Source organism: Vigna umbellata, chromosome 7 (genome assembly GCF_029865625.1).
Source record: "Vigna umbellata cultivar VRB3 chromosome 7, Vumbellata_1.0, whole genome shotgun sequence".
Taxonomy (NCBI): domain Eukaryota; kingdom Viridiplantae; phylum Streptophyta; class Magnoliopsida; order Fabales; family Fabaceae; genus Vigna; species Vigna umbellata.
The window spans coordinates 32,938,555-33,010,643 of NC_142171.1; the positions used below are offsets into that span (position 1 = coordinate 32,938,555).

The 72,089-nt window shown below is 39.2% G+C and overlaps 3 protein-coding genes and 1 pseudogene across 6 annotated transcripts; all 4 read left to right on the forward strand.

Annotated features, from left to right (window-relative positions):
• Window positions 1–13,449: 13,449 nt before the first annotated feature.
• MGL (methionine gamma-lyase) lies at window positions 13,450–15,167 on the forward strand. The gene is made up of 2 exons (XM_047319211.2): window positions 13,450–14,380; window positions 14,513–15,167. Exons 1-2 carry the CDS (start codon window positions 13,633–13,635, stop codon window positions 15,082–15,084), a joined length of 1,320 nt encoding a protein of 439 aa, XP_047175167.1. The 5' UTR covers window positions 13,450–13,632; the 3' UTR covers window positions 15,085–15,167.
• Window positions 15,168–29,246: 14,079 nt separating this feature from the next.
• Window positions 29,247–34,180, forward strand: LOC148195765 (uncharacterized). The gene is made up of 3 exons (XM_088095285.1): window positions 29,247–30,947; window positions 31,413–31,517; window positions 34,085–34,180. The coding sequence occupies exons 1-3, from the start codon at window positions 29,247–29,249 to the stop codon at window positions 34,178–34,180; spliced, it is 1,902 nt and encodes a 633-aa protein (XP_087951411.1).
• Window positions 34,181–37,375: 3,195 nt separating this feature from the next.
• LOC124822168 (uncharacterized) lies at window positions 37,376–44,373 on the forward strand. Of its 4 annotated transcripts, none has more exons than XM_088095524.1 (4): window positions 37,376–37,515; window positions 37,886–40,814; window positions 43,593–43,789; window positions 44,008–44,373. In XM_088095524.1, exons 1-4 carry the CDS (start codon window positions 37,493–37,495, stop codon window positions 44,120–44,122), a joined length of 3,264 nt encoding a protein of 1,087 aa, XP_087951650.1. In that variant the 5' UTR covers window positions 37,376–37,492; the 3' UTR covers window positions 44,123–44,373. The 4 variants fall into 4 exon arrangements, with proteins under 4 accessions (XP_087951650.1, XP_087951649.1, XP_087951651.1 ...); XM_088095523.1 differs by having other exon boundaries at window positions 37,394–37,515; window positions 37,878–40,814; XM_088095525.1 differs by having other exon boundaries at window positions 37,402–37,515; window positions 37,769–40,814.
• Window positions 44,374–51,842: 7,469 nt separating this feature from the next.
• LOC148195766 (uncharacterized) lies at window positions 51,843–58,181 on the forward strand (annotated as a pseudogene).
• Window positions 58,182–72,089: the final 13,908 nt, after the last annotated feature.

Here is a 72,089-nt window from a genome sequence, read left to right on the forward strand (position 1 = left end):
TAAGTAGATTTTTGGAATGCAACAGAGCAGAATGAGATATATCATAAATTTTTCTGTATTGAGTATCAGATTATAACATTCAAAACTATCAGATATCATGTCAACTTGAGAAAATGATTTACGTTTCTTACCAACCTGACCAGGCTAGGAACGTGACACATCTTTTGTGATTAAGCTATCTTACGGACCTGAGGACATAATACACGTGTCTTAAACGGGTTGAAAATGTGACACACAGTTTACCACGTAAAAAAAAAACTAATGACAATGGTCATAAAGAACTAAATCCAAAAATTTCTAAAAGAAAAAAAAATTAAAAATGAATGAAAACCAAAATCAGACGATAATTTAGAGATAGAAAAATATATTTAATCCAATATTTTTCAAGTAATCTTCATTATATTTATCTTTGGAGTTTGAATTTTTTTCCATTAAGAAACAATATATCACTACAAAAATTTAGATTTTTTCCGGGGTTATTTTTTTCATATCCGACGGTTTTAACCCTCGGAAAATATGTTACTCACGGTTAGGAAAACAGTTGGGAAAAGCTGCGTCGCTAAGTAATTTCCGGCGGTTTTTTAAAAAACTGTCGGAATTAGTGGGGGTTTTGAAAAAACCGCCGAAATTAGAGGGGGTTTTGAGAAAACTGTCACAATTGACGGGGATTTTGAGAAAACTACCGGAATTAGCGGGGGTTTTGAGAAAACAGCTAGAATTAGTGGGGGTTTTGCTGAAACTGCCGGAACAAGTGGGGGTTTTATTTGGAACCGCCAGAACTAACCGGGGTTTAATAAAACTGCCGATATTTTCTGTTTTATCTAGTTGAGGTTTTGAAAACCGTCGGTAGTGGTAATAATTTAATTTTTTTATTATCCAAATGATTTAATTAATGTGATTAACATGAAATATATTTAATATTAAAGAAACCAAAAGTAATTATTATTATTTAAAATAAATTATAAAATTAAAAATACAATTAATTTATCAACTTAAGAAATAACACATGTTCGGTCCTAAAAATTAAAAATAAACATGTTCTTCTACATAACAAATCAAAAAGTACTATGAATAACAATTATCATTCTTGTTGTTCTTCATTTTCTTCATCGTTTGACATGCTTTCTTGATCAATATAAATTAAGAATATAAATAAAGAACTATTCCTAAACCTAAAGCAGAAAAGCACAACAGAGTAAATATTAAATGAACAAACAAGATATAAATTGGAATAAACAAGATATAAATCTTGCAAGAAAATTAAAAGAAAATAGTAACAATAATTCTATAATTGGAAAGACCAAAAAACAAATATAAAAATTGGAACTGAAATCAAAAGAAAAAGAACATTTCCCATGAGCTATTACCGTGAAAACAAGGCAATAAATTCCCATCTATATTAGTATTAGAATCTTTAAAATAAATTCAATTTATCAAGCTTTTCTTCACTCATTTATTCCTTAAAGCATCAACGTGTTTCTCTTCGTAAGTATTGTAGATAAAGTAAATGTCTTAGAACCTATAAAACATCTAACTATATTAGTTTTTAATACTTTCAATAAAAAAAATGTTATTACTGAAAATATATTATATAATTTGGTAAAATATAATTTTATAAAAAAAATATATGAGAATAGTTTTTCTGGTAAAAAAAACACTCTTTTAATAAGATTATTATATTATTAAAAAATAATCAGACAAAATCTATTTAAATAAGAATTTTGATATCTTTCCATAACAGAAACAAGTTTGACAACTTACAACTACAACAGGTATGCAGACAACTTTGCTTTCATCTTTGAACCACACAAGTTGAGCTGGAGACATCAAGAACAATAATCAGTAAGATGAAACAATAAATAAAAGGAAATTGGCAACAAATCAAGCTCAAGCTGTGCCCTAGCAAAATGAAGTTTTAGACATCCTAGAATGGTTTTTTATGATGTTCAGAATCTCAAAGGGAAAAAGGGTCCCTAAGAAGTTTGTTAGATTACAATTGAAAGTATGGCACATCTTGATCTCTATATGTAATGAAAGGAGACATAATTCATCCAATTATAGAAAGAGAAATGAAAAGTTTTCAAAATAAAGACCAAATTGCATAACTTTAGTGGAGCCATGGAAAGAAAGATAGTCTTTAACAAAGCAAGTATATTTGCTCTTTTTTTTTAACAAAGAAAAACATTGACAGAAATAATATGGTTAGGGAAAAACACATTGTACTTCTTTATTTGCAAAACAAAAGGGAAGGAGAGAAAAGAGAGATTGGTAAAAGGTGGATAAAGTTAGATATGCATAAACTAGAACTAGGATGCCAATCATTAGCAAGGAATAAACATTTTTCTCCACCTAATGGAAGCACCAACGATGCTTCACATGCTGCATGGGAAAGTAAAGTGAATCGAAATTGTAAAACCAAATGACAAAGAAGTTTATCATTATTCTTGAATGTATATTGTTAATCTAGTATCAAATCTAAAATTAACAAGAATATACCTGATTATCTCCAAAAGTCACAAAAACAATGTTGTGGGATGTCAGACCTCGGAAAAACGCACCCAAACCCCTCCTGTCAGTCATTTAAAATGCACCCAAAACCCTCTGCATGGACGCCAGGTGTCAATCAACAAGGATTCGAAAATCAGATAGTGGAAGGCAGGTGTCGGCAGGAGAGCGGACGTCCGTTGGGACGTGGGAAGCAAAAATTGATTTTTCTGAAAACCCGTACCCACTCTCTTCTGAATGCACCTTCTTCTTTCCAAACTCTGATCTTCCATTTCTCCTTCTTCTCTCTAGAAACTCTCCCTTCTCTCTACTGAAACTCACCTTTTCTCTGCTCCGATCACCGTTCAGGTACCGTAGGAGCATTCCCGGCGTCCCAAGCTACAATCTGAACCGAACAGTTCCAAGTTCTAAAACTGGTAAGTCTTTTGTCCTTAGTCGTTCGTTCTATAGTACATGCAAACCAAGTCTCGGTTGCATGTTGATACCTTGTCTGATCCATTTTTGGTTTCTGGTTGTTGGTTAGTTTAAGAATTGTGGAACGCAAGGGTAGAAGAGATTTTAGTCAGACAAAACATACTTCTGCCTCTAGGACGATCGTTCACACTAGAGGTAAGGGAAGCTTATTTAATTTAATTTATATGTTGTTGCACTGTATGAACGTCCGTTATTTGACTGAATGAATATGATGCATGATGGTTGATATGTTTGGATTGTTTATGTGGAATATGATTTATTAGTATGATATGGAGTGTAAGAAGTATGCAAATTGATTATGATATGGATTTTATAAAGTTATGAAATTATGTAATGAGAAATGAGTTGAACATAAATGAGTCCTGAATATGAAATTTTCCTATGATAATGTACGTTCGTCATTGAACGGTCTTTGACCGTTCGGTGTTTCTAGTAAACTGGTTTGACATTGAATTCTTTCATTTGGAAAGAATTCTAGTTGAGGACAAGCGCCTTCTTGTAGTAATGTTGTGCTTGAGCGTTCGGCCAAGCGTAGTTGCATCTGAGCTTTCAGTGACAAACATAGATCTGGTATATATATATATATATATATATATATATATATATATATATATGTATATATATATATGTATTTGTATATGGTAGTTATTCTTAGACACAATTCCGATAATATCTTCTTTATTAATCTTTTATTTTAAGTTTAGCAGTGCTCGATCTCACACCAAACTCTTGTAATGAGTGATGCTCGGTCTTATACCGAGTGCTCGGACTCGTTCATAGTAAATCAATCTTGATGAAATAGCATTCATCCAATTTCAGTAGAATCTCCTTTACCGTGTTCGGTCATTGACCGGCATTAGGTTTCTGTATATGAATTATTGTAAATATGGTTCTTTAATGTCTTGACGTGTATACATTCATTGGATCCGGCCTAGAGCCCCGTACTTGATTTATTCTTTGAGTATTGGTTTGAACTTACGAGAGTCAGTTCATTCAACTGATTCACGTTATAAATAACGTTCGTCATATGGTATATGATTGTACTCGGTCTATTCCTAAATCTATTAGTAACCCTTTTAGTTTTATTCTAATCTGGAACGAGCGACTTCTCGGTCTCGTTCTTAGTGTTCAATCCTCGTTCTGAGTGAGGACTGAACGTTCGGTATTTGAAGTTATTAGAAATTGTGATATAGATGAAATTAAAATGATGGGTAATAAATGATAAAGAGTATATGAGACTAATGAAATGATGTGAAATATGAACGAGCGTTCCGGGGAGGAACGACTCATGAGTGAATATTTGAAAGTTGTAAAGTATGACTGTGGTAATGCTAAGCTGTCGATTCATCGTGATGTTCCGTGAGTACTCGTCCTCATGTAGAGGAGGGTAGGTCATGTGTGGGAACGACAGGAGGTCCTAGTCCTTAGGGGTACTTTGGGCAGATAGGATTAACCTCGGGTGGCAGCTGATGAGAGTATTCCAGTTACTACATCACCTGGGTGCACGAACGTCGTAGCTACACAGATGTCATACAGTCCGGACGGTCAGTCTAGTGATAGGTTTTGTATGATGCGTATGTTGAATTTCTATTGTGTGTTGGATTGTTTAGAATATATATTGATGCATGAATTAAATTATATAAGCTTACCCTGTGTCTTCCTTGTGTTGTCTGGTTTTGTACGTCCGTCCTTGTTGTTGCAATGATCATCTGTGTGGATGTGAACAGGAGGAGACGAGCTACTTGAAGAAGCGCTGGAAGAGGAAAACTTGGTAGGAGTCGAAGTTAAGACCGAACAGTAGGAAGATCGGTCAGTAGGGTAGTTTTGTAGTGAGGTGGTCGTTCGCCTCTTTCTCATCTTCGTATGTATGATCGTTCGGTAGATGTTTTTGAAAACCGTTCGGTCAAACTTGTGGTTATATTTTGAATATATGTGGTAACTCTCTGTAATGTCGTTCGGTCATAACCGTGCGTTCGTTTTACTGTTAAGACTGAACTGAGATATTATTAAATGTAATTATTTGATTATATGGTTTATTACTATATTTTTGGGATGTTACATGGACACTCCAGTCAAAGGTTTTTCATCTCTTTCAAAAACTCTTCAAAGACCAAAAAATGGCATCCTCTAAATGAAACTAGAGGGATGCAACATTATTCTTCAATTGTCATCTTAACATAACATTGATACACCATATTCTCAATCCTATGAAAAAGTAGAGGAGTTTAACTAACTTAATGGAATTAGAACAAGTCAGAGAGATTATCACATGCATGAAAATGAAAATGAGTAAAAAAAACTTTTTTAATATGGGAATGAAAAAGTGATGAAGGAAATGTATCAAACCAGTCTCAGGAATCAAGCGGAAGCCAACAAGATAGCCAAAATCGTGAATGAAAAAAAATCATCAATCTCTATGTCCCTCCAATATATGAGTGCCTAATCAGCACCTTTCCATACCTTAAAATACAATTTAATCATAAAATGGTGGAAGCCAATAAATGGAGAAAGTGATAAATAATATGATATGCCAATAATTCTAAAAGAACAAACCTCGTTACAACTTGTATATCTCCTTAAACCATCATAACATCCTGTGAAAAGCATGCAAACACAATAACACTCAATTTTAAATTCTTAGTGAAGGAGATACAAGTAAAAAACCATTCAACTTAGTAAACTAGAATCAGAATTTTTATATCAGTCAAAATTACACAAACACTAGGTAAACAAACAAAAAGTATTCTACATAACCTATTCACAATGTTAGGTTGTTTCCCCTTAATACTCCTAATGTCACCATCAACCACAATGCAAAACCTCAAAAAGGGAACTCATGAGTTAAAAAAATGGCTTTAAAATAACACTCATTAACTCAATGACCAAAACATGAAAAAACCTACTTAAAATAGGATTTGGTTATGTCTTCTAGTTACTGCCAATTCAAAAATAATGGCATATTACAGTTGAAGGAAACAACCTTAACAAAACTACAAATGCATGAATACTATTGAAGGAAACAAAATTCCACAAAGATAACCAGCAAATAGCATCTAGAAGAAAGTAAAGTTGCACAGAACCTTGATTTTTTCCAAAATATTGTACAACCATCAATTGGATTACTTGTACGCATCTATAAGAAGAAAGAATGTTATTAGACTTTATAATGCATCAGAACTATTTATTTAACATGAAACGAGCTCCCATGATATTGTTCTCACTCAACAATGCCCTTTAGGAGAATCAGAAATGGTTTCCAAAAAACAATGGTTGTGCCGAAAGCTTTCGATACATTATTGGCAATTCAAAGGACTAAAATAACACATTGGTTGATGAAAGGAAAGAGAGGGAGGTGAAAATACCTTTAACTTTCTTTTCAATCCGGGCCTCACCAACCATTCTAGTAGCCACACCAGCACCAGTCCAAGAAAACCCCAAATCAATTACTAAAAAATCAAGAGTAAAACCCTAAATTCTTTCCCGTTTTTGTAAATAATGAAACCCTAAATCTATTCTCGTCCTCCATCATTCTACTGCAAAATAAAAAAAAGGAAAGATGAGAATTACCTGCAAGTTGAGATGTAGGTTTGTAGGTTGTACAAGGAAGACGGTGAATGACTCACGATTCAGTGGTGGCGAGATGATCTTGCTGCGATTTCTTGCAGGTTTTGCAGTGGCTAGGTTTGGTGCTAATGGTGGTTGCGAATCTTAGAGCTACAATGAGTGGTTGAGACTTTGGTGGAACGAACCTCAGAGGTGGCTCGTGGTGGTGCCTGCGTGAATAGGTTTTCCTGTTGGTTGCAATGAAGAAGATGGTAGGTGGTTGTTGATTCGTCACGGCGGCATGAGACTAATGGTGAGATCTATGATGGAGAAGAAGAAGCGGTGTCGCCGCTGGTGGGAGGAAGAGAAATTGATGGTCTGCTTACTTGTTGTTCAAATGCAGGTTAGTGAAGATGGATGTGTAAACAACTTCGATTGGGAGAGAGAAGAAGGAAAGAAAGAGAAATATTACTGCGATTTCAAAGAGACAAGAAGTGGGAATTAAAAAGTTTTAGAATATTTATGTGTGGTATAAAAACTCATAACTTAGTTGTGGTCTTCACTAACCACCAGAAATTTAGGGGGGGTTTTCATAAAACCACTAGAAATTTAAGGGTTTTAAAAACACCGAAAATAAACCCTGACTATATTGTATTATTTTTGTAGAGTATGAGCTCTTGAAGGATTGAATTGAAGTCAGCACTAGTAGAGGTTTTAGAAGAGAATTACAAGAAGTAGAGGAGGTTTGATGAAGACTGATTGTGTGGCAGACACACCAAGATTAATTATGTGAAAGAAAGATTCGTATTAATTGAGGTTTAGAGGTTCTGATTTGTTTCGAGAAGGATTGCTAGACCAAATCTACACTATTGATCACTAGGACATTTTAACATAGAGGCAAGGTTTTCATGTTCGTAAGGTTGTGGGGAGTAGTATCTTTGACAAAATAGGTTGTTTCTTCTATCTGGTAAGTCTAATTTTCAAGGACGAAAATTCTTGTTGTTGGGGAGAATGTAAGAACCGAGAACTTTAAAGATTTTGGAGTGGACAGGTGTGTGGGAATAATGAGACCGAATGATTTATATTAAAATAATATTACTATATAAAGGAAAATTTCAAATGTTCGTCCCATTTTCTAATACAACCATTTCTCTCTAAATCTTCTTTTTTTCTTTTCTCCTCTTCTCTCTAGAAATCTCTCATCTTACTTCATCTGATTTTCAATCAGACCGAGCTTAAGTAATCTTGGAATCAAAAACATCCTTTTCCACCGATCAAAGTCTTGTTTAGAGCTGGTAAGTCTCGATTTCTTGAGCTCTTGTGAGATTTCGAAACTTTTTTACACATGCAAGCCAAGTTTTTGGTTGCATGTGTTCATCAGCTTCTTCTTCCCATTTCTGATCACATTTATAGTCTTTTGGTGGTCTATCCTCATCAATCAATGAGCTACAGGTGTTCTTGGGATTTTCTGGAAGTGTGAGCAAATTTCTGGAAGGGTAGAAGATTTTGTTTCGTTAAGAGGTAAGGGAAGGTAGTTAAATTAAATTGTGATTTTCTATGTATGAAATTACTGTTTGGATGGTTGCATGTGTGTAACTTGAATGTTTGATTGAATTGTGTTGAATCTATGAATGCTGGAACCTATGAACTAGTTGGAGTTTCTCTGCATAAGTTTCGATCTGTTATAATCTTAAGAAAGTGGGTATGCGAATATGATAGTTTGGGGTTGGGAGTGAAATCTGGTATGGGACTCTTTAGGATGATGTTAGAACGATTTTAGGTACCTTTGGATAGGCTTAAAATGGTATATGAATCATGTTTGGAGGATTAGAAGTTGGGAAGTGGTAGGAATTGGTGAAGATAGTGGTTGATCATGATTTTGTAGCTATTCTGCAGAATTATGCAAATAGCCGAGTGGCATTCATTGACCATTTGGCTTTCTTCTTGTGTTCGATTTTAACTGAGTTCTACTTCTGTAGAGCTTTTCAGTTAATGACCGATTGGTCTTGTACTAGTATTTTGTTTTAGTCATAGCGATCGGTCTTAGTGAGGTGTGTGGTCTCTTAGTAGCGATCGGTCATAGTAAGGTGTGTGGTCTCTTAGTAGCGATCGATCTTAGTGGGTTGTGTGGTCTCTTAGTAGCGATCGGTCTTAGTGGGGTGTGTGGTCTCTTAATAACGATCGGTCTCCAACATTCACAGGGTGTTCGGTATTGTTCATATATGTTTGGTGATTTCTGTAAGGCCCATATTTATATTTATTCCAATGTGCTATTTTAATTAATTGTTCCAATTGCTTTGATGGTTGATGTATGCATTATCAGAATGGTGTCAAATTGAAAGTATGGTAATATGTATGTGAAAGAGAATTCCAAGGAGGAATGTCTCACACTACAAAAAAGAAGGGCATTACCGAAGGCCAAAAGCCCTCGGAAACAGCCCAAAATCGTCAGTAAAAGGTAATTACCGAAGGCTTATCGACGACCAAAGAGCCCTCGGTAAATCCCTTGTCGCTAACATTTACCGAGGGCTTTTGTCCTTCGGTAATTACCGAGGGCTTTTGGCCCTCGGTAATTACCGAAGGACAAAAGCCTTCGGTAATTACCGAATAGCTGAAAAAAAAAGTATAAACTCAATTTTCGCACAGTGTTGCGTGAATGTTGTGTCAACTTGTGTGTCTTCGTTCGAGTTCAATTCTTATCCGTTTTCCATGCAATTTTTTTTCATAGTTTCGTCTGGATGTCTATTTTAATGTATAGTTTTTATTTTGCTCAAATTCCTTCTGTGTTGTTCCCAGTATTTTTTTTTACTCCCCTATGTCAGCTTAGTGCTTACTGTTTGAGTTACTTCTAATTTGTGTGCATTGTTTGTAATACTTGTCATAGTTGGAATAACACACGGACCACATGTGCAAGTGTTCACGGTTTCTTAAATTATTTGGAAGATAGTTGATAGTTTGTTACATACATGCCATAGGAAAATGTATTTTGGCAAAGCATGTAGCAAAGCTACGTTGGAAATCACTAAAGAGTTGAAGTGAAATGATGGAGGGACCACTTTGCAAGTGTTCACGGTTTTATTGAGAAGCTTATATGATGATTGGCAAAACAAATTCAGAAGAGTAGCTTGCATATGCACGTCCAAACCAAATTGAAAAGCATCCACATGAACAATTCTTTTGGCAAACATGGGAGCCACCACCTAGCATTGGATAACTTTTCTTTGGCATAAGGAAATTGTAAAATAAAATTGGGGTCAACACTTATTAAAACCTCACCATTTTATAGCTAGAAGAAAACAAATGTGCTGCCACATTAGAATGAAGTGTATACGTGAAAATGGATGGAAAAGAGGGGACCACATGTTGAAATCTCACATCCAAAAGAAGCTACAAAGTGCTGAATTTTATTCAATGTTTCACGGCTGCAACTCCAACTCCTTTCTTTCAGAATTTTGCAAAGGACAAAGCTAAACACATGGAACAAAAGTTGGGGCCACCACATTCTATTGTTGGCTGGAAACGTGGTTTTTAATTGGTTTGGGAGAAAGCATTTCATTCTCTTTGGTGCTGTTACGAAAAGAGAGAAAGCTGCCACATCCTTCTTTGCTGGAACAAAAATAAATAAATGGCAGCAGAGAGCACATCCAGCTTGGTTAAAGACGGTCCAACACCTTGCAAGAAGCAGCTAGCTGCGTGAAGAGAAGCCACTTGCAGCGCGAATGAAGTGAAGACAATTCCACCAACAGCTGCAGCTACCTACACGATCCAGTTTGCAGCAGTCCAGCCACGTAGAGAAGCTTCACTCACGGCCTTGGAAGGAGGGGAAACATGTCTAGCAGTTGTAGCTACCATCACATCCAGTTGGGAAGAAGGAAACTCACGGTTTCTTTGAGAAGCATGGCAGCAGCTCACGTTCAAAAGAAAGGCTTCTATGGAGTGGAAGAGCTAAGAGAGAAAAGGAGATGAGTTCACGGCTGAATGGAGTTGGATGTGTGAAAGAAGAGGAATAGGGAAGGAAAGTCCAGCCACCACTCATGGTTGGAAAAGCTCACGGACATTAGAATTTTGCAAGGGAAAACACATGGGAAAAACATTCACGGTCCAGCAGCTTGGAGTTGGAACAGCTACAGCCACTTCTTGTTTGAGAATTGACTCTTGAACGTTTTAAGGTAGAGAGTTGGATGGAAAGAAGAAGCATAACCCATGAGTAGTGGAAGCACAACCAGCAGCAAAGAGTTGAACGAAGCAACAAGCAGCTGTGTGCAAAAGGGCTGAATGGTGTGCAACGTGATTCAGGAAGATAAAAATTGGAGGGCCCCCACCTATTTTCTTGGCACATCTAGGAGGGAGGAAGTCAGCAAGCTAGGGGAACAAAAACAAAACGTGAAGGAATTTAGGCTGCCAGACAAGAAACTGGAATACGACTGAAAGCAGGAGTGAACACGGGAGAAGACAAAATCTTTGGCATATAAATTGGCAGCAGCAGCAGTGTAGATTTCAGTAGATTTTAGAGTAAATTTTAGGAGTAGTTTAGGAACCACTCACGGCTAGAGGAGGCTCTGGCCTCTTTCCATTTTCCAGTAGTAAGCTCTCTTAGTTTCCATTATACAAGATTAGGCAAATCAAATGAAAGAAGATAAATGGAACAGAATCTCATGTTTCTCATTATACAATTACAAATTCATCAATTCAATAATCACAACAATACAGAATCACACACCACACCACATTTCCAACACCTGTATATCATATCTGTAGGGTTTCAGGTGGGGAACGAAGGAATATTACCTTGCGAGTGAAGTGTCCCGAGCAGGAGTCCTCAAACCGGAAGTGAAGTTCAGGCTAATACAGGTTTTCAGAGGCACGATTGAACTGCAATGGCGGTTCACGACCTGACGTTGCGGTTGAAGCACAATGGAGGGAGGCGAACTCCAGCACCCCGCGCCTACGGCCCTTGGACCAAATAATTGTGACCATTCTTAGATTGGGGAAATCAGAGAAGGGATGGCAAAAGTGTTTGAATGCGAAATGAAAATGTGAGAGGGAATACCTGATTTTCGCCCTAATGATAATGTGAGCGGCGAACTCCGGCAGCTAACGCAGGCGAACACCGGTAGCCAACGACCAATACCCTTCGAGAAGATGACTCTAAGGACGTTCTTCGAATGGTCGGCCGAATGACGAAGATGGCTTCCTTGAGTGAACCACGAGGCTGGACCGCAATAATGGTGGAGGGAACATTGTGCAGAAGCAGTACAGGGAGTTGGGATAAGGACTTAGGGGAAGAAAGAGTTGGGAGATTCTGAATATTGGGGGAAGAAGAGCTTTCGCGAAATGAGGGGGAGGGAAAAATTTTCTTATACACCACCCACTTACCGAAGGTCAAGTTCCTTCGGTAATGTCCCATGTCGATTATCGAAGGCCAAAATCCTCCAATTATGTACTACTTTACAAACCCTCAGAAAATCCTTCGGTAAATAAAGTTTACCGAAGGCCTAGGGGCCGTCGCTAATAGCCCGCCGGTAAACAGTGAATTTCCTGTAGTGTCAGTAAATTGTTATCAAGGTTGTGGTAAAGTATGAATATGGACAGCGAAATCCATGGCGTTCATCCTGAAATTCTGATGATTACCAATTCTCATGTAGAGATGGGTAATGCATTGTGTGAGAATGTCAGGAGGTCCTAGCCTATAGGGTCTTAGGTGAGTTATCACGGATTAACCTCGGGTGACAACTGATGGTTTTCTAGTTACTATATCACCCGGGTGCACGAACAACCTCAAGCTACATATTCATACAATCCGGATGGTCAAGTCAAGTGTTCGGTCATTGCCTGTAGTGTATGGTCAGTCATTGTATACTTGAAATGATTGGTTGACACATGCTTAGGTATTTGTTTAATTTGCATGATTAGTATAATCAATTAAATTACTCTAGTTTACCCTTGCTTTTCTGTGGTCTGTCTTTGTATGTTGTTTCTCTTTTGCGATGATCACCTTAATGGTATGAGCTTAGAGATACAGTCTTTCAATTGGAGCAGCTAAAGGGGGAAAGTGAAACTGATAGTGTAGGTAGTTATTTTTGTTCTTCAGGTGAAATTTTTATTCCCCAAATTTGTAATTTTGTTTTATCATTATGCATGTAATGTTTCATTTTAGTAAATTTTATATTACTAAATTTAAATTTGGAAAGTTACAAAATTAAAGTAAAATATATTTTTATAAAATTTAATCTATATATATTTACATTTTTTAAAAACAGTAAGCTAACGAGAAATCACAAGGATTAAAAATTAAAATAAGTAAAAAGAAAATTAGAGCTAATATTCTTTAAATATAAAATATACGAAAATTGAAAAAAGCTACTGACTATAGTATTATAAATTATTGACTCACCATCCATAACATATATTGATATAGTAAATGTAATAATCTAACGATGCGAAAAATATCAATAAATTTCTATTATGTATTTTTAAAAATAATTAGTTTTAATTATGAGTATTTTAATTTAAAAATAATTAGTTTTAATTTTGAGACCGTGAAACTAATGCGTACAATACTGGTTGAATTGAATGGTCAAAGTGTTGAACTGTTTGAGGATGATGATAAGCTTTAGTGTGTGGTGGTCATTACTCAACAACCCTCCTGTCCACTAAATTTCAAACGCGTACTCAAATCAAACTGTGTCAAGCTTTCTTTTTCTTAATCAAATTACCATCTTCGACACTATTTTTTTCATAATCATAAATAAAACGAATTTTTATCTTCATTCATAATTACTGTTTATTTTCTCACATCGTAATTCGTTGTCATCCATTTTTATTTTTTCTAAAACTTTATTTGTTATGAGTTTTTGATGTGTATGTTAGGGTTTCGTGAAGCATTAAATAGGGAATTAAATGGTGTCGTAATTGTTGATAATAACAAGACTAATATTAGGAGATTCAGCACATGCGCAAATATCAGGTCCAGGTTCAGCAAATGCGATGGAAAGTGAAGGAGGGATATCAGGGAAGAAATAAATAGAGAGGGGAGTCCTGTCCTCTTTACGATCTATCTTTTCCCCAATCCAATCTCTCTATCTCTCTCCCCTTTGGTTTCCGATTATCATGGCTGAAAACGCGGTGGCCAACAGGAAGCGTTGCGGCACCAACGATGTAGTTTCGGACGGCGATGCCAAGAGGAAGAACGCGGCACGCGACATGGACCCCGCCGCCGCATTGGCCCTCACGCGTCACGAGTTCGGGGAGCACGGCGGCGTCAACATGTCCATCGAGGCCTCCGCCACGTTCACGGTCATGGAGCCGGAGACCCTCCGCCGAATGTTCGCCGGTGAGCTGGGCCCCGACCGCGACTTCTTCATCTACAGCCGCCATTTCAACCCGACGGTGCTGAACCTGGGCCGCCAGATGGCGGCCATGGAAGGCACCGAGGCCGCCTATTGCACCGCCAGCGGCATGTCCGCTATCTCTTCGGTGCTCTTACAGTTGTGCAGCTCCGGCGGACACGTGGTGGCGTCCAACACGCTCTACGGCGGGACCCACGCCCTGCTCTCGCATTTCTTTCCCAGGACATCCAACATCAACACGACCTTCGTGGACATAGACGATTTGGAGAGCGTGGAGAGCGCCATCGTGGAAGGGAAGACGAAGGTACTGTACTTCGAGTCCGTGGCCAATCCCAGCCTGAAGGTGGCCAACATTCCGGAACTGTGCCGCGTGGGACACGCGAAAGGCCTGACCGTGGTGGTGGACAACACCTTCGCTCCCATGGTCATCTCTCCCGCCCGTCTCGGTGCTGACGTGGTGGTTCACAGCATCTCGAAGTTCATCAGCGGCGGTGCTGACATTATTGCAGGTCCCTTTCCTCTTAAGCATATTTGTTGCCGTGATTTGAAATATAAATATATAAATATATAAATATATATGCATGCATGCAAGCGTGCATGCAGGGTTTGGTATGCTGATAATGAAATGTTTGGATTGGCAGGGGCTGTGTGCGGGCCAGCGAGTCTGGTGAATTCGATGATGGACCTTCACCAAGGGGCTCTGATGCTGCTGGGTCCGACGATGAATGCGAAGGTGGCGTTCGAGCTGTCAGAGAGAATTCCTCACCTGGGCCTTCGGATGAAGGAACACAGCCACCGAGCGTTAGTGTTCGCGACGAGGCTGAAGAAACTGGGAGTGAAGGTGATCTACCCAGGGCTGGAAGAGCACCCACAGCATCAGCTCCTGAAATCAATGGCGAACATGGAGTACGGGTACGGGGGGCTTCTTTGCATCGACATGGAAACGGTGGATAGGGCTAACAAGTTGATGAGTCAGTTGCAAAACGATGTTCAGTTTGGGTTCATGGCGGTGAGCTTGGGGTATTACGAGACTCTCATGTCCTGCTCTGGAAGCAGCACCAGCAGTGAGATGACTGCGGAGGAGCAGAGGACTGCCGGCATCTCCCCAGGTCTCATCAGGATGTCTATTGGATACATTGGCACTTTGGAGCAGAAATGGACTCAGATGGAAAAGGCACTCACTAGATTCAACGACACCCACCCCATCCCGTAGTTCTTTCTCTTCTCTTCTTCTTCTTATGCTCCAACACTATGGAATCTTTTATTTTTATTCAATGAAACTATATTTATGTTGCATCAACCATTCTTAACTGCATTCAAACCATCCTCTTCTTCCTTCTCTACTAGGATGAAGGACGTGTAACAGTATTTAATTTACTTTTTAATTAAATTTAATAATAAATAATATTAATTACTAGGACATTCGTTCAAAATAATGATAGAAAGTTATTTATAAAAAAAGTATGATTAGTTATAAGATGCTTATGAGGTAGACTATTTAACCCAATTAGTCTCTAAAAGCTGTCTACTTTTATATTTGCTCTCTAAAATGATTTCTACTTGTAAAAATGGAGATTTTGATTAATAGATTACGAGTTAAGTAGTATCTATTTGTATATAATTATTTCATCTTTTGAAAATAATTGATTTACAATGTAGTACCTCATTACAAATCTATTTTGGAGACTTTCCTTTAACTTTTCACTAGTAAAATAAGAGGTTTTCACACCTCTACTGTCTCGGTTGGAACCTGAACCGAGGCAGTAGGATCTTTTTTTTTTCTTCTTTAGCCACCATTGTGCTTCGATTCTGATTTCAATTCCAGATTCTAATTTCAAACCCCCAAACTAAAAAAAATCAAGATTGCAAAGAAAGAAGCCCAAAAATAAATTTGAAATGAAGTCCCTGTCTCACGCCCTTCTTCTAGATTCCCTACGCTCCTCCCTTTCTCACACCCTTCTTTCAACCCTCTGTCCACCGTCCTCCGCCGTTCCACTTCTTCCGCTAGACGAGTGACCAGAATGGCTATGAAAAACGTTAAAGATGAACAAGACCCGCGCTTGGAGAGAATCTCCTCTACAATTCGAGTTATACCTGATTTTCCCAAGCCAGGAATTTTGTTTCAAGACATAACCACGCTGTTTCACAAACTCAGATAACAAAACTGGAACCCCAAAATTAGATGAATAATTGAAACCCTAAGTCGCAAAAACAAGAACAAAAACCCCAAATCTGAAACTGAAAAACCTAATTCTCTAATTCTCAATTTTAGAAACCCTAAAATGCCAAATCGAAAAACAATTCACTCCGCTGTCGCCTTCCTCGCAACGCGCCACCGCCGCCTTTGTCCGTCATCGTACCCAACACGCGTTCTTATACGAAACAGGAAACCCCTAAAACGCAAACAAAAATAGAGGAAGAAGGAGGAGAAGGAAACTTGCGCCGCGAATCAGAACGACCAACGTCCTCGCACAATCGTCTCCATCGAAGAAGTCGGAGTTGGAACCTTCGCGAAAGCGCTGCCGCTATCAGACGTGACCTCGCTGCGCCTTGCCGCTATCAGACGCGACCTCGTCGCGCCTCGCCGCGTCTCTCCACATCTTCACTGGCCACTCACCTCCATCACAGCACTCTCGCTGCTCGTCCGCGTTCAAGGGATTAAGAAAAAGGGAAGAAGCTTCAGCCTATACTGCCTTGCTGCTCGTGCGCGTTCAAGGGAAAGAGGAGGATCTGGGCTTGCTCTTAACAGCCTATACTGCCTCGGTTCAAAATATAACCAAGGTAATATAACCATACTGTTTCGATTTTTCAGCTTAACCGAACCACTTGCTTGCTTATTACACATGATCAAGGCCATGTTTTCTTCTCCCTTAGAGTCAATTCCAATAGGTGAACCCAACAAAGAACAATGTTTCTCTTTATCCCTTTTGAACCTTGAGCCTAAAGTTGAAAGTGGAAACCCTTTTTGAAATCCTTACCTTGAGTTAAGTAGAGTATGTTTTTTTGGTAATGGAGAATAGTTCAAGTTTGGGGTTGTGAGAAACCAGAAAGAACTTTGTGAAATTCATGAAAGAGCATTGAGCAAAAGCAAAAGTAAAAGAAGAAAGAAAAGATTAAGCTCAATGAAAGGAAAGTTGGGAGTAAATTGAAGATTGGTTTGTCACATAAAAGAAGAAAGAGAGTTATTGTTAATGTGAATAAATGAATTTTTCACTCTCTTACTCAAGGATTTTGTTGTCTAGAAAAACCAATTTTTTTCGTAGCCCAACCTCAATACAAGCCTTAAAAAAGTCCTTGTGATGATAACTTACTTGTGAGTGTGTTTGATATGTGGTTAAATGAAAGGCAAAGTTGATTCATGTGACATTGTGATGGTAGAGTGTAAGAGTTTCACCTCATTATACACCTTTGAGTAGAGTGAAACACTTTTGAGTGCTTGAGTGAAACACTTTTGAGTGTTTGAGTGAAACACTATTTTTGGTGAGGGATAGTTCCATGCACTTTATGATAACATTCTTGCTTGGTTATTGATTATTTATGAGGTTTGCATCTGTTGTGTATGTCTTTATGATGTGAGCACCATAGTTGAAGCTTGATTGGCTAAAGAATCATTATATCTTAACTAATCTTTCTATGATGAGCATACATGAGTGATTTACTTGTCCTAGAGAAAAATGCTTTTTGGTGTGCTAGATCATTGTAGTATGATTATTTTGTTTAAGCCAAGTTATAGTTTGCTTGAGGACAAGCAAAGTTTCAAGTTTGGGATTGTGATAACGGTTGAAAATATCGTTATCTGGTATGCAATTTTGATACTAAATCAACCCTTTTTGGACTTAGAAGCTTGCTTAAACTCATGTTTTTAGTTTAGTTTTGTGAATAAGAGAGTTGAGGTTATACTAGAAGTTTTTATCACTAAATTCTCTTGATTTTGTAGGAAATTGGAATGATTTGAAAGAGGAGAATCAAGACTGAACAGTTCAAGAAGATAGACCGATCGGTGAAATGAGATAGACCGAACGGTGTAATAGAATGCAGACCGAACAGTGTGAGAAAGAAGACAAACTGAACGGTTTGAGAAAGGAGAGGCCGAACAGTCAATAGTGTGAGGCCGAACGACTAACAAAGTAAAACCGATCGGTCCATGACACTTGCGTCAGTAACGTTGGCCCATTCCCCAATTCAGCCCTATTTAAGGCTTTGCTCGACCTAGAGAGGGTATCTTTTGACAGAATTGACACAAATTCAAATTTCTTCAACTCTTTGGAGGTAGAAGAGGATGCGGAAGCTCTCCTCTTCAGTTTTTAGGGTTTTTCTATCTCTTTCATTCCATTGTTCATCTAGTTTCTCCATGATGATGGGGAACTAAACCTTATTTGTTGTTGGGGGATGATGTAACCTTGTGAACTCTCATGTATTTGAATTGATTCCAATATTTTTATGCTTCTTTCATTAATTGTTAGGGTTATTCTTCTTTGCTCAATGCTTGTTATGTTTAACTCATTCATGACATGATTATTGGTTTTCGTGATATGGACACATACAGGGAAATCTAGATCTGGAGAATTGCTCCCAAAAACAGTATTGCCTAGACATTGGGATATGAGTTTTGGTTATCTTAAGCTTCTAAGCATAATGCTAAATTAATTATTAGGGATACAAGACATTATGAACTAGTAATTAAGGATAGGCTTTCTTCATCGAGACATCGGGTTTTAAGTAATTTAGAAAGTGATATTAACATTAATGAAGAAGATGAATTCATATATGCATGAGAGGAAACTCGTGAAATCTAAACCCTAACAACATATTCATCTCATATTTTCAATATCATCCATTTACCTTTGTGTTTTTCTTTCAATTGGTCAAAATTGCATTCATGTTTATTTTTATTGCATTTGCATTCAAAACCCTTAAATTGTTCTTCAAAAGTCTTAATTTGTTGAGTAATCACATAACTGTTTAGTGTCGTGAGTCCTCTGGGATACGATACTTGGTCTTACCATTTTATATTACTTGATACGATTCGGTACACTTGTCGACATCTTAACACACCCCTATTTTAATTTTTGCCCCTACTAATAAAGGTAAAAAGACATTTTTTCCCGTAGGAAAAAATACAAATAAAACTAAGGTTTACCTTAATCCCTAGAAATTAAACCCACAAACTTTCAATCCTAGACAACATCCCTACCAACAAGCCAACACATCACATTGGTAATAATACACACGTATCACAATCTAACAAACATATCAAAACATGTGTTGCACTTAATTAAAATAAAATAAAAAAATAACATAACAATTATGTTCTAACAAAGATGTACACATAAGAACACCAATTATAAAAAAAAACACCAAAGTCTCAAGAATAATTTATTTCTAATCATTATATTATCCACGAGTCTTACAGTGGGACTTAGACTCATACATAGAATTCTAACAATCACCACTTGTTAGGTTTATAGAGGAGGAGGTTAACTAATCTTTTGTTCATTGATTTTTCATTGCTTGATTAAAGCATTGAGGATTATTTGTGTGCGTGTAGTTCTTCATAAATCATAACACTTAATTTAAGTTTGGCTTCAACACTTTCATCTTTAATATCAATATGAACATTTAACGGTGAAATGATTGTCCATAAGAGTGTTCAAATGTCTCGTTGAAAAGGAAACTTTGCAAACTATATCTGTTAGGACAAAATTAAGATATGATTAATCTTATATATGTCATCTTCGCACATTTGTATATTGAAAATAAAATTTAATTATTTATGATTTAAATTTTTTTTGATAAAAATATTTGGTTATCTGAAATAATCTTTTATCTACGTATTTGCGATTTTAGAGGAACTTTGATAGTTGTAGTTTTGATTAGATTTGATTTAGTCAAATCTTAATCATAACAATAACCAACAAACATATGTTAAAAGACTTGTTTTAACATGTTTTCATACTCAAAGGTCATTGCTCATTTTACCTTGTTGTAACAAATCATAGTTAAAACAGCATCTTAAAAAACAATAATCAACCAATAAAATCAAATTTAAATACTTAATGAGTGCATAAAATCACACTTATCAAGGCCACCACCAACTCTCAGTATTTTCCTAGCCTATGCACATAGTGCCACCATCCAAATCCAAAAATAGCATAATAGAAACAAGGCTTAATATCCTATTTTGTTCCCAGTTTCGCTCGAAAATGTCAAATTAGTCCATCCTTTAAAAAATACATCAATTACGTCCTCACTTAATAAAATTTGCATGAATGAAATCCCTTCCGTTAAATCCGTACAAACGATGTTAATTATTTTTCTCTCTCTTCTACTTGAATAATTAACGCCGTTTGTACGGATTTAACGGAAGGGATTTCATTGGTGCAAATTTTATTAAGTGAGGATGTAATTGACGCATTTTTTAAAGGACGGACTAATTTGACATTTTTGAACCAAACTGGGGATAAAATAGGGTATTAAGCCTAGAAACAATTAACAAGAATATAATGATAGTACTAGTTAATCATGATATTCCACTGTATTTGTATATTGTTAGCTTTAAAGCATAAGGAATATTACATTGCTTAGTGTTATAACGAATGTAATATATATTCTTTTTTTGCCCCTTTTCATCCACCTTGACATCGTAGTGTAAATCATTGTAATATTTGCATATTTTACATAAGTGGCATTTACATCTGTTTTTGTAACTATTGTATTAGTTTATAAGCAATGAATTTGAAATGTAGTTTTATCATCAGTTATATAATGATTTATCATTCGTTTATTTTCTAAACGGATCTTAAACTAAGCAATTACATGTCAATTAATTTTTTATGGCTCTCACTCATTCCAAATGTACAGAAGTCAAATTCTTATTTATACTTCATTTATTTCAAGCTTATATGACTAAAGTTTTATTCTTTTACCTCTTGAAATAAACAAAAAGGTATGTAAGTCTGAATTAACCAAATAAGCATCAATTAATTCATTTATTATTTAGTTTCCAATTATTTCAAATATATAGTGAAATACTATTTATACCTTACTCGTTCCAAGCATATCACGTGAAGTTTTATTTATATCTCTAATATTCTTAGAATATACATATGAAGTTTTACTCTTTTACTTAGACAAGTGATTATGAGAATTAAGAAAACTAACAAGAATTCTAATTAGAAATAAGATTGAATTATAGGGTTCTATAACAATCCTAAGAACAACAATTAAAACTAAAAAATAATAGATAAAACTAACTTTGTATTAAAAAATAAAAAAAGACCACTTTAATCACACATGATCTCATAATTAACTACAAAATCAACCTAGAAGGTTTGGCCTTGCATGTGAAAGATAACATGAGAAATAATATAAAAGTAAATGGTGCAATGGTGGTGGATGATGAATCATGAAAAGTGATGGGTGATAAAGTGATGGGTGATAAAGTGATGGGGTGATGATGGATGTTGGATTGAGGTTTGGTCGTCTTTAGTGATGAAATATGTCTTTCAAATATAATCGTCAACTGTATGTATTTTTTTGAGTTTGTAGTACTTTATAAATAATGATTGGGTATTTGATATGATTAAAAAGTTTGATAATGTTTCTTTTTAAACATCAGCTTACTGGACTTTCTTTTCTTTTATGTGTTGTGTCTCTCTTACAATCACCTTCGATGTGAGTAAAAATGATTAAGGCGTTGACTATCTTTAGTGGAGTACGAGAATGCTGGAGAGTGATTGTTTATGTTTTGGATCCCGATATTTTGACAACAAATTTTTGACACTCTTTTAACAACGTCACGTGTCACTATTCCATTGGTTGTTTTTTTATTTTTTTTTAAATATTTAAAATCTGACTTCAGCATTGAGGCAGGTTTCAGAAATTTGTGATTCCAAAAATGCCCCTTGCCCTGTTTCATTAGAAATGAACGTTCTCTCTTGTTTGTCGTTCTCTATCTTTGTTTTCGTTCTCACTCTACGCTTCGTTCTTGCTTTTGCTCTCGCTCTCGCTTTCACTCTCGCTCTTCGTTGCATCTCTTCGTTGCATCTCTTTGTTGCATCTGTTGGTTTTACTCAACGTAGTCGTCTTTGTTGAGTTTATTCTGCGAAATGGCAAGTTTCGGTAACCATGGTCCTTCGACGAGCAAGGTAAATGCGTTGTTCCTCCATTTTTGTTTGGATTTTGGGTTTTCCCTGTTATGTTATATTTTTTGTTGTTTTCGTTTTAAGGCTTTTATTTTTTGGATATTTTGTTTGTCTTTGATGCAGTTGACGGTTCGTTGTCTTGGAGTCAAAGTTGGCCGAAGAGAAAGCTAGAAGAAGAACAACAGAGGATGGTGGATAGAGTGTGCCACATGCAGAATCGTCCATGAACAGCGGATTTGATTCCCCGGGAGGCATATCCACCAATCCACCTCAAATGAAGACGTATGTCAGGATTGGGTCACGAAGGCATTACAAGAGCAGAGCGCTTAAGACTCCTTACACTAGACAACTTATAATAACATATAAGTGATATTTGTATAGACTTCTTAAGAGAATGTAATACAAAATTGTACATAGATGACCAAATGTTTGTAATTTGGAATATATTTTGTTCAATGTTATAAAAGATGCATCTTTCCTTGCGTTACATATTATTACTTTTAATTGAATTGCCTTTGTTATTGTCATTGTCAAATGAGGTTTTGTTTGAATTGTTAATGAATAAAAGGGACCACTTTGATTTACTATTGATGTATTTGATGGACAAATGAAACAATGCTTGTGACATCATGATCCTAGCACAAGTCCTGCAAGTTCTGCACCAAAAATCACACTTGTAATCGTTTATAAGTACTTGGTAAACGATTACACGAACAAAAATTGGAATTTGTACATAAAGTTGTACTGTAGGAGCCACCTATGGTAAGCTAGGGGACCACAGTCAAAATTTTTGTATTTTTTGCATAAATGCAGTGGTTTTGGAGTGATTGTGTTGTTTAAGTGTGATTTTAGTGTGGGAAATCATGTTTGGGCACCCCATGTTGGACATAAGTAACAATTTTTTTGAGTTGAACAACTTAGTTGAAGTCCTGCAAGTGCTGCACAAAAAAAAACACTTGTAATCATTTACAAGTACTTGGTAAACGATTACACGAATAAAAATTGGGATTTGTACAGAAAGTTGTACTACAGGAGCCAGTTGTGGTAACCTAGGGGACCATAGTCTGAATTTTTGTATTTTTTGCATAATGCAATGGTTTTGGTGTGATTTTGTTATTTAAGTGTGATTTAAGTGTGTGAAATCATGTTTGGGCACCCCATGTTGGACATAAGTAACAATTTTGTTGAGTTGAACAACTTAGTTGAAGTCCTGCAAGTGCTGCACCAAAACAAACACTTGTAATCGTTTACAAGTACTTGGTAAACCATTACACGAACAAAAATTGGGATTTGTACAGAAAGTTGTATTGTAGGAGCCAGTTGTGGTAACCTAGGGGACCATGGTCTATTTTTTTGTATTTTTTGCATAAATGCAATGATTTTTGTGTGATTTTGTTTTTTAAGTATGATTTTAGTGTGTGAAATCATGTTTAGGCATCCCATGTTGGACATAAGTAACAATTTTGTTGAGTTGAACAACTTAGTTGAAGTCCTGCAAGTATTGCACCAAAAAAAACACTTGTAATCGTTTACGAGTACTTGGTAAACGATTACAGAACAAAAATTGGGATTTTTACATAAAATTGTACTGTAGGAGCCAACTATGGTAACCTAGGGGACCATAGTCTAATTTTTTGTATTTTTTGCATAAGTGCAATGGTTTTGGTGTGATTTTGTTTTTAAAGTGTGATTTTAGTGTGAGAAATCATGTTTGGGCACCCCATGTTGGACATAAGTAACAATTTTGTTGAGTTGAACAACTTAGTTGAAGTTCTGCAAGTGTTGCACCAAGAAAAACACTTGTAATCGTTTACGAGTACTTGGTAAACGATTACACGAACAAAAATTGGAATTTGTACAGAAAGTTGTACTACAGGAGCCAGCTGTGGTAACCTAGGGGACCATAGTCTAAATTTTTGTATATTTTGCATAAATGCAATGACTTTTGTGTGATTTTGTTGTTTAGGTGTGATTTTAGTGTGGGAAATAATGTTTGAGCACCCCATGTTCGAGATAAGAAACAATTTTTTTTAATTTGAACAAGTTAGTTGAAGTCCTGCAAGGTCTGGAGCAAAAAACAGAGTTGTAATCGTTTACAATACCTTGGTAAACGATTACACGAACAAAATCCTGGATTTGTACAGAAAGTTGTACTGTAGGAGCCAATTCTGGTAACCTAGGGGACCATAGTCTAATTTTTTGTATTTTTTGCATAAATGCAATGATTTTTGTGTGATTTTGTTGTTTAAGTGTGATTTTAGTGTGAGAAATCAAGTTTGGGCACCCCATGTTCGAGATAAGAAACAATTTTTTTCATTTGAATAAGTTAGTTGAAGTCCTGCAAGGTCTGGAGCAAAAAACAAAGTTGTAATCATTTACAAGACCTTGGTAAACGATTACACGAACAAAATCCTGGATTTGTACAAAAAGTTGTACTATAGGAGCCAGTTCTGATAACCTAGGGGACCATAGTCTAAATTTTGTTGGTTTTTGTGTGATTTTGTTGTTTAAGTGTGATTTTAGTATGGGAAATCAAGTTTGGGCATCCCATGTTCAAGATAAGAAACATTTTTTTTTCATTTGAACAAGTTACTTGAAGTTCTGCAAGGTCTGGAGCCAAAAACAAAGTTGTAATCGTTTACAAGACCTTGGTAAACGATTACACGAACAAAATCTTGGATTTGTACAGAAAGTTGTATCACAGGAGCCAATTCTGGTAACCTAGGGGACCATAGTCTAAATTTTTGCATTTTTTGCATAAATGCAATGGCTTTTGTGTGATTTTGTTGTTTAAGTGTGATTTTAGTGTGAGAAATCAAGTTTGTGCATCCCATGATCGAGATAAGAAACAATTTTTTTTTCATTTGAACAAGTTAGTTGAAGTCCTGCAAGGCCTAGAGCAAAAAACAAAGTTGTAATCGTTTACAAGACCTTGGTAAACGATTACATGAACAAAATCCTGAATTTGTACATAAAGTTGTACTGTAGGAGCCAGTTCTGGTAACCTAGGGGACCGTAGTTTAAATTTTTTGTATTTTTTGCATAAATGCAATGGTTTTTGTGTGATTTTGTTGTTTAAGTTTGATTTTAGTGTGGGAAATCAAGTTTGGGCATCCCATGTTCGAGATAAGAAACAATTTTTTTCATTTGAACCTAAGTCATTGAGACCAAATAACTCATAAATATACTTTTATTCAAATATAAAAATTAAATGACATGAACATAAATTGATGTTGTCTTTTGTGGTTTACACTGATATTGGGTGATTAACATTACAATTACATCCATTAAAATGAACTTCAACTATAAGATCATTCCAATGATGGTCAACCTCGAAGACAACAACGTCTCCTTCCTTCTAGCCATATTGGATGCAAAATTCTTTCCTTCCTTTCCAAAACATGACTTCCCACAATCTACTCACACGTAAACACCAAAATCAATTGTAAACCATTGGATTCATGTCAAAAACTTATTAATATTGCGCGTTACTTTGTCATCAAAATATACACAACGTAAATGAAATGAAATTGCATATTAAGTAATCATGAAAGCTATCATCTTATTGCAATAACAACTTGTACATAAATATCATTGTTTGTTACAAAGCAAAAAATCCATCTTCGTCTAAATACAAACAAAATCTCTACAAATGAAACTAATCCTATAACAATCCATATTCCGCTGGCGCTTCCATTCTTCTAATGTTCTCGTTGTCCAGGATCCACTCCCAATAATGCTACAACCTTGGATAAAACTTCAATCCTGGGTGGCTTGCGGCAAAGAGGCACAATGTAAAAATGGTGGACACGAAGGTTAGGGTTCGCCCAACACAAAAACGCCAATGCTCGAGAAGATGGTTAGGGTTCGAGCAACACACGAAAACCACAAAACAACACGACACCGAGAAGGCACAATACCAATGATGGATAGGGACGTCCAAGACAACTTCAATGCTTCACAACAAGGTGCTGGGTCGCACCACAAACAAAGAGTATAACAAAGGTGGGAGACCGACCAAGAGGAACGATGGAGATGAAGATGAGCCAAGGCTTTAGGGTTCAACAGAAAGACGAGAGAGATGAGAGAGACAAACCGCGAATGAAAGAAGAATAGGGAAAAAGTGAAAAGAAATTTTGTGAAACCCTTAATAATTAGTATAAATTAATTCTGACACCTCACCATTAATGCGCGCCACATCACTTCTCAGCCATTAAAAACCCACTTCCAAATCTAATAAACCCCTCTGCTTTGCACTGAAACCAAGCCACAATCATTCTCTGCAACATTAAAAACGCACCAAGCCACACATGCACGCACGCCACGTGTCGCGGGAGAAGTTTCTGAAATCAGAGTTTGGTGTGCAGGTGTCAACTTGGGACACGTTCGTTCAAACGAGCGTGAGATTTACAAAACCAGATTTTTGAAAACTCTTTCTCTCACCTGCACCACTCATCTCTTTTCTCTGAACTCAAACCCTTCATCTTCTCCAACTTCTCTCTGAAACCAGTCACCTTCTCTCTACTGTAAAACTCACATCTATTCTCCGATCACGTTTGCAGCACCGTAGGAGTGTTCGTCCTGCTGTGATCTTCCTTTTGGACCGAACAAAATTGGAATCTAAGCTGGTGAGTCCCCTTTCCGTAGTTCGTCCTTAGGTTTCTGGAAAAATAGGGTTTTTAGTTTCATGCAAGCTTGTATTCTAAGTGTTCTGTATTCCGTGGTTAGATTTTGTTTTGGAAGAGTCAAGAATATAAGAAAAGCTTGTTGAACGAAGCCACTTTTACATCTAGGACAAGTTTGGTTGCCAATCCGGGTAAGGGAAGCTTATATGTTTAATTTATACTTGCATGTTGTGTAATCTGGATTGCATGTATTAAAAGCATGATGTTGGAGCTGTATGGATGACCACTGTTATGGAATATGATTTCTGATTTTGATTTATCTGTCATGAACGAGCACTGCTTGTATGTATTATATATGTTGTGGTGGTTTGAAATGTATGTTGATTTGATTATGTATGAACGGAGTATGGTTATTGTATAGTTGGAATGATTAAAATGTTGAGATCTGTATGATGATGATGTTTAAGGTGAATTAAATCTGGAATGAAAGTTATAAAGTTTATAAATTTGAAATCTGGAAAATTCTGCTAAGGTTGAGAAATCTGAAATTTAAAACACTTCCCTATGATAAAAGACGCTCGTCATCGTACGGTCTTATACCGTTCGGTTTTCCTGGAAAATAACTTAGAATGGAATTCTTTCATTTGGAAAGAACTCTGCTCGAGAACGAGCGTCCCCATTTGAATGTTTGAGCGTTCGGTTCAGCTCAACTGTATATAAATATTTGAAACTTTATAAATACGTAAAGTTCGGCCTTATGTCGAGCGTTCGTCTTTGATAGCGTTCGGCCTTATGTCGAGCGTTCGTCTTTGATAGCGTTCGGCCTTATGTCGAGCGTTCGTCTTTGATAGCGTTCGGCCTTATGTCGAACGTTCGTTCTTAATAGCGTTCGGCCTTATGTCGAACGTTCGTCTTAAACGGCGCACGGTATTCTACCAAGCGTTCGTCCGAAATAGCGCTCGGTCTTATAACGAGCGTCCGTTCTAAATCACGCAAGGTCTCATATCAAGCGCTCGTACTAATTGAATAATTATTTGATAAAATAGCGTTCGTTCTAAAGTATTAGACATTCATTCTCCGTACGTCCGTTAAATCTCTGGCCTTAGTTTTCATTATGCAACCATCTTCAAATATGATTCTAAGTATTCTTGACACTCCATTGTGTATTAAATCTGGTTCATGTTTTTATCACAAATATTTTCTAAGTACCAGTACACTTCAAGTCGAGTCAGTTCATCTAACTGGCCAAATAGAAAATTACGTTTGTTGTATATTTCCCTGAGTATCCAGTAACTTTATTTGGACGTTCGTCCTACTTCTTCAATGGATTGAGCGTTCGTCATTTTTGACTCCTGAACCTAATGATGTAAAAGATGATGGAATATGATAAATTAAAGTGTGAACACTATGAGAACTGAATTTATGATGTTGGATTTTGGACGAGCGTTCCAGGGAGGAACGTCTCATATATATATATATTGAAAGATTGAATTGGTAAGTATGACTGTGGATAGCTAATGCTGGCTTGGTCCATCCTGATATTCCGTGATGCTCATCTTCACGTAGAAGGGAGTAGTCATGTGTGGGAATGGCAGGAGGTTCTATTCCTTAGGGGTACTTTGGATAGAGCTAACCTCGAGTGGCAGCTGTTGAGGGTATCCCAGTTACTACATCACTCGGGTGCAAGGACGCCTGTAGCTACACGGTTCATACAGTCCGGACGGTCGTCTATTATACTTATAAATTACTATGATGAATTATGTTAAATTGTATGTTGTGCGTATGCATTGAAATGTTGAATGTGTATGTTGGATGTATGAATTAAATATTATAAGCTTACCCTTTCGTTTTCCTTGTGTTGTCAATTGTCCATGTACGTTCGTCCTGTCTTGCAATGATCATCCGTTGTGGATGTGAGCAGATGGTGGTGCATCTCTTGAAGAAATACTGGAAGAAGAAAATTTGGAAGATGCAAATCTGGTTGAGGTGGAAGTCAAGGCCGAGCCTTAGAGCGCTCGTTAGATTTGTGATATAAATGGTAGAATAGTTGTACGTACGGTTAAATGTTTTGTAAAACCGTTCGTCCTGTTTATCTCTGAATTCTATTTTGAACGTACGTTCTTTTGTACTGATGTCGTTCGGCTTTTAAACGCTGAGTTTAATGCAAAGACTGTTTATGTTGCTGTTAATTGTAATTAATTCTGAATTATGGTAATTACTATATTTTGGGATGTTACATTAGTGGTATCAGAGCAGTTTTGTTCTATTTAAGGACACTGTAGGGTTATGAGTGCACTGTGATTTTGCTGTGTGCTTATTGAATGATAAATGAGTTATTATTGTTTTAACTCTTGGACATAACTAACGCTCGTTTGTTTTTCTCTGCATCCAGAGAACAAATGGCGCCTAGGCTACCTCCTCCTCCTCAACCGAACGAGTCTGATACGTCCAGCAACACTAGGTTGTTGGAAACCGTGGTTGAAAGGCTACATCAACAGAACACAACGTTACTGGAGCAGAACGCCACGTTGATGCAGCAAAACCAGGCTGCTATGCAAGGTTTGGAGGCTTCACGTGTCAATTCTGAAAACACGCAAAGACAATTGATGGAGATTCTTGCTGCCACCAGAGGTGCGCCTGGAGCATCCTCTTCAAACGTTGCCCAACCGAATGCTGAATGGAGTTTGGAGAGTTTCCTTCAGCATCACCCTGCCAAGTTCAGTGGAAAGTGTATTCCGGATGAGGCCGATCATTGGCTACAAGACATGGAGAGAATTTATAACGCCAAGAGGTGTCCGGATGAGAACCGTTTGGCTTACACGGAATATCTGTTAACGGGAGAAGCGAGCCACTGGTGGGCGAGCATGAAGGCGATATTGACGGACGCTCACCAACCGGTCACTTGGGAGGTGTTTAGAAGCAAATTTTATGAGGAGTATTTTCCAGACAGCGTACGCTTTGCAAAAGAGGTAGAATTCCTACAGCTGGTGCAAGGAGGAATGACCGTTTCTGAGTACACAAACAAGTTTAAACACTTGGTTCGTTTCAACACGATGGCCACAAATGAAGAATGGCAGTGCCGTAAGTTTGAAAACGGACTGCGGAGTGACTTGAAGGTACTAATCTCCAGCTTATGTATCAGGACGTTTCCTGCCATGGTTGAAAGGGCCAAGGTTTTAGAGAAGAACATGGCAGAAGCGGAAAGGCACAAGAAGCAACAACAAGTGAGTAGAGGACCTATAGTTTCCAGGGGCAATGTTACTCCAAGAAGAGCCCCGTACGCTCGTCCAAATCAGCCATCTAGCACGAGCAGTTCTCAAGCTTTAGTTCCTGCTGGACGAGCTGGACAGTATGGGAATGTTACGTGTTTCCAGTGTGGAGGACCACACTACCGTTCGTCCTGTCCTCAATTGGTGGGAGTGAAGCACTGTAATCGTTGTGGGCGAAACGGACACTTGGAAAATGAGTGTAACATGGGTGGACGGGCAGTGATGAGGCCACCAAACGCTGGCAGGAATCAGCCTAGAGGAGGACGAGCCCAAGCAGCTGGACGCGTGTATGCTATTACTGGTGCAGAGGCAGCTAGTTCAGGTACACTCATCATCAGTACATGTTTAGTATATGGTAGATCTTGTTGCGTGCTGTTTGATTCGGGAGCAACACATTCCTTCATCTCGAAGGCGTGCGTTCGCAAACTGGGATTAGAAGTGAGTGAGATGCCATTTGATCTGGTGGTGTCAACACCAGCGGCTGGAGAGGTCCGGACGTCCACTATGTGCGTCAAATGTTCTATAGAAGTGGAGGGGCGTAAATTTAAAGTGAATCTCATCTGCTTACCTCTTCAAGGTTTGGAGGTGATTTTAGGGATGGATTGGTTGGCTACCAATCGCATCCTTATAGATTGCGGAAGGAAGGAATTGATTTTTCCGGATGAAGAAGAAGTAGTGCTATCAATAACGCTCAGCCAACTTACAGAAGATATTATGGAAGGCGCCAGCTGTTTCATCATCATGACGCATGAAGACCAAGAGCTTGGAGATTTGAGGCAGAAACGAACGTCCGTTATTGGCAGTAAAGAGCGAACGTCCGTTGTGGAGGAGTTTCTGGACGTTTTTCCAGAGGAAATTCCAGGGTTGCCTCCTGCTCGGGAAGTCGAATTCACCATTGATTTGGTGACAACGGCAGCCCCTATATCTGTTCAACCATACCGTATGGCACCTGCAGAGTTGGTTGAACTCAAGAAGCAGATTGAAGAACTCATGGACAAGCAGTTTATTAGACCGAGCGTGTCACCTTGGGGAGCGCCTGTACTATTAGTGAAGAAGAAGGATGGCAGCTCTCGGTTGTGCATAGATTACAGGCAATTGAACAAGCTGACTATCAAGAACAAATACCCATTGCCAAGGATAGATGACTTGTTGGATCAATTGCATGGAGCAACGGTATTTTCTAAGATTGATTTACGTTCGGGATATCACCAAATAAGGGTTAAGGAGGACGACATCCAGAAGACAGCGTTCAGATCACGTTATGGGCATTATGAATACGTGGTGATGCCATTTGGAGTGACGAACGCTCCAGCCATCTTCATGGATTACATGAATCGGATATTCAGACCTTATTTGGACAAGTTTGTGGTCGTCTTTATAGATGATATTCTCATCTACTCCAAGACCAATGACGAACATGAAGAACACTTGAGGGCAGTGCTGAGCGTGTTGAGAGAAAAAGAGTTGTATGCAAAGCTGTCCAAGTGTGAATTCTGGATGAAGGAGGTGCAGTTTTTGGGACATGTGGTGTCGGCTGGAGGCATCTCAGTAGATCCAGCTAAAGTGCGAGCGGTGTTGGATTGGAAGAGTCCGCGTACGGTCACTGAGGTTCGTAGCTTTGTGGGACTTGCGGGCTACTACAGACGTTTCATAGAGGGGTTCGCCAAGATAGTGGCTCCGCTTACACAATTGACTAGAAAGGATCAGCCCTTCGCTTGGACTGATCTGTGTGAGGAGCGTTTCCAGGAGCTGAAGGTAAAACTAACGAGCGCTCCAGTTTTGATAATTCCAGACACGTCCAAACCCTTTGAAGTATACTGTGACGCGTCTCATCAAGGGTTGGGCTGTGTGCTTATGCAAGATAGACGAGCGGTAGCGTACGCGTCTCGCCAACTGAAGATTCACGAAAGAAATTATCCCACGCACGACCTGGAATTGGCAGCGGTCGTTTTTGCACTGAAGATTTGGAGGCACTATTTGTACGGATCTACATTCCAAGTCTTCAGCGATCACAAGAGCCTCAAGTATTTGTTTGATCAGAAGGAGCTGAATATGAGGCAAAGACGTTGGTTAGAATTCTTGAAAGACTATGAATTCGAGTTGCTTTATCACCCTGGAAAGGCCAATGTAGTGGCGGACGCCCTAAGCAGGAAGGCAGTGCATGTCTCGTTGATGATGGCGAAGGAACTGCATTTAGTGGAGAGTTTCCGAGACCTAAGGTTACAATTTGAGTTGGAACCGAACAGCATTAAGTGCTGTAACCTTAGAATATCTAGCAACATCTTTGATCGGATTAGAATGAAGCAACGAGAGGATGAAGAGTTGGTGAAGATTCTAAGCGCGCTCGGTTCGGATCAGGCCAAACATTTCAATACAGGAACGGACGGCCTACTGCGTTACATGGGTAGGACGTGCGTTCCCAATGATGGCGAGCTGAAGCGGATCATACTGGAGGAAGCACATCACAGTCGTCTTAGCATACACCCCGGTATGACTAAGATGTACCAAGATCTTAGACGCTCGTTCTGGTGGCCTGGAATGAAGAATGATGTCGCTCGGTTTGTGGCATCTTGCTTGACCTGTCAACGTGCAAAGGCTGAACACCAACGACCAGGCGGCTTACTTCAACAATTGGAGATTCCTGAATGGAAGTGGGACAGCATCTCCATGGACTTTGTGACTCATCTACCACGCACGGTCAGGAATCATGATTCAATCTGGGTGATCGTAGACAGATTAACTAAGAGCGCCCACTTCTTAGCCGTTAACTTGAAGATGTCAATGACAAATTTGGCTAAGTTGTACATCAAGGAGATCGTTCGTCTTCATGGAGTGCCTTCAAGCATAATTTCTGACCGAGACACGAGATTCACATCTCGGTTTTGGCAATCGTTACAAGGCGAGTTGGGAAGCAAACTGCAGATGAGTTCAGCGTATCATCCTCAAACGGACGGTCAGTCCGAACGTACCATCCAGACGCTGGAAGATTTACTGAGGACGTGCGTCCTAGATCACTTGGGCGCCTGGGACGAAATACTGCCGCTAGTGGAATTTACTTACAACAACAGCTTTCAAACTAGCATTGGGATGGCGCCGTTTGAAGCTCTCTATGGAAGGAAGTGCCGAACGCCACTTTGCTGGTTCCAGGAAGGAGAGAACGTGCTAACTGGACCTGAGCTCATCCAGCAAACGACTGACAAAGTTAAGTTGATCCAGGAGAGATTGAAGACGTCCCTGAGCAGACAGAAATCATATGCGGATAGGAGAAGAAGACCTTTGGAGTTTGCTGCAGGAGATCACGTATTTTTGAGACTTAACCCAATCACTGGAGTAGGCAGAGTCGTTCGTCCAAAGAAGCTATCTCCCAAGTTCATAGGGCCGTACCAGATTTTGAAGAAGATTGGACCAGTAGCTTATGAACTCGCGTTGCCTCCTCAACTAGCAAATATTCATCCTGTTTTCCACGTATCCCAACTCAGAAAATACATAGCTAATCCCTCTCATGTCTTAGAACTGGAAGACATTCAACTACAACCGAACCGAACGCTGGAGTTACAACCAGTACGTATTGAAGGCGTTCGCACCAAGCTACACAAGAGAAAGGACGTTCGATTAGTGAAGGTGGTGTGTGATGCCAAGACTGGAGATTCAACGTGGGAAGTGGAGAGTGCAATGAGGGACTTGTATCCGCACTTATTCACGGGTAAGTTCTAAATTTTCGAGGACGAAAATTTTTGTAGTTAGGGAGAATGTGAAACCCTTAATAATTAGTATAAATTAATTCTGACACCTCACCATTAATGCGCGCCACATCACTTCTCAGCCATTAAAAACCCACTTCCAAATCTAATAAACCCCTCTGCTTTGCACTGAAACCAAGCCACAATCATTCTCTGCAATATTAAAAACGCACCAAGCCACACATGCACGCACGCCACGTGTCGCGGGAGAAGTTTCTGAAATCAGAGTTTGGTGTGCAGGTGTCAACTTGGGACACGTTCGTTCAAACGAGCGTGAGATTTACAAAACCAGATTTTTGAAAACTCTTTCTCTCACCTGCACCACTCATCTCTTTTCTCTGAACTCAAACCCTTCATCTTCTCCAACTTCTCTCTGAAACCAGTCACCTTCTCTCTACTGTAAAACTCACATCTATTCTCCGATCACGTTTGCAGCACCGTAGGAGTGTTCGTCCTGCTGTGATCTTCCTTTTGGACCGAACAAAATTGGAATCTAAGCTGGTGAGTCCCCTTTCCGTAGTTCGTCCTTAGGTTTCTGGAAAAATAGGGTTTTTAGTTTCATGCAAGCTTGTATTCTAAGTGTTCTGTATTCCGTGGTTAGATTTTGTTTTGGAAGAGTCAAGAATATAAGAAAAGCTTGTTGAACGAAGCCACTTTTACATCTAGGACAAGTTTGGTTGCCAATCCGGGTAAGGGAAGCTTATATGTTTAATTTATACTTGCATGTTGTGTAATCTGGATTGCATGTATTAAAAGCATGATGTTGGAGCTGTATGGATGACCACTGTTATGGAATATGATTTCTGATTTTGATTTATCTGTCATGAACGAGCACTGCTTGTATGTATTATATATGTTGTGGTGGTTTGAAATGTATGTTGATTTGATTATGTATGAACGGAGTATGGTTATTGTATAGTTGGAATGATTAAAATGTTGAGATCTGTATGATGATGATGTTTAAGGTGAATTAAATCTGGAATGAAAGTTATAAAGTTTATAAATTTGAAATCTGGAAAATTCTGCTAAGGTTGAGAAATCTGAAATTTAAAACACTTCCCTATGATAAAAGACGCTCGTCATCGTACGGTCTTATACCGTTCGGTTTTCCTGGAAAATAACTTAGAATGGAATTCTTTCATTTGGAAAGAACTCTGCTCGAGAACGAGCGTCCCCATTTGAATGTTTGAGCGTTCGGTTCAGCTCAACTGTATATAAATATTTGAAACTTTATAAATACGTAAAGTTCGGCCTTATGTCGAGCGTTCGTCTTTGATAGCGTTCGGCCTTATGTCGAGCGTTCGTCTTTGATAGCGTTCGGCCTTATGTCGAGCGTTCGTCTTTGATAGCGTTCGGCCTTATGTCGAACGTTCGTTCTTAATAGCGTTCGGCCTTATGTCGAACGTTCGTCTTAAACGGCGCACGGTATTTTACCAAGCGTTCGTCCGAAATAGCGCTCGGTCTTATAACGAGCGTCCGTTCTAAATCGCGCAAGGTCTCATATCAAGCGCTCGTACTAATTGAATAATTATTTGATAAAATAGCGTTCGTTCTAAAGTATTAGACATTCATTCTCCGTACGTCCGTTAAATCTCTGGCCTTAGTTTTCATTATGCAACCATCTTCAAATATGATTCTAAGTATTCTTGACACTCCATTGTGTATTAAATCTGGTTCATGTTTTTATCACAAATATTTTCTAAGTACCAGTACACTTCAAGTCGAGTCAGTTCATCTAACTGGCCAAATAGAAAATTACGTTTGTTGTATATTTCCCTGAGTATCCAGTAACTTTATTTGGACGTTCGTCCTACTTCTTCAATGGATTGAGCGTTCGTCATTTTTGACTCCTGAACCTAATGATGTAAAAGATGATGGAATATGATAAATTAAAGTGTGAACACTATGAGAACTGAATTTATGATGTTGGATTTTGGACGAGCGTTCCAGGGAGGAACATCTCATATATATATATATTGAAAGATTGAATTGGTAAGTATGACTGTGGATAGCTAATGCTGGCTTGGTCCATCCTGATATTCCGTGATGCTCATCTTCACGTAGAAGGGAGTAGTCATGTGTGGGAATGGCAGGAGGTTCTATTCCTTAGGGGTACTTTGGATAGAGCTAACCTCGAGTGGCAGCTGTTGAGGGTATCCCAGTTACTACATCACTCGGGTGCAAGGACGCCTGTAGCTACACGGTTCATACAGTCCGGACGGTCGTCTATTATACTTATAAATTACTATGATGAATTATGTTAAATTGTATGTTGTGCGTATGCATTGAAATGTTGAATGTGTATGTTGGATGTATGAATTAAATATTATAAGCTTACCCTTTCGTTTTCCTTGTGTTGTCAATTGTCCATGTACGTTCGTCCTGTCTTGCAATGATCATCCGTTGTGGATGTGAGCAGATGGTGGTGCATCTCTTGAAGAAATACTGGAAGAAGAAAATTTGGAAGATGCAAATCTGGTTGAGGTGGAAGTCAAGGCCGAGCCTTAGAGCGCTCGTTAGATTTGTGATGTAAATGGTAGAATGGTTGTACGTACGGTTAAATGTTTTGTAAAACCGTTCGTCCTGTTTATCTCTGAATTCTATTTTGAACGTACGTTCTTTTGTACTGATGCCGTTCGGCTTTTAAACGCTGAGTTTAATGCAAAGACTGTTTATGTTGCTGTTAATTGTAATTAATTCTGAATTATGGTAATTACTATATTTTGGGATGTTACAAATTTCGTATTTTTTCTTTCCCATAATACCCTCCCCTGATTAATTGAATATTGAATTTTTTTTTTAAATTGAGCCAGTGGACAACCGCCATGTGGCGTTGTCAAAAGTATGTCAAGAAAACGTTATTAAAGAAGCGTTTTCCTTATGTTTTAAATAGCTGGTTGTAGAGTAGTTCTTTTCTTTTGGAAAGCTTGTATTTATCTTCTTGCATATATACTATGTTAGTATGATTTTACATTAAATAACTCTATTAATATCTTTTATGTTTTTTATTTATCAATCTTTTGTACATTATAAAAATTTATAACGTTTTATTTAATAATTTTATATTATTAAATGAGATGTTAGAGTAAAAAAATATTATAATATACCTTACAATAAATTTGATAATTAATTATTATAAAAAAGATAAGAAAAATTATTATTATTTATGTTAAAATTAGTTTATACAAAATTAATTTATATTTTTTTTTTGTTTTCTAATTTGAAAAATGTTCACGAGTTTATCTGATCGCTAAGTATACGAAAAAAAGTTTGTGAAAATATTAAAGTCATCGTTAAAATGTACTTTAGCGCTTCTAAATTATTGTTAAAATATAATCAAATTACATTTTAATTTGGGTTAAATATGTTTTTAGTCCCTAAACTATTGGTCATTTCTGGTTTTCGTCTCCGTGTAAGGTACAATTTGGTCCTCATTTCTTTCGAAACGTTCGTTTTAGTCCTCGGAATTTTGGTTTTAGTCCTCATTTATTGCTAAATGAGGACCAAATTTTTAAACAGTGTTTAGTTTTCGAGGACTAAAACGAATGTTTCAAGAAGAATGAAGACCAAATTGTACCTTACTTTGAAACAGGGACGAAAACCAGAAACGACCAATAATTTAGGGACTAAAAACATATTTAACCTTTTTAATTTTAATAATAATATAAGAGAAGCTAATAAAAAGGAATTAGAAGTGTGATTCTCAAAAAAATCAATAAAATATTTCTTATGGGTAGACGGAGGGAAACGATGACGCTTGGTTGCTTTATAAAATAATGAGTAGCTCTAGAATAGAGAAATACACCGCCTACCGCCTACCGCCTCCCGCCTCCCGCCTTGAAGATGCCACAAACCCTTTCCCACAGGTTACTTCCTTTGCCTTTATCGAAAACTAAATTTTTTATTCTAGGTATTCAACATTATTTGATTTCTATCTGATATATCGATTGAATGTGTGTTTTTGGGTTTTGAGTATTCAATATTACATGATTTTAACTTATAATAATCCCTTATCTTGTTAGCTCTGTAGCGTGTTTGATTTTGTTTGCAGAATGCCAACTGTAGCGTGTTTGATTTTGTTGCAGAATGCCAACTGTAGCGTGTTTGATTTTTTTGCAGAATGCCAACTGTAGCGTGTTTGATTTTGTTTGCAGAATGCCAACTGTAGCGTGTTTGATTTTTGCTTCCATTTTCCCAGACTTTGGTTTGACTTTAGTAATTTGAAAAGAATTTTAGGAGAATGAAGTGTGTTTTAGCTCTGCCTGCCCAGAAATTCATATTCAATAGGCGGGAGCAGAGTGACAGCAGGGAGAATATGGTTAGTTGTATTGATCCTCTTGCGTTTCCAGTTGCTTTTGAAGACTTTGAGGAATGGCGTGAAACTGGAAATGGAATTGAGACGCTTAAAGTTGAATCCAAGAAAAAAAGAAAATCCAGTAGTCAAAAAACTGCTGAGGAGCATGGCAAGGTTCCGAAGGTTTCTCCTTATTTTCAGAATGACAATGGGAAGAAGTTTAATGTTCAGCCACTGAAAATCAAGTCTGCATCCATGGTTTTACCTACCTTTGGAAATTTAATGGAGGATAAACTGGTGGAAAATAATGGAAGGAAGAATATTATACACAAGGTACTTGAAACTCATGCTGATTCTATTGCATTAATATCTGAGGATGAACCTCAAAACATTGGAAATGAAATTCAGACCTCTAAAATTGAATCAATGAAGAGAAAATCCAACAGCACAAAAACAGCCCAGGAGCATGCCAAGGTACGGAAGGTTTCTCCTTATTTTCAGAATGACAGTGAGAAGGCAGTTAGTGTAAAAGTCCAGGAGCTTGAAAGTGACACTGATTCTGTAGCTTTAATGGGTACTTGTACTTTTGGACATAAAATTCCAATTGAAATGTTTAAATATGAAGGAAAGAAGTATGAACCTCAAAACATTGGAAATGAAATTCAGACCTTTAAAATTGAATCAATGAAGAGAAAATCCAACAGCACAAAAACAGCCCTGCAGCATGCCAAGGTACGGAAGGTTTCTCCTTATTTTCAGAATGACAGTGAGAAAGCAGCTAATGTAAAAGTCCATGAGCTTGAAAATGACACTGATTCTGTAGCTTTAATGGGTACTTGTACTTTTGGACATAAAATTCCAATTGAAATGTTTAAATATGAAGGAAAGAGGACATCTGAAAAGGAAGAGACAACTGAACATGCTCAAATTCAAAAGGTTTCTCCTTTCTTTCAAAGCAACAATGTGAAAAAGGTTGGTGCTGAATTATGTTGTGCTGGTGGTATGCTCCTTGAGCATAAGCCGCTGGGAGATGGAAATGTAACTGAAAATGGATTGATTAATATCAAGAAGAAAACCATTTCCAATAAACGGCAGGGGAATGGAAATGATACCACTAGTAAAGTTAAATCCAAGAAGACAAAACCTCTAGTTCAGAAGAATGTTGCCAATGGTATTAGATATGTTTCCCCTTATTTTCACAGTGATAGTGGGAAGAAGATTGACGTGAAGACAAAGCCTCTAGTTCAGAAAAACGTTGCCCATGCTATTAGATATGTTTCCCCTTATTTTCATAATGATGGTGGGAAGAAGATTGACGTGAAGACAAAGCCTCTAGCTCAGAAGGATGAACGTCAAAACATTGGAAATGAAATTCAGACCTTTAAAATTGAATCAATGAGGAGAAAATCCAACAGCACGAAAACAGCCCAGGAGCATACCAAGGTACGGAAGGTTTCTCCTTATTTTCAGAAGGACAGTGAGAAGCCAGTTAATGTAAAAGTCCATGAGCTTGAAAATGACACTGATTCTGTAGCTTTAATGGGTACTTGTACTTTTGGACATAAAATTCCAATTGAAATGTTTAAATATGAAGGAAAGAAGTATGAACCTCAAAACACTGGAAATGAAATTCAGACCTTCAAAATTGAATCAATGAAGAGAAAATCCAACAGCACAAAAACCGCCCAGGAGCATGCCAAGGTACGGAAGGTTTCTCCTTATTTTCAGAATGACAGTGAGAAGGCAGTTAATGTAAAAGTCCAGGAGCTTGAAAGTGACACTGATTCTGTAGCTTTAATGGGTACTTGTACTTTGGAAAATAAAATTCCAATTGAAATGTTTAAATATGAAGGAAAGAAGGAGGAACCTCAAAACATTGGAAATGAAATTCTGACCTTTAAAATTGAATCAATGAAGAGAAAATCCAACAGCACAAAAACAGCCCTGCAGCATGCCAAGGTACGGAAGGTTTCTCCTTATTTTCAGAATGACAGTGAGAAGGCAGCTAATGTAAAAGTCCATGAGCTTGAAAATGACACTGATTCTGTAGCTTTAATGGGTACTTGTACTTTTGGACATAAAATTCCAATTGAAATGTTTAAATATGAAGGAAAGAGGACATCTGAAAAGGAAGAGACAACTGAACATGATCAAATTCAAAAGGTTTCTCCTTTCTTTCAAAGCAACAATGTGAAAAAGGTTGGTGCTGAATTATGTTGTGCTGGTGGTATGCTCCTTGAGCATAAGCCGCTGGGGGATGGAAATGTAACTGAAAATGGATTGATTAATATCGAGAAGAAAACCATTTCCAATAAACGGCAGGGGAATGGAAATGATACCACTAGTAAAGTTAAATCCAAGAAGACAAAACCTCTAGTTCAGAAGAATGTTGCCAATGGTATTAGATATGTTTCCCCTTATTTTCATAGTGATAGTGGGAAGAAGATTGACGTGAAGACAAAGCCTCTAGTTCAGAAAAACGTTGCCCATGCTATTAGATATGTTTCCCCTTATTTTCATAATGATGGTGGGAAGAAGATTGACGTGAAGACAAAGCCTCTAGCTCAGAAAAATGTTGCCCATGCTATTAGATATGTTTCCCCTTTGGATGAGGGAGGCAAGTTGGAATCTATTGCTTTACACACTGTTGAAAATTTTGTGGAGGAAAATAAATCCAGTGAAAAATCTATTGAAATTAAAAAAAATCTTTCTGCTTCTGAGAAGTGGGACGAGGCATATGAAAGAAAAGCCCCTGATAATGCATGGAAGCCTCCACGGTCTGCGATTGTTCTCATTCAAGAGAATCATGCTCATGACCCTTGGAGGGTATTGGTTATCTGCATGCTTCTCAACCGGACTTCTGGTACACAGGTATCAATTATTTGCATAATAATTATTTTTATGCATCTGTAATCTTAGACTTTTTGCATAGTTTATTTTTCATTTTAGCCCATTGTTATACTCTTGGCTTGAGGTAGGCACCATATACTGTGCTTTTATATGTATCTATTTGAAGGCAGAAAAATATCTCCTGCTCTTATATTTGTAGCTGTTATATTGTATTAGTGTCATTCATCGGTTTATCTGCAATAGAAGACAAGGTAGAAATAGGGGCTATAGTTGTTGTTATTGCCTTTCTGAAATGTTTTTATGTGGGGTTACTATTGCATCTTTTGAAATGAAATCTTAGACGTTAATGTTTATCCTTTTTGGGACTTAGGGAATTATGTTTCATTTTTTGAATGAAATCAATAATCAATTTGGTTAAGTAATCAAAATCTTCATAAGAAATAATGCCAAAGAGTACTTCTCATCCACTTTTTCTGCAATCTTGAGTTCACATGGTATATTACATTAGTCCACTTGTCCTCATACACCACAACAAAATGATATAGCAAAAAGGAAAAATAGACATTTGTTTGAAATTGCTCGTACCCTTTTGTTTGATTTCCATATTCCTGTCCATCCCTTGTGGATGTCATCTTAACTACATGTTTTCTTATTAATAGAATACCCTCCTCCTTTCTCAATCATAAAGTCCCTTTCTCTATTCTCTTTCCAGATGATCCTCTCTTCACACCTCTCCTTGAGTTTTTGGCAGTGTATGTTTTGTTCATGACATGTCCCTAGGGCTAGACAATCTTTCTGCTTGTGCTATCAAATGTGTCTTCTTAGGCTATTCTCGACTTCAAAAAGGGTACCAATGTTACTCTTTTGAACCCAAGAAGCACTACATGACTGCTTATGTTACATTCTTTGAATAGACTCCTTACTTCTCTTCATCTATTCAAGACGTTCATTTCCTCCGACAGGTCCTCCTATATTCAAGATGTTAATTTCTCTCCAATATTTCCAATGTCTTTGTCAATCCAAGTCTTGATCTAAGGAGATGTTGTACATCATTAGCGAAAATGTTTTGTGCCCTTTTCCAAAAAGAGAAGCATGTCTTATAAGGTCTCAAAATTTCTAAGACCTCTTGCTTAACAAATTACCATAAAACAACACATAACTGAAACTCCAGTTTTTGCCACTTAGGTTTTTCTTCATCCGAAACAGTAGAGACATCTTGTTCAAGATGATTATGGTATCCTTGACCAAGAAACCACATATGCAGAATAAAATAAATAATTTTTCCAATTGAGCTTTGCAGTGGTAATAGTAGTAGTAGTAGATAGAGAGGAAGTCATTCCAATAGGAGAAGTGATGCCATTCCAAAAAAAAAAATTTAGCTTTGAGGAAAAAACCCTAGGTCAAAGTTACAACTAACGAAATAGAAGGACAAAGACAACAACACGTTCAGGAGGCTCTGGCGAGGCAACGGTGTGGTGTGATTCCGACACTAAGAAGGCGACACGTGACGAAAACGTGCCTAAAGTTGGCTAGAAAAAGATGGCACGTGCAAAGGTTTCTGAGGTGGAGACATCTAGGGCTGAGTCATGCTTCTTGAGGTGCACCTAATCTTGACTTTGACGAAGAAGATGCGATGGCGGACGACGGTGGCGACGGCAGCGGCGAATGGCAAAAACAGTGGAGGACAACCGCGCCAATGATGGACAGGGAAGATGAAATGGTCTGGCTCTTGAGACCAACTTGAAAAACTTGAATTAATGTATTTTCTTATTACGCTGTTACAATCTTATTTACCACTCTGTTTATAGAGTGCAAAGGAGCAAAATACAAATGGGGAGCAGAACTTCCTTAAACCCTAACCTAATAGTTGGGTTCCCATACAGAAATAATAATAATAAAGAAACATTACATTTCAACAGTTCTCAGCAGTGATAATCTCATTGAAATTAATATTTAGTTCTCCTTTATCTTATCAGCGACTTGCAAGATTTGCAGCAATTTTGATGACTTATATATACCTATCACGTGCAAGGAATATTTAAAATCTGTGTATGCACGATATAGTACGTAGTTCTGTTGCATTGTTTTTCCTCTTTGATTTTTTGTTGAACTCAGCTAACATTCCATATTTATAATATGATTGAGAGTTTAAAAGATTGTGGTTTGTTAATGTTGAATTTTCTGCAACATGTACTCTTTTCTGGGGACTCCAGTCAATAGTGCGTGTTTGGCTTGACTTTTGAAGCCTTAGATCCACATTTCTGAAGTGAAAAATGAAAGTTAATCCAAGTAGCTTGAATGTGGATCATAAATCTGAGTTTGACTTGATTTGATGTGAAACTAAACATGCAATCATTTATGGTACATATGGTTGTTGAAATATATTGTTTTCTTTTATTATTTTTCTTGTGTGTGAACCCGTCTTTAGGTATTGGGTTTTAGTTAAGTGCCTTGCCTCTTCTTTGTATCCTATAAATATATCAGTAAAAGTGTAACAGGATAAGTAAAAGTATACATTATTCTTTTTCATCTCATTTATCTAAGTATGGTGAATGACGTCAGTTAGGTAGGAGCACTGTTTGAGAATGTGTTAAATTTAGGAATCATACAGCCAATAGTTATTGACAGAGTTGAACTTATGTCATTAGAACCAGTGGTTATTAACAGAGTTGAACTTCTGCGTTTGCTGAAAACCTCATGCATTTGATGTTTCCTTTCAATTAAGAAGGACTATTAGTTGTTGTGTAAATATTAAAATTATATCTATATGTACTGATGGATTATTTTTGCAAAATGTAGACAAAAAAGATTGTGTCAGACTTCTTCAAGTTATGTCCGGATGCGAAATCTTGCACAGAAGTTGCAAGAGAGGAAATAGAAGAGACAATAAAAACTCTAGGTTTTCAACACAAAAGAGCAAAAATGGTACAACGTCTCTCTGAGGAATACTTGGACGAAAGCTGGACTCACGTAACTCAATTGCATGGAGTTGGAAAGTAAGTCATTTTTGTGTGCACTCTTTTTTTCATTATTTAGGGAGTGAGTGTTTTATATGTAGTAATTACATACTACCTTGATTGTGTCAAATTTTAGAATGATTATATCAATGCATCATAGTAAGTGTAATTTGTATTCGTGATTTGATCTGTGTGTATATAGTATGTTTGTTTTCTTGCTTCTGTTGCTGATGATACTCTGACTCTTTCTTAATCAGGTATGCAGCAGATGCATATGCTATATTTGTTAATGGGAAGTGGGATAGAGTGAGACCTGCAGATCACATGTTGAATTATTATTGGGAATTCCTCCGTAGAATCTACCAAACATGAATGGGAAAGAACTTGGAATCATGGAATGAAATTTCTAATTTTTCTGTTTTCTGCCTTTTGGTAGCAGTTAGAAGAGGGTTTTCCCTGTCTTTATGGAACCACGAGTCTAAGTTTCCAAATGGTAATGTTTTGAGGAACAATTTGCTAAACATGACCTACAATATTTTGCATAGGACTTTTTATTTTACAGATAACTATGTATGCACATCACTGTATCTAAACTAATGAAATTCAGTTTCTTTTTGGATCAAGTTATGTTTCATTTTAAATTTACAAAATTATGCTTCTTAATGGAACTAAATCTTTATCTATAATAATATTACACTTTTATCTAATTTCTACTAAATGTTGTACTGATTTTTAAGATATTTATTACGAATGTCAATGAAATTCATGTGTTAACATATATATATATATATATATATATATATATATATATATATATATATATCATTATGTAATTTGATATTTTAGTCAAACTGAAATCTTAACACACTTTTATCATTTGTTGTAATTTAATGTAAATTATTTTCTTAATTTAATTCAAAAGAAACCTATTATTTTAAAGAGAAATAGGAGTTTCTTTAAATTGTTCCTGTTAGAATATTATTGAACTAGGAAGTTTGTTTCTGCATCCCATGTTTTCGACATGCACCTCATAGATTTGATTATACCAAACTTAACCCTGTGGTAATAGTTTTAGGAAGCCTGGAGTAATAGTTTTAGGAAGCGAAAATACTTAGAGTGTTGTTATTGTGTTTTGGTAGTGGTGTATTTATGGTGATTGTTGGTGGTTGGTGTTTTCTGGTTTCCCGTTCTTGGTGGTGATTAGTGGTGAAAGTGGGTAGTGGTACATGTGAGTTTTGCTAGTTTTTGTTTTTTTTTTTACTTCCCGAAATGAATTATGGAAACTGTTTCTGTATAAATGTTGGGACCGAGATATGAACTTCTTGAGTCGCCTCTGCTCCTCCTATGATATCTTTTCCTTCTTTTCCTTTGCCTTATCAATCAACTTCAGGGAGAATGAGGGGTACCTGCGAAGGCACTCCGACGCTCAATTCAGAAAAATGGGAATGGGAATTGTAGAACTCTCTTAGTTCAATAATAATAGAAACTCATAAATCTCTCCTGGGAAAAATGTACCTTTTTTCCACCCCGCTTTTCATATTTAAAACAGTAAAACTGAACTATTTACCTGAAAATTCGGTCAGTTATAGAAGTTGACCACTTGGAAATTGTAACAGTTAGATCGTGCTTAATATTGGGTCAGTTAACTCCGTGATGCGCGGCGTTATAATCGGATACATTCAACCGTTTTCTCGGGATTAAGATGTCAGTTTAAGATGTCAATTTTGACTGAAATTGACTGACCGCCCTTTTAGTTCGATCAATAGACGATCGTTAGATAACGATCGCTTACGATCAATAGTCGATCGTAAGATAACGATCGCTTACGATGGTTGACGTCAAGGGTGGCGGAGCCCAGCTTAGGATGTTCCTAAACAGTCGCTCCTTTTATTAAGTGGACGATCGCTCAAGGACGACCGTATGATGACGGTTGGTTCAGGTAACCTGACCGTCTGCTGTCGATTGGTTTAGGTAACCTATTAAGTAGGCGGTCGTTTAAGGACGACCGTATGCTGTCGATTGGTTCAGGTAACTTACCATACAAAAACCCTTCCATTTATAGAATCTAGAAGTTTTTATTTTTATTCTTTTACATGTCCCGAATTGCAGAATCCAAAATACAAAACATATGAATTGTATATATATTGTATGGGCCGACGACCATGACGTCACCCTATAATTAAACATGCTGGAAGGTCTTGGAGGGCTGGACGTAACCAAGCTGATCGAGCGTGGTAGAAATCCTGAGTTGGACCGAACGGCTAGAAGCTAAACGCTTGGTCTGAGTCGATAATAAGGTCTTTCTGCACAGAATAAGGTAAGTGGTAACTAGAGTTGTTGGGTCGGGATCTCAGGCTTATGACAAAAACTATAAATACAGGTCAAAGGTAAGAGATAGATGATTCACATTTACTGTACATTTGTTATTGTCACATTGGTATACCGTACGAACAGTTGATTGATTTAGGCATCGGAGAACCTTTGGCAGGTACACCTCCTGACGATGGAGTGAAGACGAAGACGAGAGACGCCGAGCGGATGACTTCTTAGGAGAAATTGTGTAGGCGTTGGGAGTTGCTTGACCTCACACCCGAAACATTTGGCGCCCACCGTGGGACTGAGTAACTTGTCAAATCCAATGGTGACCATGAGAAATATGAGTACAAAAGACCCGACAAAAATTATCAGGATGCTACAGCAAATAATGGAAGAAATGCAACAACATCACAAGGCGAAGCTGGCAGTCGTTAGGGCGAGTGTTCGGCCCGGATTGCACAGGAGAAGATTCCAAAGATGGGGGAGAAGGCAAGAGAAGAGCAGGGCAATGCTGCCCAGGAGGAAAGGATAGAGCAAAATACTACGCCGTATGAGACGTGGAAACCAATCGAGACTAGCCGTCCCGGCTGAGAATGCCGCTAAGCAAATAGTTGGTGGTGAAAGCCGAGAGCACATCCGACATATTACCGTTCGTCCAAGCCATTATGGACGTTCACATATTCGAGCAATTTGTCCCGCCTAATTCAAGGTATACGATGGAACGATTGACCCAAACGATCACATCAAGACATTTACCAATCCGATGGCATTTCATACAGGAAATAATGCCATTTGGTGGAGGGCTTTCTCCTTGTCGTTGGAAGGAGAAGCCTTAGAATGGTTCAACTCGCTCCTTTTCAACTCCATTGAGAACTTTGATGGTCTCAAATCCATGTTTGGTTGTCAGTTTGCAAGCAATCGCACTCAAGATTTAACCATTTTTGAACTTGTAAACCTCAAGCAGGGAAATGAAGAATTACTGAAGACGTTCATGGATTGGTATCAGAAAATTGTATGGCGGGTAAAGGGCCTTAACTCTAAGCTTGCCCTCTAGTATGTCCTGTCGGCACGGAAGCCGACCGGGACCCTTCAAGGATAGCGTGTGCTGACGGGAACCTAAAAGCATGGAAGAGCTAGGAGAACAGGCGGCCAACGAAATAAGAGTAGAAGAGATGACACAGTCGTACAAAAAAGAGAATCAAGAAGCAAAAGGGGAGAGGACAGACGATAAGAAGCATGAGGGCCAACTTGCAAAGACGGGTAGATTCAAGCCGAGGGAACCACCTAGAGGGCCGCACTTTCAATAATATACCCTGTCGAACGCCCCCAGGCCAAAATACTACAAGAAGCATTGAACGTTGAGTTGATTTCGGAGTCGAAGAGGCGTCCCACGCCGCCCAAGGAAAATGGCAACAAACACTGCCTATACCACAAAATATGGGCCACACGACGAAAGAATGTGTAACCCTGAAAGATAGAATTAAAGAGTTGATTCGGGCAGGTCAACTCAAGAAGTACGTTAAAACTGAACGACCGTTGGATCAAGCGCAACGGTCCCAACGAAGTCCTTGACGAAAGAGTCCGGACAGGCAAGAATATCGCAGTCGCCCGAGGCATGGTAGGAGCGACCGAACCTGGTTAGAGCGAAGAAGGATTCGAAGCCACAACAGGAGTAACGACTGGCCCCTGTGTGGTCACATCAACATAATATCCGGTAGATTTGCCGAGCCGGGGGGACTGTCCGCTTCTGCTAGAAAACGACACATTCGAGCCCTCCGTTTGATCCACGCTGTCAGCAGGCCGAGGAGGACCATTTCCCCCATCACATTTACAGACGAAGATTTCCACGCCCCCAACCTGGAATAGGACGACCCTATGGTTATCACGGTCGAGATAGCCAAGTACAACGTAAGTAAGGTACTTGTTGACTAAGGCAGCTTTGTGAATATCCTCTATTGGAAGACGTTCCAAAGGATGGACATATCAAAAAATCTGATCATCTCGTACAACGAGCAGATCGTCAGCTTCGCCGGAGAACAAGTAGACACCAAGGGCTACATAGACCTTCACACTCGCCTCAGCACCGGTCGGGATAGCGAAGAGAAGAGATTGCGTTTTCTGTTGGTGGAAGCGAACACTTCGTACAACGTACTTCTCAACCGACCTTGCCTCAACGCCTTTGGTGCCATCATGTCAACTCCCATCTCTCCATAAAATATCCATCAGATGGGGGGACTGTAGGCACCATTGATAACAATTGAAAATATCGTTATCTGTGATGTAATTTTGATACTAAATGCACCCTTTTCTGCTTAGAAACTTGCTTGAAATCATGTTTTTCTGTTAAGTTGTGTGAATAAGAGAGTTGACATTGAATTTGATGGTTTTATGACTAATTTCTCTTGTTTTGATAGGAAATGAGATAATATGGAAAGTAGAGACGAAGTGCAATGGAGATGGAGCTTAGAAAGGCCTGGAAAAGCACCAGAAGGGAGGAATGCTCGAAGCTTGGGCGCCCTTTTTGGAGGCTTGAGCACAGGAAACCACTGCTCACTGCCCGAGAGCCCCTTTTGGGGTGCTTGAGTGCCAGAAGCACGAAGCTTGGGCGTCCTTTCCGAGGCTTGAGCGTAGGGTACCACCGCTCATCGCCCAAGCGCCCTAGGTGGGGCGCTTGAGCGCCAATGACACAGGCTTGAGCTTTGTTTCTATTCTGTCTTTGCTCTATTTAAAGGACCTAGACATCCTAGGTTTTGTATCTCTGGCTAGAGTAGCGCAACAACACACTCTTCCACTCTCTGAAGGCGAATTTGGATGCAGGAGCTTCCATCCTCTACTTTTAGGGTTTTGCTATCTCATGCTTTTTCATTCTTCATCTAGTTTCACCATGTCTATGGTGAACTAAACTCTATTTGTTGTTGGAGGATGATGTAACCTTGTGAACTCTCATGTATTTGAATTGATTCTTAATAATATATGCTTTTTCATTAGTTGTTAGAATAATTCATTTTTGCTTATTGCATGCTTTGTTTAACTCATTCATAGCGTGATGTATGAATTGCATGAGTGCTAGGAGGTTCCTTACAGTTCAGGTTCTTGTTGAATTACTCCCAAGAGTAATATTTCTCAGGAATGAGGGTATGAGTCTTGGTAGTCTTAAAGCTCTTGATCTTCACATTTAATTATTAGCGATGCTAGGAATTTCATGAACTAGTGATTGAGGACAGGCTTATTTCGCCGAGGGATCGGGTTTAAGTGATTTAGTGAGTGACATTAACATTAATGCATAAAGAAGAATTCTTACATACATGAGAGGAAACTTGGTGAAATCTAACCCCAACAACATACTTATCTCATATTAAACAACATTCGTTCATCACTGTGTTATTCTACTATTGATTAAACAACATTCATATTTAATTTTCTGTCTTTGCATTTGAAACCAATGATCTCATTTTCTTTAAGTCTTAATTAATCGAGTTATCACATGATTGTATAGTGCCGAGAGTCCTTTGGGATACGATACTTGGTCTTACCATTTTATATTACTTGTGCGATTTGGTACACTTGTCAATCCATCAACAAGTTTTTGGCGCCGTTGTCGGGGACTCACGGTTTAAACTATTCTATTTGTGTGATTCTTGATTAACTTTGACTTTATTTTTATTTTATTTTTTTTAATTTTTGTCTTATTTTTAATTCGTGTTTAGTGTCGTTTGTTTTTGTTTTTGTGCTAACAGTGTTATCTAGGGTTTTGTGTCTAGTTTGTGTAGGATACAGTCAGGACTAGGAGCAACAAAAGTGTTGAACCTCTTCTTGGAGGACTTGAGACTAGTAGAAGGCTAAGAAGAAATAAATTATCTTAGAGAACCTTCTCTAGAGGAAATTTCACAGGCCTCACAACCTGATCAGGAAAGCATGGACAACAATCGTGGTAGACGTACTTTGGCATATTATGCAACAGTTGTTGGCCCTCACCATTTTAACAGCATTGCAAAGCCGAGGGTCAATGCCTCAAGTATGGAGATGAAGCCTGTGTTGATCCATCTAGTGAAGAGCAACCAATTCAATGGACTGTCACACGAAAGTCCATATGAGCATCTGACAACTTTTAATGAGATCTGCAATACTGTGAAGCTGAATAGAGTGCCAGATGATGCTACTAGACTGAGCTTGTTTCCTTTCTCACTGGGAGGCAATGCTAAAATGGGGTTGAACTCTTTTCCTGAAAATAGCTTGACTGAGTGGGAAGATGTGGTGGCAAAGTTCTTGAACAAATACTTTCCACAGTCAAAGATCAACAAAGGGAAGCAGGAAATCTCTTATTTCTGGCAAGGCATGGAGGAGACATTAGGACAAGCATGGGATAGATACAAGAGCTTGCTAAGAAAGACAGCTACTCATGGTTTTGATGAAGCAACATTAGTCATTCTTTTCCTTAGAGGTATTGGCTCACAAACTAAATTGATGTTGGATGCCTCAGCTGGAGGCAATATCAAATGCAAGACTCTAGAGGAAGCCTATGAATTAATTGACAACATGTTTACCAATGACAATGAGATGCACAGTGAAAGAGGAGCTCCATCACAATCTAAGGGAGTTCTACAGTTACAATCTTATGATGTCGTGCTTGCTCAAAATAAGATTATAACTCAACAATTAGAGGTCTTAACAAAGAAGCTTTCTCAGCCACCAAAGGAGTGTCAGAATGTCTTACAGGTTCAACAACAACTTTGTGAACTATGTGGTGGTGATCATATTAATGGTCAATGTGTAGTGCCCGAAAATCTCAATGAAGAAGTTAACTACATGGGCAACTAGTTTCGTCCCAACAATTACAATCAAGGGTGGAAATCTCATCCAAGCATGGGACAAGGTCAATTTGGGCAAGCTGGTGAACAATTCAATAGACCACCGCCGCAACAACAATAACAACAGTGACAACAACAACCCTCTCTAGCTGACAGAACTACAAAGCTTGAGGAAACTCTCCAACAGTTCATGCAGGCAACTCTCTCCAATCAGAAAGCACTGAAGCTGCTATAAGAAATCTAGAGATGCAGGTTGGTCAAATAACCAAGAAGCTGGAAGAGATACCTATCAAAAGTTTCGGGGCTAATACTGAAGTTAACCCCAAGGAAGAATGCAAGGTTATTGTGAGCGTGAAAGATGAGAGGGAGAAAAAGAAAGAAGTAGAGAGAAAAGAAAAATTTGAATTCAAAGAGAGAGAAGAAAAAGAATAGAGAAAAGAAAAAGAAGAGATTGAGAGAAAAAAAAGAAAAAAATGAGAAAAATCTTCATCACCCTGAAAGTGTTTCAGAAAAGAAAAAAGATGCAATTAGGGTGCTTTGAAGAAATTTTCAGAAAATTGGGGATTAGAATTCCTGTGACTGAAGCACTATAACAAATTCCTGAATATGCTAAGTTTTTGAAGAAACTCCTGAAAAGAAAGAAATATCTAGAGGAGGAAACAATTGAGGTACAAGGAGAGTGCAGTGTGATCTTGTAGAAAACACCTCCTCCTAAGGTTAAAGATCCAATAAGTTTCACCATTCCTTGCACTGTGAGGAGCCATAAAATAGGGAAAGCCCTAATTGATTTAGGGTCCAATATCAATTTGGTGCCCTTATCTGTTCTTGAAAAGATTGGTGGTCTTGAAGTCAAGCCAACAAGGATAACTCTGTTTATGACAGATGGATCCACCAAAAAGCTCTATGGTGTGGTGGAAGATGTGATGATTTAAACTGACAACCTCCAATTCCTGGTAGACTTTGTAGTAATGGAGATGGAGGAAGATTTGGAAATCTCTATTATTCTTGGAAGGTCATTCATGAAGACGACCAAGGTGATCATTAATGTTGATGAAGGAACTATAACACTTAAAGACCAAGAACAGGAGGTGATTTTCAATGTCTTCAATGCTGAACAGCAAATCTAGGTGAAGAAGACTAGTCTCAAAGCTGCATGTGTAGATGCACCAGAGATTAATACTAAAGTTGCCAAGCCAGGCAAGAAAGGTAAAAAGTGTTTTCTGTCATAGGTAAAGGAAGAAGAAAAAGACAACAAAGGAAAAAGTGTTCATCAAGACTCCTCGGAGAAACATGAAGAACTTAGACCAGGCATCCCAGTGAGATTCAATAAAAAGCTTTGGGTTGTGAAAGAACTCAGAACTAATGGACTAACAGAGATTGAATCTCCAATTTCTAGGAAAATAAAAAAGGTGAACAAGAAGCTACTGAAGATCAGTTGGTGTGGAGAAGGAAAAGATGACACCAAGATCAAAGATGTGACATGAAGTGACGTTAAAGAAGCACTTACTGGGAGGCAACCCAGTGTTTTACAAACTTTTATTTTGTTTACTGTTCTTTAGTTTGGATTTTTGTCATTTAAATTATGTTTCTGTTTATTTTGTGTTTGCTTGTTCGCACTGTACAGTCTATAATAACTGAATGTTTGAGGGGTGGAGAGAGATTAATTGTTTGATTTAAGTGTTGTTGTGAGGGCTAGGGAAAAGAAACTTGAAAATTCTAAGTTGAATCTGAGAACCCAAGGCCAAGAATATCCAAAACAAGCCAAAAAAGTTAAGGGAGAAAGTGCCGCCAGCCGCTTGAGCGCCCTTTAAAGGGCGCCCGGGCAGCGCGAGCTGCAGATTGGGGTTTTAAGTGGGGCTCAAGCAGGATTTCGGACCACTTAAATTTTTTCTACCCTAGGGTTTCACCCAAGCCCCCTTTCTCAGATTTCTTCCACTCTAGCCTCCCTAAACACTCCCCCTAAGTTCTCTCATCACTTTCCCCCTTATTCCTCCATCAAGAACCATATTTCTCACCATTTTGCACCATTCAACCATTCAAGTTTGGGGTTTCGGAGTGTGTGGCTGCTAGAAGTTCAGATTTCTACCATTTGTTTGAGCATTATCCACTAATTCTTTGTCTCCAACCAAGTAAGTCATGCCATCTAGTGTTTTAAGCTCTTAAAAGTTTGATGTTTGAAGAATGTTGATGAAAAAGTTTGATTTTTGATGATTGGTACTGTCTATGCATGATTTGCCACTATTTGGACCGATTAAATTGTGCTAATTGTGGTTTGGACTGAGTACAAACGAATTTGGAAAGTGAAAAATGTAGTAAAGTCACGCTTGACTGCACCGCGCGCTGCTCAAGCGACCCCTGAGGGCTGCACGAGCGCGACGCGACAGTGGTTGTTTTCTGGTTTGTTCTGTTTTATTTGTTTGTGTCGCAACCGGAATCGCGATGGGACGACGATCCAAAAAAGAAACGCGTTTTTGAAAAGAGATTTGGAGTCGCCACCATAGTTTATTATGGAAAACTACGGAAAAACCATAAAACGATAAAGCACAGTCCGCGAAAACCAGATTCTGGGTTCGGGAGTCAGTTACGCGTGGGGAAGGTGTTAGCACCCCACAACGCCTGCCCTAAGGCAGTACCTTTAACTAAATGCACGAATATGATGTGATTTTCAAAATGTTTAACTATCCCCTAAAATAAAGTTCTAAATAAACAAAACATATTTTTTAGTTTTTTGGGCCCGACAAGGATTGACCTTGCTCCTACGTATTCTCATTCAAAATGAGAAATCAGGGTTACGTAGTTCTTTTAGAAAACTGCTTGAAAATTTGTTTGAAAATTGTTTAGAAAATTTTGTTTGGAAAATGATTATGGGTAAATTTGGATTTTTGGGAAAGTAAACCTGACAAGGGCTAGCCTTGCTCCTACGTATCTCCACTTTTGATGGAGAATCAAGGATCACGTAGTTCTGGGTAGCAAGACTATTTGTTGTTTAAAATTGTTGATGTTTTCGGTTTTTTTGAAGATTTTATACCTTTTTTCTGTATTTTGTTTAAGAAAGAGAAAAGGTTGTTAGCACAAGGACGATGCGTGCGATCACACATGTGCATAAACCTTTAAAACATATTTTTTGGTTAATTTTACTTAAGGAAAAGAAAAGGTTTTTAGCACAAGGACGATGCGTGCGATCACACATGTGCTTAAACCTTTAAAACATATTTTTTGTAATTTTAATTAAGAAAGCGAAAAGGTTTTTAGCACAAGGACGATGCGTGCGATCACACATGTGCCAAAACCTTTAAAACATATTTTTTTGTAATTTTAATTAAGAAAGATAAAAGATTTTCAGCACAAGGACGATGCGTGCGATCACACATGCGCCAAAACCTTTAAAACATATTTTTTGTAATTTTAGTTAAGAAAGGGAAAAGGTTTTTAGCACAAGGACGATGCGTGCGATCACACATGTGCCTAAACCCTTAAAACGTATTTTCATAAATTCCTTTATTTAAATTGTAAATATTGCATTATTAAATATATATTTTAGGATAAGTAAATATCTAGAATAAGTAGATAGAACAAAATAAAATAATAAATAAAAATAAAAATAAAAATAAAAGAAATAAATAGGACAAATGAAATAAGATAGACAAGAATAAATGAAATAGAATAAAATAAAATAAGAAAAACAAACAAATAAAAATAACGAGCGTTGGGTGGATCATAAACGGGCGTTGAGAATGAGGAGAAATAACGAGCGTTGGGGGAATTATGAACGGACGTTGGGAATGAAGTGAAATAACGAGCGTTCGTTTCGGGGATTAACGAACGTTCGTTGAGAATGAGGAGGACGAACGAGCGTTGGGGGGATTAACGGACGCTCGTTGAGAATGAGGAGAAAGATCGAGCGTTCGTTTGGTGGATTAACGAACGTTCGTTGAGAATGAGGAGGAACGAGCGTTGGGGGGAATTGACGAACGTACGTTGAGAAAAATAGCCTGGATGACGAGCGTTCGTGGGTGATATGACGAACGTACGTTGAGTACAGGAGGGTAGATGACGAGCGTTCATTGGGAAAGGAGGTTGAGTGACGAACGCTCGTTGGGGACGAGCGTTCGTTGGGACGAGCGTTCATTGGGCGATTGTTGAACGGACGCTGGGAAACGGGCTGAATGACGAGCGCTCGTTGGGGACGAGCGTTCGTTGGGGAACTGGTGAGCGGACGCTGGGAAACGGGCTGAATGACGAGCGCTCGTTGGGGGACGGGCTGAATGACGAACGCTCGTCAGGGGACGAGCGTTAGTTGGAGAATTGGCGGACGGACGCTGGGAAACGGGCTGAATGACGAACGCTCGTTGGGGACGAGCGTTCGTTGATGAATTGGCGAACGGACACTGGGAAACGGGCTAAATGACGAACGCTCGTTGGGACGAGCGTTCGTTGATGAATTGGCGAACGGACGCCGGGAAAAGAGGCTGAATGACGAACGCTCGTTGGGGAGTTTGCAAACGGACGCTGCGAAAGGGGGCCGAATGACGAGCGTTCGGAATGGGTTGAAAAACGAGCGTTCGAAAAGAGGGAGTAACGAGCGTTCGAAAAGGTTGAAAAACGAACGTGAGAAAAGAGGGAGTAACGAGCGTTCGTAAAGAGTTGAAAAACGAGCGTTCGGAAATTCTAAAAGACGAGCGTTCGAAAAGGGGGAATAACGAGCGTTTGTAAAGGATTGAAAAACGAGCGTTCACCTTTGGGCTTGGCCTAGCACCGGCCCAGGGTGGCCTTTCTGACCTAGAATCCCCTAGGGGTTCTCTCACTCTACACTCAATGCTGCCTTCCTCCATCGAGACCCAGGTCTCTTTCTCTCTGACCAGGAAAAGCTAGGGCTGGGAGGCACGCCCCGCCACCTACGCCACTACTTCTTCCAACCAGCCACCGCGCCACCACCTTCCACCCGTCTCGGCGTCGGCGGCGACCCCAAGCACCGCCGGAACCACGGCCGGCCACGGCGTTCTCTCCCCCTCTCTCTCTCGCACTAGCCTAGGGTTGAGGCTTTTCCACCTTGGGCACCTCCTGCCGCCGCCTCTGCCAGAGCCGGCCACCGTCGCCTCTAGCTGGAGCGCGCTTCTTCACCGGCGCCACCAGTGTCACTTTCCTCCCTCTCCGTCCTGGTTTTCTTATTGGCTGCTATTCACTGGTTCAAATCTGATTTTGTATGGAATTGGTTGATGAACAAAAACATTGAAGACTATGGAAAATCAGAGAGCTCGCTGCTCCATGTCTTCGAAAAGGAGAGACCGAAAATGGATTTTTATAGCTTCATTGTACAAGATATGCATTGGAATGTGTTTGTGTGCGTATGAGTGGGAATGTGATAATTGATTCTCTACTTTTCAGGTGATGGGGTACAGCAAAAACCATGTTCATGGTGTTGGAGTTGGGGATGAATGAGTGGCAAGGGAGGGCATCCATACGAAGTTACAGAACACAGCCAAATGCAACGAAACAAATACCATTCCAGATACTATCCCAATGACGATATGGCTTCAGAAACTGAATTTTTTTTGGCTTTCTTCACGTGGTTATGGCTTTGGATGGTTTTCTTTGCCTCTTGTAGATGAAAGGCAGCTGTAGCAACAGGGAATGGATGACGGTTGCAGATTGGGTGAGGGGATATCAGTTTGCAGGTTGGTGGTGAGGCATGTTTTTGTTATTAGGATGGGTGACAAGCAGTATACGAGGCCAAATCAACTTAAAGGGAAACAAACAAAAGCAAACATCACGAAGCATAAACAGATGTGAGACCAAATCATCATCATCAGATGGAAATAAATAGGAGCACATATCACCCAACATACACATACGACAAAACGTCTACCATTAGCAGTGAAGCTTTAAGAAGAGGAACTTACCTTTTGCATTCAAGTTTTCTTCTCTTTGTAATTTCTAGTAACCTTCCTCTTCTGATTAAAACCTTCTCCCTCCTATTCCTTCGATTGCTCCCTTTCTTCTTTGTTGTAAATAATGTCTCTTGTTCTTCTTTGCAGGTGCCAATGGCTCCTTCTCGGCAATGGATGATTATCTAGTGAAGTTGAAGGTCCCCTGAAGCTCTCCACCAATGATCGAAGATGATGGATGCCCCCAAACAACCCCCGCTGTGTGTATATTTGCTCCTTGCTTTTTTGTCCCAAAACCAGAATCCTCCTTTTCTCTACTCTCCCTCCGCTTTTGCAATTCTCTCTGTGCTTTTGCAATTCTCTCTGCCCCCCGAATCGTTCCGTACACAGCCCGTATGCCCAAATCGCCTTGTACCAATTTCGTACACCCCTAACGCATCTGCCACCACTCGCTCTCTGCAGAAAACCGTTTCTGCCTCCCCCCCTCCAGCACATACCCTGTTCTTTTTTCTTGTCCCCCAAACCCAAAACATTCTCTCTTTTCTCGTATCTTTTGCTAAAGACAAAACGTCCCCTTTTCCTAATTCTTTTCTTTTTTTTTTTTTTTTTTTTTTTTTAATAAAATAAAAAGGTAAAAACTAAAAAAAACAAAAACTAAAGACACCAGTAAACTAATAAGAAAATACATAAATAAATAATAAAAACGAAAATAATAAAATAATAAAAAAAAATAATAAAAAGGGTAAATAATAAAACAAAGGAGAACAGTCTACGGTAAAGCCAAAACCCCAATCCGGACGAAATTCGGTATTGACAGTTTGGTTATGTGCAAGTGGCGCTGAGGGCTCTCTGCTTTGCCCTCAGCCTGAATAAGAAGAGTGTGTTGATTTTTTGGACTAATACTTGATGATTTCTGTGTTTGTTTTGTGAATCTCTATGTGTAGGAATAACTTCTTCATCAGGAAAAAGGGTCAAAACTCTTGGTAACAGAGAAAAAGGAACCAAGAGGAAGGAGAAGGAGCAGTTCTACTCTATTAAGTTCAGAACTGCAGCTCATGAGAGATACTTCCCAACTATGGAGGGAAGGAAACTACTGATGGAGCGAAAGGTGGCCAACATACCCTCCTTGGCTCCTTAATTTGAAAGGGAGCTGAATAATAGAGATTGGGGCCACTTGGCAACCTACCCATGTCCCGCCAACATTGCCATCATCAAAGAATTCTATACAAATGCAAAAGGATTGGCGGAGAGCAACAGACGTACTTTAGCTACGTGAGGGGTAAGAAAGTTGCTTTTGATGCTGACACCATTAACACTTTTCTAGGTATAGACTGGGAGGGGGAGCAGTGCCAGTTTGCTATGTCCATGATGGAAGGAGTGGACTATGATGATGTGGAGCGGACTTTATGTGTTCCCGGATGACACTTTCAAAGAACCAGGACTGGGGCACCTATCCACATCATAAGACCTCATCTGACGCCTCTGGCAAAGTATTGGATGGCTTTCACTCATGCCAATATCCAGCCATGCTCCCATGTGTCAGACATCACCATCCAGAGGGTCGTCTTCCTTTACTGTTTTCTCAGGGGTCTCAACATCAACACTGGGCATATTATAGTTGATGAGATCCAAAGTTGTGCCCATGGTGCAAGAAACAAGGCACCCCTGGGACATCCCTCCTTGATCACCCATCTTTGTGAGATTGCTGGTATTGACGCCTCTGGCAAAGTATTGGATGGCTTTCACTCATGCCAATATCCAGCCATGCTCCCATGTGTCAGACATCACCATCCAGAGGGTCGTCTTCCTTTACTGTTTTCTCAGGGTTCTCAACATCAACACTGGGCAGATTATAGCTGATGAGATCCAAAGTTGTGCCCATGGTGCAAGAAACAAGGCACCCCTGGGACATCCCTCCTTGATCACCCATCTTTGTGAGACTGGTGGTATTGATATTTCTAGACCACCACTGAAGCATCCAAGAAAGGAGTTGGATGCAACTTACTTTACACACTACTGTGTAGTGGATGAGCCAGGCCAACTAGCGCCGCCACCACAGCAGCCCAGGGCACACAAGAGAGTACCACCACCAGCCCAGGAGCCAGTTCATGAGGCTGCTCCTTTTTAGATGCGGGACATGTACTTTTCTCTGCTAGATGCTAGATTGGCTGCCGTATACAAGGGCGAGAAGGAGTTGTTGAGGACACTGACGTCCGCCTTTCCTGAGCCACAGTTCATATTGCAAGAGGACTTTACAGCCCGAGTGGCATGGCCTGCTGACCCAACACAGGAGGGTGGTAGAGCTGAAGCAGCTGAAGCTTTAGCCATGGATGAGGATGCTGAGGCTGGGGAAGCTGAGGAGGATGAGGACTCTGATGATGAGGAGTGATGAGTTGTACTTGGCATCTACTGATGGATGCCACCTTTGTTATAGAACAAGATTTTTGTTATTTTATTATTTTTATTGCTTTGATTGTTAAACTTTGTTTTGTTTCTATTTTCATTGTTTTCCTTTTGATCAATTGTTTTGTTGATTGTACTCTGCTTGGATAAATTACACTGCTTTGATGCAACTGTGTTGTGTTTTGTGATAAGTATTGCTTTGTGATGCTCTAGTGTATTCATTGATGTTGAGATGATGTATGATGTGGTAATATACAGGTGATGGCTCATAGTGTATGAAACAGGTGTTTGAGGTAAAATTTGATTGAGATACTAAGTAGGGTGTTTTTCTGAATTATGGGACTTGAGATTTTACCTGTGTGAGTTTCGGGCTTCAGAGTTTTTGTGAATAATTGCTATTGCTTTGGAAGCATGAATGATTTGCCCAAATTTTATGTGATTGAACTACTTGCTTGCAGGTTTCATATGATCAAGGCCATCTTTTGTTATCCCTTACTCTTTTAGCCTTCACATGATTTTTGTCCACTGAAAAGAAAACAATTTGTTTTAACCTTTGAACCTTGAGCCTTATGCATGTGTTGAAAACCCTTGTGAAAATCCTTACCTTGAGTTAAGTTGAGAACATTTATGAGGTATTGATAACGGTTCAAGTTTGGGGTTGCTGGAAAGATTGAGAAAGGAAAAGAAAAAGCATTGAGCTAAGTAGTGAATACAGAAAAAGCAAAAGAAAATGAAAAATGAAAAGAAAAGAAAAGAAAAGCTCAATGCAAGGGAAAGCTGGGAAAAAGAAAAGATAGTTGTGCTTGAATGATGAAATCATAAATCTCTCTCTTAACTAAATGATTTTGCTGATCAGAAAAACCAATTTCCTTCTTACCCCAGCCAAGTTATAAGACATGAAAAGCCTTGTGATGACAACTTGCTTGTGAGTATGTTTGATTGTAGTTAAATGAAAGACAAAGTTAATTTGTGTGACATTGTGATAGCAGAGTGAAAAAGACACCAACACCTCACTATACACCTCTTAGTGAGTGATATAGTTTTGAGTGCTTGAGTGATACACTTTTGAGTGCTTGAGTGATACACTTTCCTTAGTGAGGAGTGGTTCTTTGAATTTTTGATTGCATCTTTGCTTGGTTGATTGATCATTCTTAAGGATAACATATGTTGAAGTATATGAGCATCACATTGATTTTGATGGAATTAAGGCATTTATACATCTTGACTAACATCTGTATGCTAAGTTGGTAAAAGTGATCTCTTGTCTTGGAAGAAAAAGCTTTTGAAAAATGTTGAGTCATTGTAATGATTGTTTTGAAAAGCTGAGTTACATTCTGTTTGCTTGAGGACAAACAAAGTTCTAAGTTTGGGATTGTGATAACGGTTGAAAATACCGTTATCTGTGATGTAATTTTGATACTAAATGCACCCTTTTCTGCTTAGAAACTTGCTTGGAATCATGTTTTTCTGTTCAGTTGTGTGAATAAGAGAGTTGAGGTTGAATTTGATGGTTTTATGACTAATTTCCCTTGTTTTGGCAGTAAATGAGATAATATGGAAAGCAGAGATGAAGTGCCAGGGAGATGGAGCTCAGAAAGGCCTGGAAAAGCACCAGAAGGGAGGAGTGCTCGAAGCTTGGGCGCCCTTTTTGGAGGCTTGATCCCACGAAACCACCGCTCATCGCCTGGGCGCCCCTATTGGGGCACTTGGGGTCCAGAAGCATGAAGCTTGGGCGTCCTTTCTGAGGCTTGAGCCCACGGAACCACCGTTCACCGCCCGGGCCCCTAAGTGGGGCGCTTGAGCGCCAATGACACGGGCCTGGGCTTTGTTTTTGTTCTGTCTTTGCTCTACTTAAAGGACCCAGACGTCCTAGGTTTTGTATCTTTGGCTGGAGCAGCGCAACAACACAATCTTCCACTCTCTGAAGGCGGATTTGGATGCGGGAGCTTCCATCCTCTACTTTTAGGGTTTTGCTATCTCATGCTTTTCCATTCTTCATCTAGTTTCACCATGTCTATGGTGAACTAAACTCTATTTGTTGTTGGGGGATGATGTAACCTTGTGAACTCTCATGTATTTGAATTGATTCTTAATAATATATGCTTTTTCATTAATTGTTAGAGTAATTCATTTGTGCTTATTACATGCTTTGTTTAACTCATTCATAGCGTGATGTATGAATTGCATGAGTGTCGGGAGGTTCCTTATAGTCCAGGTTCCTGTTGAATTACTCCCAAGAGTAATATTTCTAAAGGATGAGGGTATGAGTCTTGGTCATCTTAAAGTTGTTGATCTTTACATTTAAATACTAGGACTAGGAATTGCATGAACTAGTGATTGAGGACAGGCTTATTTCGTCGAGGGATCAGATTTAAGTGATTTAGTGAGTGACGTTAACATCAATGCATAAAGAAGAATTCTTACATACATGAGAGGAATCTTGGTGAAATCTAACCCCAACAACATACTCATCTCATATTAAACAACATCTGTTCATCACTATGTTATTCTACTATTGATCAAACTGCATTCCTATTTAATTTTCTGTCTTTGCATTTGAAACCAATGATCTCATTTTCTTTAAGTCTTAATTAATCGAGTTATCACACGACTTGTCTAGTGTCGAGAGTCCTTTGGGATACGATACTTGGTCTTACCATTTTATATTACTTGTGCAATTTGGTACACTTTTCAATCCATCAACAACCATTCGGGCGGACCAGAAGACAACACGAAAATGTTATGCTGCTGGTTTGAAACTTTACCCCTATACCACTAGGAGAAAGATAAATCGGTCGGAGGTCGCCATGGCAGACCTTGACCCTCGTACGGACACGGAGGACCGGATAGAGCCTCTGGGAGACCCAACCGGTCGTTGTTGGGAGGGACGATTCTCAAGTTACCGTGGTGGCCAGGGGATTGGAGTCTGAGGTCGAGCGGGAGTTGAAGTTGGTACTTTGGCGCAACCGGGACCTCTTTGCATGGACAGGCGCTGACATGTCAGGGATTCACCCCTTGGTCATGTCCCACAAACTAGCGCTATTCAAAGCGGCGAAGCCAGTCGGGCAGAAAAAGTGGAGGGTAGGGGACGAGAAGAGAAAAGCTATAGAGGAGGAAGTAGGTAAGTTGAAGGAGGTTGGATTTGTCAAAGAGGTGACTTACACCATTTTACTCACCAATGTGGTTATGGTAGAGAAAGCCAACGGGAAATGGCGCATGTACACCAACTACACCGATTTGTACAAGGTCTGCCCAAAAGATGCCTACCCATTGCATAGTATAGACACCTTAGTAGATAGGGCATTAGGCCACAAAATGTTGAGTTTTTTAGACACATACTCAGGCTACAACCAAATCCCGATGTATAGTTCGGATCGGGACAAAACTATTTTCATTACCGACAGGACTAACTATTGCTATGAAGTCATGTTGTTTGTTCTCAAGAGCACCGAGGCGACTTACCAATGCCTAATGGATAGAATTTTCGCAGGACAGATCGATAGGTGTATGGACGTTTACGTGGACGACATGGTGGTCCGATCGGTAGATGGAGGACAAGATATGAAGGACATGGAGGAAGTCTTCAGGCAGGTTAGGAGATAAGGGATGAGGCTGAATCCCGCCAAATGCACCTACGGGATTGAAGATAGGAAGTTCTTAGGTTTTATTTTAACCATTCGGGGAATAGAAGCAAATCCGGACAAGTGTGTGACCATCCTGGAGATGAAAAGTCCATCCACTTTGAAAGAGGTCCAAAGAGTGGTCAGTCGGCTGAAAACTTTATCCAGGTTTATCCCTAAGCTGACAGAGCTCATCCGACCGGTACTAAAGAAAATGAAAAAGGGATCAGCGGATGTATGGGACGTTGATTGCGAGAAAACATTTGAGGATGTGAAGTTAGTGTTGATGTGCTCCCCAGTCATGAACCAGCCTGTTGCGGGCCAAGAATTACAAATCTATCTAGGAGTATCAGAAGAAGCCATCAGCGTCGTGCTGCTAGGAGAAATCGGACCCACGACTTGTATACTTTGTGAGTCAAACCCTCTACGACACCGAAATTCATTACCAGCAGGTGGAAAGGGTGGCCTTAGGGTTGGTGAATGCGACCAGGAGGCTCTGGTCGTATTTTCAGAGTCACCAGGTTGTGGTCCAAATAGATCACCCCATTTCTAAAATTTTGAAGAAGCCCAATCTAGTTGGGCAGATAGTAAGTTGGGCGGTCGAGTTATCGAAGTTCAGCCTCCGATTTGAACCGAGAGGATTGGTAACGGGCCAACACCTGGCGAATTTTGCAGTAGAGCTACCCCAAACAACTTGTGTCGAGTGCATCTTGTACGTCGATGGGGCGTCCGGTCGGGAAGGCAGCGGAGCCGGAATAGTACTGGAAGGACGGAACGGGTTCCTATTAGAGCACTCCCTAGTGTTCAAATTCAAGGCTTCCAACAACCAAGCTAAGTACGAAGCTCTGGTGGCAAGATTAGAGCTGGCGATTTCCAAGTCAAGGACGACCACCTCCTCCGATACTTCCACAAAAGCTTCGAGAAGATTGAGATCCGACACATCCCCTGAGAAGCCAATTCCCGGGCGGACATGCTGTCAAAACTCAGCAGCGGAAAAGAGAAGGGGCAACTAACTATGATAATACGGCAGGTGCTGACGGAGCCGTCGATCGCCACCACGGCGAGTGGCGATGAATGGAGGGTTGAGATCTGAAGACTCATGGAGCAACAAGACGTTGGACAACCAATCCATTCGGCATATGCCCGGAGGGGTGCCCGTTACGTCATGGTAGGAGATGATCTCTACAGAAGGGGATTTTCCACGCCCCTCCTCAAATGTTTGTTTGGACCCGAATCCTACTACTTGTTGAACGAGCTCCATAATGGGATCTGCGGCCTTCACACCGGACAACGGACTCTGAAAGCCGGAGTCGTCAGGGTAGGGCATTACTGGCCCACTATGGAACAAGACGCCAAACAATTTGTACAGAAAATTCAGGGTGTGCCAAGCCCATGCCAACGACGTTCACGCCCCGCCGTCCGTTCTGCACAACATGGTCTCCCCATGGCCATTCGCCCAGTGGAGAATGGACATTATCGAGCCCTTGTGTTAAGACTCCGACAAGTGTACCGAATTGCATCAAGTAATAAACATGGTAAGACCAAGTATCGTTTCCCTAGAGATTCATGGCCTAAACAGTTATGTGATTTCTTGAATAAATTAAGACTTGAAAAACAAAATCTTTTGGTTTAAAATGCAAATAGAGAAAAGTAAATATGCATGCGACTTGATCAATTGGAAAAAAGTGCAGAGTTGAATGGATGAATTTGATAATATAGGATGAATATGTTGTTGGGGTTAGATTTCACCTAGTTTACTCTCATGTATATACGAATTCTACTTCTTCATTAATGTCAATGTCACTATCTAAAGTACTTAAAACCCGATTCCTCAGCGAAGAAAGCCTATTGTTAATTACTAGGTCACAATTCCTTCCATCCCTAACAATTAATTTTGCATTATGATTAGTAGCTTAAGACAACCATAACTCATTCCCCCATTCCTGAGCAATACTGCTTTTGGAAGTTAAACGAAGTAAGCATTGCGTGAAGAAGAATTACCGTAACAATTCATGAAAGAAGCATATATAATTAAGAATCAATTCAATACATGGCATGGTGAAACTAGATGAATAATGGAAAAGAATGAAAGATAAAACCCTAGAAGTTGAAGATAAGAGCTTCCGCATCCAAATCCGCCTCCAAGGGATCAAATAGTGTGTTTCTGCGCCTCTTCTGTTAAAAGATATAGTCCCTAGGACGTCCAAGTCCTTATATAGAACATAAAAATAATAGAAAATGGGTCCAAGCCCACAAAACTGGCGCTCAGCGCCCCACTAAGGGCGCCCAGGTGGCGTGCAGAATCATATGACGCTCAGTGTCAGCTCAGAAGGCAAGCAAGCATGGAGCGACTCAAAGAAGTGGCGCTCAGCGCCCCAAAAAGGGCACCCAGGCACGAGCCAGGGACTTCCTGCACTGAGGGCTTCAGAAAAAGGGCAGCCAAGTGTGAGACAGTGTACTCCAGTGCTGAGGGCCCCTAAAATAGCGCTCAACGTTGTTGCGATCCTCCTTTCTAATGCTTTTCCAGCTGAGTTCCAACTCCTTACTACTTCAACTCTTCTTCCAAATAATCTCAATTCCTGTTGAAAACAAGGAAATCTAGCATAGAATCATTAAATTCACCTTCAACTCTCTTATTCATACAAAACTATGATTTCAAGCTAGTTTATAAGTCAAAAAGGGAGTTTTTAGTATCAAAATCAAGGATCAAATAACGGTAAATTGAACCGTTATCACCTTGCCTCCTAGGCGGGCATAAAAGAAATTCCTTTTAGTTGTCGTGATTACTTTACCAAGTCGGCGGAAGCCGAGGCTCTGGCGACCATAACATCACAACAGGTGTAGAAGTTCGTGTGGAAGTTGATTTGTCGGTTTGGACTCCCATGAACGATCGTAACGAATAACGGCTGACAATTCATCGACAAGAAGCTAGGAGAATTTTACAAGGGTTTGGGGATGAAACAATTTACCAGCTCAGTAGAACACCCCAAGAAGAACGACCAAGTGGAGGCGGTGAACAAGACAATAGTTGCTGAAATAAAACGAACATTGGAAGAAAGGAAGGGAGCTTGGGTAGACGAGCTCCCCAAAGTACTATGGGCATATAGGTGCACCCCGCATGGGATGACCGGTGAAACACCCTTTAATCTCACGTATGGTACTGATGTCATGCTACTGGTCGAGCTGGGAGAGCCTTCCCTGCGCGGACGGCTAGAGGACATCCATGTCGATTGTCAGAGCGGCTGCACCGGAATGGTTAGCGTGGAATAATAAACCAGGAGGCTTTTTAATACGAACGTCTGCTGATAACAGTTGAAAAACTGTTATTTTCATGCTTAAAATTGACACAAAAAGCAACCTTTACACTTAGAAACTAGCTTGAAATCATGCTTTTATTCATATTTTCAGAAATAAGAGAGCTGGACAGGTTTATGCTTGATTTCAGTGTTTTTGTGCAGGTTTTAAGGCGAATTTGGTGAAAGAAGTGAAGAAGGAGAGAGATGGAATCAGAAAAGACATCAAAAAGTGCAAAAGGAGAAGCCGAAGTCACCGCTCAGCGGCAGTTTACCGCTGAGCGGCACTCAGGAAGTCACGGGAGGTCCGCTGAGGGGCAAAATGGCCGCTGAGGGGAAGAAACGACTCACGCACTTACCGCTGAGCGGTACTTTACCGCTGAGCGGCACTTTTATGGGCTTGGACCTAATTTTCTGTAATTTACGAATAATATATAAGCTTTAGGGTTTCCTAGGGTTAGGTATCCTTGGCAAAAACAAAGCAAACACTCTCTCTTCCACCCCTTGGGGTAGATTGGGAGATGGTGACAGCTCTCCTCTTCTCTTTCTTGGGTTTTTCTATCTCTTTCATTCATTCATTATTGTTCATCTAGGTTCACCATGAATATGGTGAACTAAACCTTGTATGTTTGTTGGGGAATCAATGTAATCTTTTGAAGCTCTCATATATGGAATTTGTTTTTACATCTTATATTTAAGATTTATGCTTTCTTTCATCATTAGTTAGGGTTTTTCCTCTTTGCTTAATGCTTGCGTTGTTTAACTCATTCGATGCATGATTATTGGTTTTGTCGATACGGGCACGTACGGGGAAGTCTAGATCCGGGGAATTTCTCCCAATATTATATTGGTTGTCGTTAAGCTCCTGCACTTATGAACTAATTATTAGGAATGCTAGGAATTGTATGAACTCGTAATTAGGGAGAAGCCTTCTTGAAAGGTACTTTAGAGAGTGGCATTAACAATGATGATTTGAATTTTGAATTCCTAAAATATATGAGAGTGGATAAGATGAAATTGACCCCCAACAACATATTCATACATATATTTCATTGAAAGTGTTTATCTTTTGCTTTTGCCATTGATCAAAACCTCATGCATACATGTTTATTTTCGTCTTGTGCATAATATAATCCAAATATTTCGTCTTTAAGTCTTAGCTAATCAACAAACCACACAACTAAACTAGGCCGTGAGTCCTTTGGGAAGAACGATACTTGGTCTTATCAAGTTTATTACTTGAACGATTCGGTCATACTTGCCGATTGTAAAATAAGTTTGTGACATCATATTTTGGTGTTCATAAATTTGTCCATCATCTGCCTTTTAATTGCTACTCAATTAAACATACCAAGCAAATAAAAATAACAAATAAAGTAAGGTTGAGAGAAATTTGAACAGATGATTTTATCCTGGTTCGGATCTTACCAATCCTACATTCAGTCGCTTATATCAAATCAAGATAAACAGTTCACTACTCACAAAACAATTACAAATTACAATCACAAAGAAACAATTTGTAAAAGTTTAGAAAGCACCTCTCTTGTTACCCCAAGAGATGAAAGTCACTTCTCTTATAACCCACAAGGGATGAACACCTCCTTTGAATCTTCACAAAGGATGAACACCTCCTTCGAATGTTTCACGAAGGATGATAGGCTTTTAACTCAGCAACAACAACAACACTTAATCACACTCCCTGTGAAAGTTCTCGCTCTATGCCAGCACACCAAGTTCTCAAAGCCATAACACAAGGGTTCAACAAACCCTATAACACCTATCACCGCACACTGCAGATAAGATTTTTCAAAATACATTTATTTCGTATTTCGTATTTTAGAATGAGAGTCCCAATCTGATTTATAGATATCTCACTCAAGGATACCTCCAAATATTCGTTGTCAACTAATTAACGTGTGATAATCAATTATTCAATTATGGTAATTAATTATGCATTTAAGGAATGCACAATGGTAAAAAAAACTTGCTTAAAAATTCTCATAATTGCTCATTATAATCAATTATGGCAAGTCATAATTGATTACTGATAATCGATTATTATAAATTGATAATCAATTATCTTGAGTATAAAATGAGGTTTTCTGATTCAAAATAAATTTTAACGCAACATAAGGCAAACAATACATAGAATCAAATTTAAACCACATCCTATACATAAATCTACTAAACTATAAAAGCTTTAATATAAAAACAACTCTTCATGAAGATCTTCCTGCAATAAGTGACTTTGAGACATCATCAAATATTCTGCTCTTTAGCTTTATGCTAACATGGACGACACATAATTAAGAGTAGAGTTGGACACCCTAGAAGAGCGCAAAGAGGTGGTGGCGGTGCGATCAGAGGCTTGTAAACAGATGGTAGAGAGAATGTACAACACCAAAGTGTGTCCCAAAAGCTTTCAGGAGGGGGTATGAAGGAAGACTGGGGAGGCTAGGCGAACGAGCTCACACGACAAACTAGTGGCTAAGTGGGAAGGGCATTTCAAAGTTACAGAAGGCCTCGGCAATGGAGCCTACCGTCTCATTCATCCAGACAGCCGACCTATCCCGAACACTTGGAACGCATCGCATTTAAAATTTTACTTCAGTTAAATCCTTGTCTATTGTATTTCCTTTTTTGATTAATACAATACATAGGATATTCCACTCATTACTCTCACGACATCTTCAACCGGGCACATAACGCACCTTTAACAACTAAAAACCAAGTTGATGAACAAAGAGTCCGTAAAGAGACCATTCTCAACTTGGTCGGGCGGTGAACGACGAGTTCTCAATGAACCACTGCCAACCGAATAAGACAAAAACCAAGGTGATTAACGGAGAGTTCCAAAAGGAACCATTGTCAACTTGGTCAGGCGGTGACTGACGAGTTCTCAATGAACCACTACCGCCCGGATAAGACAAAGTCCACAGTTGATGAACAAAGAGTTCCAAAAGGAAACACTGTCAACTTGGTCGTATGATAAACGGACAGTTCTTAATGAACCACTGCCGCTTGGATAAACTAAAACCCAGATTAAGCGAAAAATCCCTAACAAGAAAGTCGCTCTAAACTCGATCGTTCAAAGAACGACGTGTTTTGCAAACAAACCATGACTGCGTGATAACAAAAAACAACAAAGATTTCAAAACAAGTATGGGTTAAAATAATCATGACTTATCAAACAACATTTCAAAACGAAATGCAATATTGTTCCTAAAACCATGTCATTGTCGACGGTCACAAAACAAATAAAGTTGCGAAAGACAAAGCGGAACCATTGTATTTCAAAGTAAGATCGGGGTATATAATAAAATGTATCAATGGGCCGGTATAGCAAACACTGTCAAAACCTAAAATATTTGCCGCCCGGCCATAATGCAAAGAATGACTTAACAAAAAATGTCTAAACAAGTTCCTTCCCCCAAACTTATCACCTAAGCTATTTACTCGACACCCGCGCCCTCATCATCACCCTCCACTGACTCCCCCTCTTCAGTAGTCGGCTCCTCTGCAGCCGGCAATGCATCTTCAATCGGTGACTCCTCCTGCTGGACCATCTCACCACCAATGACCTCTTTCTCTATGTCAAAACCTGCGGAGTACTGATCGGTTACCCCAAACAGAAAGGATGCCTGATGCAGAGCTTTATTAAAACCTTCCTCGTGCTCGAACACAACCGCGACGTTTAGCTCGGCGATCTTCTCATTCGCTTGCTCAAGTCTGCTCGTGAGGGCCTTGTTCTCTGCGCTTAGCTCTTTCTCCCTCTCAGTATGCTTAATGGCTGCCACGTTCAACTGGCCACATTCCTCAACTAGGTGGTTGCTCCTAGCTCGAGCATCCCATAATCGCTCGGTGGTCTCACCTAGTTGCCGCCTAGCCTCGTTTAGGTAAAGCTGAAGATCAATTTGTTTCTTTTCATATCCCTCATTGGCGATTCGTAGCGCCTCGACCTCGGTACAAAGATCGGTGCAGATATTCTTTTCAACGATTAACTCCGCCTAGACATGCTCAGCACCTCGACAGTCGGCAAATCCCAAAGGTACCACACCAGCATAGATGTCGGGGCGGACATCTCCAACATTGCGTTAGTCAATTCAGCCTCGGAGAAAGGCTCCACGACCGCCCATTGGGTAGAGTTCATGTGAAAGTTAGTCCTATGACTAACATTGAACTCAGTGTTGAACACTCCGTTAGGGAGCGGCCGGGGGACACTCCCTTCCCTTTCAGTTCTTCTTGGAAGAAGACTTATCCCCTTCCTTGTGAGCCTTCCTTTTCCTTTCCAAAATGGCCGAAGCCGCAACAACCTCCGATGACTATTCAAGAAAGATCAAGGCAGAATTCTGAGGAACGTTGACTGGAGAGGCTCCTGCAACCCCCACAATAATGACGTTCAGGTGAATTTTCGTAGTCACGGGCGCTCGGATAGTTGGCGGCGGACGGGGATCGCTCCTACAACCACTGAACCCTCCTCTGTGACAATAACTCAAAGAAGAATGATGTAAATTACTATGTGTTGCATTTCAATTAACATAGACGATGAATAGTAAATGACAAAATGAGGCTTATTTCCTTTAACCTTAAATCTTTGCAAAAATGGTTGTTTGTTTTCAGGTGGTATTGCTTCCCATGTTGGCCAAGACTTTAGAAATTGTTGTTTAATAGAACTTGTGTTGGCCTGAGAAGCAACTCTAGATGGCAGAAATCAGCATATAAATACATCAAAGTCATTTCAATTAATGATAACTTAAACAATTAATGTCAAAGAAATTACTAACAAACTTGGTTCGGTATTACCCTCGACCAAAAGGTTCAATCATCGGTCGATCAATAGCAGCACGGTCAACACCATCATCACCAGCCGAATCCTGATCAGCAGATGGTGGGGGATGATCATCAGCGTCGATATGGAGGATGAGGAGGGTATAAAAGAAGGATTTATAGGTGTCCCAAGAAATGTAGGTGAGGGAAGACTAGTAGGATCTGGTGTGAGTTGTACAACAAGGTCTGTTGTGGATAAAACAACAAGGTCTGGTGGGGGATGAAGAGGAGGGTGTGGTGTGGAAAGAACATGATGGCCTGCAGCATGTAAGGGTCCAGCATCCATTGTAATGCGGGCATGTAGGGACCCAACAGATGTAAGAACCCTTATTATATATTTTGGTTTCCGTTTCCTCTTAGGTTTTGTTATGGCCTTACCTTTATCAGGACGTGATGGTCGCTCTCTTGTCATTATTGCAATATAATTGTTGTCAACGAAATGAAATTAAATGATTTACTCATGGCACAAAAGATAAATATCCATTACCTTTCAAAATGAAGTGAATGAGGAGTTTACTATCCATTACTTTTTAGCATCCTATACAATACATCATTTCCTAGCCTTAACATCATATCGTGCTCTACGATTTTCATCTTGAGTCCACTCAGAAACGTTTTTCAAAACAGTGTTTCCATTCACAATTTGAGTGGGTTCATATGGACCGTTTAGAGTTGCATCCCAAACTCTTTTATCCACGGATTCAAGAAAGATTTTCATCCTAATTTTCCAAAAAGCATAGTTTTCTCCAGCAAATAGTGGTGGTTTATTTTGGATGCACCTTCACCAAAGGTTTGAAAATTGAAAGTCATTTTCCAAGATCAATCGATTTAATGAAAACAGTAATTGACTAATTTTTCAAATATTTTATGAAAACCAATTCTGATCCCAATTGTTAAAAAAGAATGTCTCAATTTCTCACACCAAGAGGGGGGAGGTGAATTGGTGAAGTATAAAATTTAAAACTTTCAAAATCTTTTTCACCAAAAGTGATGCCTTTATAACTTTCTTGAAACGTAAGGTAAAAGATTTTGCTTATGTAGCGGAAATTAAATCGATTGAGTACAGTAAGAAGTCAACTGAATAAAAGAGTGTAGAGATAAAAAGATCAAACGCTGAGTTTTTATACTGGTTCGGCCAAGCCTACATCCAGTGTCCATCCAACCACAGGAAGTCAATGCACTATAAT

Bases quoted from the DNA above. Each gene is read 5' to 3' on its own strand.
- LOC124822168 (XM_088095523.1), top strand. From the start codon at position 37,426: ATGAGTAGCTCTAGAATAGAGAAATACACCGCCTACCGCCTACCGCCT. The intron at 40,815-43,592 runs GTATCAATTATT...TGCAAAATGTAG, and splicing joins ACCGGACTTCTGGTACACAG to ACAAAAAAGATTGTGTCAGA. The intron at 43,790-44,007 runs GTAAGTCATTTT...TTTCTTAATCAG, and splicing joins CAATTGCATGGAGTTGGAAA to GTATGCAGCAGATGCATATG.
- LOC148195765 (XM_088095285.1), top strand. From the start codon at position 29,247: ATGGAGATTCTTGCTGCCACCAGAGGTGCGCCTGGAGCATCCTCTTCA. The intron at 30,948-31,412 runs GTACTATTAGTG...TTCTGGATGAAG, and splicing joins TGTCACCTTGGGGAGCGCCT to GAGGTGCAGTTTTTGGGACA. The intron at 31,518-34,084 runs GTTCGTAGCTTT...TCACGTTTGCAG, and splicing joins GTCCGCGTACGGTCACTGAG to CACCGTAGGAGTGTTCGTCC.
- MGL (XM_047319211.2), top strand. From the start codon at position 13,633: ATGGCTGAAAACGCGGTGGCCAACAGGAAGCGTTGCGGCACCAACGAT. The intron at 14,381-14,512 runs GTCCCTTTCCTC...TTGGATTGGCAG, and splicing joins CGGTGCTGACATTATTGCAG to GGGCTGTGTGCGGGCCAGCG.